Genomic DNA, 72089 nt, shown 5'->3' with positions numbered 1-72089 from the left:
ATAAAATTGAGCCATAAAGGAAAAAATTAAGACGCTACATATTATATATTACTCCGTATTAATTACTTTTCATTTTTATTTACGGCTGCTTTTGCATATTTCATTTTCAATGCCTAATATTTTTTAATTTCAAAAAACACTACTTTTCCTTTTCATATTTAAAAAAAATATTATGGATAAAGTTTTGTCTTATTTTTTTATATTTCATCAAAATATTTGAATCTTTAAATTGAATTTGAATTTTTATTTGATTTTTTAGTTATTATTTTACTTTTTTTGCAATATTTTAAGAGTTTTTAATTTTGTTTCTAGTAAATCATGTTCTAATATTAAAATATAATAATATTGAAATAAAGTCATGAAAGAGATAGTGAATAAATTAATTTAAGTCAATTTAATATTTAAATATGTGTAATTATCATTTATTGCAAAACAATAATAATTTAATTAAACATCATTTAATACTCCTTATCCAGTACCCGGGACACTGGTTAGCAGGACCCATTGGCAATGCTAACCAGTGTCCGGCAGCACTGGATAAGGATCATTAATTACATTATAGATTCATTAATATTATTTAAAAAACAGCTTATTAATAGCGTTATTTAAGACTAAAAATTAAATAAAATTGAGCCATAAAGGAAAAAATTAAGACGCTACATATTATATATTACTCCGTATTAATTACTTTTCATTTTTATTTACGGCTGCTTTTGCATATTTCATTTTCAATGCCTAATATTTTTTAATTTCAAAAAACACTACTTTTCCTTTTCATATTTAAAAAAAATATTATGGATAAAGTTTTGTCTTATTTTTTTATATTTCATCAAAATATTTGAATCTTTAAATTGAATTTGAATTTTTATTTGATTTTTTAGTTATTATTTTACTTTTTTTGCAATATTTTAAGAGTTTTTAATTTTGTTTCTAGTAAATCATGTTCTAATATTAAAATATAATAATATTGAAATAAAATCATGAAAGAGATAGTGAATAAATTAATTTAAGTCAATTTAATATTTAAATATGTGTAATTATCATTTATTGCAAAACAATAATAATTTAATTAAACATCATTTAATACTCCTTATCCAGTGCCCCGGGACACTGGTTAGCAGGACCCTTAAAAAAATATATATATTTATTGCACTTTTTGTGAATGGTGTCACATACTTTCACTTTTTGGAATCTATTTTCCCACATCATTTACAAATCTTTCCAAAAGCAATTGCGAGTTATAACCCATAATACATATAAAAACTACACTTTCATTCAATTATTTGTAACACACGAAGTGTTTAAAAACCAAACGCAACATTGCACATTCCTCTCCCTTCCACCATGTTACCCATTAATGCAATAACGTAATCAGCCTGCAACAGAAAGATGATTCTTCAAGCATACAATAACAGAAACCATGCAATGCCACAGAAACAAAATAACAAACACCTTGTCATCACTTTGATAATTCTTAAAAAATAACAATAAAAATATCTCAAATCAATTTTTCTTGTTTTCACTCATTGAACCCTTTGCTTCCATACATGAACAACACAATTTTATCCTATTATAGCACCTCCATTATTGCACATTATTGATTCCCTTAAGAAACCTTTTACTTCCTCACATTCTTTATTCTCCAATCCCCTATATAAATCATCCCTTGCTCTTTTTCTGTTTCATCAAACTTTCATTCAACTAACTAATTCCAAATTCCAAAGTCCAGATTCCAAAGAAAGAACCATGGCAATTAAGAAGCTGTTGTTGATTGTTCTATCCATTGCTCTGATTCTCCAAATATCAGAGAGCTTTGATTTCCACGAAAAAGATTTGTCCTCAGACGAAAGTTTGTGGGACTTGTATGAGCGATGGAGGAGTCACCATACAGTTTCTCGAAACCTCGGTGATAAACACAAGCGCTTTAACGTGTTCAAAACAAATGTGATGCATGTCCACAACACTAACAAGTTGGATAAGCCTTACAAGTTGAAACTTAACAAGTTTGCTGACTTGACCAACCTTGAATTTAGAACTATTTATGCTGGATCAAAGGTTAATCACCATAGAACGTTCCGTGGCACGGCACGTGGAAATGGAACCTTCATGTATGAGAATTTTAACAAAGCTCCTACTTCTGTCGATTGGAGGAAGAAAGGCGCCGTCACCGATGTTAAGGATCAAGGCCAATGTGGTATGTAATTGCATAGTTATTTAGATTCGTTAACAACACCTTCTTAAGTTTTTGGAGATACTATGTAGGTTAATCATAGTTTAACTGTGGCAAAACGAAACAGATGTCCTATTTCTCCACGGTTTAAGCATGACAAATATTTTACGAGCCCTATTAAGCCACAGTTTAACCGTGTCAAATTTTGGGCACTATGTAGTAGTCCATCATGCACACCTTAAAAAACGACCATGTTAGCTAAGGTCACGATTATCTGCATACATATAGGATTTGAGACTAATGAATATGTTTTGAAATTGTTATTATTGATTATTTTGTATTATACCTTTATATGACATTGTTGTTTGTGACTAATGTTTTGTGTAGGTAGTTGCTGGGCTTTTTCAACAGTTGTAGCTGTTGAAGGAATTAACCAAATCAGGACAAATAAGTTAGTGCCCTTATCTGAACAAGAGCTTATAGATTGTGACACTGAACAAAATCAAGGATGCAATGGTGGACTAATGGAATATGCTTTTGAATACATCAAGCAAAAAGGTGGCTTAACAACAGAAAGCTATTACCCTTACACAGCAAATGATGGATCATGTGATGCATCAAAGGTGAACATTATACTAAACTTTGATTAAAAAAAATCCAATATATAATTGACAGATGACTTTAAGATGCAAAAACCATTCATGTTGCAGGCGAATGTCCCAGCTGTGTCAATTGATGGCCATGAGACTGTTCCGAAAAATGACGAAGATGCATTGCTCAAAGCTGTTGCCAACCAGCCTGTTTCCGTAGCCATTGATGCCGGAGGATCTGATTTCCAGTTCTACTCAGAGGTAAATAAGGGTGATATTAATATGAACACTTGAATACACTATCATATATTAGTACTCAGGTTCGTCTTAAATTTTCAGAGACACTGTGTATCTTAACCAAGTGTGTCAAAACAATTAGGGCCTATGTTATCATGCTATAACCGTGACAGATATTTTATGGAGCCCTTGCATCCACAGCTTAAACGTGTCAAAATTTGAGTCTACGCGGTAGTCTGCTTTGTACATCTTAGTATTCAATTTTGAAACTAATGTGTATTTATATAATTACAGGGAGTATTTACTGGTGACTGTGGAAAAGAGCTAGACCATGGTGTAGCAATAGTGGGATATGGAGTAACTGTTGATGGAACTAACTATTGGATTGTGAGAAACTCATGGGGACCTGAATGGGGAGAACAAGGTTACATCAGAATGGAAAGAAACGTATCTGATAAGGAGGGACTTTGTGGCATAGCTATGGAAGCTTCTTATCCAATCAAAAAGTCCTCTGAAAATCCAAGCGTACCTTCATCATCTATTAAGGATGAACTTTAAATGCTAATTTCAAATAAAATTAAGATGGATGTTGTTTATAAGTGTGTTGCAAATAGTATTATTACCTTATTTAGTTGTAACATTTGAATCTTGGATTTGATGCTAATGTATTATTTGGATATTTATGCTTATATATTGCACAAAGAAATAAATCTTTCAATTTGATTTAACATGTATTACATCAGAAGTTTTCAATTCTTAGATGAACATCATCTTGAATATAAGCTGACCAAATTTTTCCATACACCACACAAATACTAAAATATTAGATGTCATTGCATGGATCCCTTCACGACTTCAAGGAAGCTGGTTCATATTGTTCTACTTTTGAATGATGACTTGTTACCTGTATTTAAGAAATCATTTATTATAAACTACTAAAATAATATTATATATTTATGCTTATATTCCTTTATAAAAAGTTTACACGTTGATCAATTTATTCCTTAAATATTACGGAATAAATTTTTTTTCAAGTTGTCTTTTCAATTTAAAAAATAACAGTGATGGTTAATGAATATCTGGAGAAAAAAAACTGAAAACACATAAAAGACTAAACATTAACTTGTTATTTTGGATTTCACTTTACAAAATTGCTATGAACATATGATTCAATGTTGGATAAAAAAGCCAAATATGGGAAGTTTTAAAAAAAAAATTGCATTTTAAAAAGCATTGCAGAATGATTATAATTGAGATGCACTTATATCCATATTTTCACAAACAAGTAATAAGATAAGAGAAAATTTAAATTTATTTAAATTTTTTTTATTTTTAATTAATAACAAAATTGTGATTAATTGTTTATAAAACTTCATTTTGATCCAATGATAATTAATATTAGACTTGATAGGAAGGACCGCAATTTGATCACGTAATTGTGATTAGGAGGGATTAGAACTAGTTTTTTCTTTCAAATTAAAGGTTTTAATTGCATCTTTGAAGAACAATAATAATTTGCACAATAAAACAACACATTTACACCCCTTCTGTGTATTCATAAAAAAAATTAAATAACTTTTTCACATTATCTCTTTAAGTGTCAACTATCTATCAACTAATTAAACATGCTTACAAAATGCTAACAATGTCCTAACTATTCAAAACATTACACACACAAATGAACCAACGGGTAAATCACAAATGTCATCAATTATTCACCCTTCCCAATCTATCATTTATTTACACGTGGCTTCTCAGACTTTCCCTTCACCTTTACTTTTTTCTGTTTTTTATTTCAAAACTCATTGTTTGATTTTTTTTTTTTTCAATATCCAAATTTTTCAAAAAAATTTCACAAATAACCAACATTTCAAAAATATTACGCAAATGACCAAAATCTAGAAAATATTATACATTTTCGCCAGGCCCAGTGGCGACATCAGTAAAATTAGGGCCAAGTCGTCAGGCCCAGTGGCGAATTCAACTAAAATGGGGGCAAGTCGCCAGGCCCAGTGGTGAACTCAACTAAAATGGGGGCAAGTCGTCAGGCCCAGTGGCGACAACGTTCATTTTATTATTTATTTTTTTATCTTTTATTTGCTAACCCTAACTTAAACTATTTTGACTATTAATTTTTTTAACTTAACTTATTTTATATTGTTAAATTTTTTCTTAAAAAAATGATTATTAATAAAAAAACTACTATTTTATATTAATAAAAAAAACTAGAATTACATTAATCATAATAGGGTCTACAATTACATTTTTGGTGGATCTAGTGCGGTTGACCCTGGTACGATCCGCACGGCGGAGGTCTAATAACTCGTCTAGATGGCTCACGAGTTGGTAGTGCTCCCCAAGTCGTACCCCTATTCCTATGACGCCCTATTTCCGGTTCCTGTTGTGTTTGGGTCGATGGCTCTTCAATGCACTCCGGGTCTACAAAATCTGTCAGCCGACCTTGACCTCTAGAATTTCTGATGTAGGAAAGTCGGATGCCCGCGGCGCCTTCAAAGCTTTGTCTTGGTGAGACAAGATGGCTCCTGGTGGGTGCGGCCTTAAAGTGTGGTCTATAGTAGTTGGCGGTTGAATCAGGTTGGTTAAAATACAATGGTTGTGGTGGTGTGTTGAAATCCAATGGTCGTTGGTTGGGGTATTGTGATGTTTGATGGATGAATGAGTTGTATGACTTGTATTCGTCATGTATGCCTTTGTCGGGCGTAAGTGGTGATTTGGAGGAGCCCGCCACATCGGTGTCTTGGAAGTGTTGGTGATGGGGTTGAGTTTGTGGTTGGGGGTGAGTTTGTGGTTGAGTTTAACTTTGTGGTTGGGGTTGGTAGTGTTGGAATTGTTAGGTGGTGGACATGTGTTGGTGTTGTTGTTGTTGTTGGTAAATTGGTTGTTGTTAGTAATTTGGTTGTTATTGTTGTTGGTAATATTATTGTTGTTGGTAATCTGGTTGTTGTTGTTGTTGGTAATATTGTTGTTATTGTTGTTGTTGGAAATATTGTGGTTGTTGTTTTTGGAAAAATTTTGGTGGTTGTTGTTGGAAATACGGTTGTTGTGCTCGCGGGTCGTCCAAATAGAAAGGATGAGACACAATCATTTTAGGATTTATAACCGATCTGTACCAGTTGACATATTCAATTGTTGGTTTCATTTCAGTTGGCGCCACCGGGAATTCAAGGACAAAGTTGGAACTCCGGACCCACATTTTACGGAAGTCCTTAGCGAATGACTTCCAATTTTCTATGTACCACTGGTTGCTAACTTTTTTGAGATGCCAAGGTTCCAAACACATCGGGGGGCACGTGATTTCTTGATGCATGCCAAATTAGAGTTTGACACGGTCATTATGGTGCATCTCCACAGTGGTGAACCGTATGATAGGCGTTTTTGCTGTCCAAACAACTGCATTTGCTTAGTTGCGTTCATGGCCCAGTTCCAAATATGGTCTCCAAGTAAACTGCATAGTAAAAAAAATTATATTACGAATTAGAGAAGATGCTTTATGTTACAAATTTATTTAGAAGATGGAAAGTTTAGTGGTAATACATCTTGTGGTCAAAGACGATCCAAGAGATGGCGATAAAAAAATATTTTGTTTTTGGGCGTTAGGCTGTAATCCAATCCAGTTGCATTAAACCTAAACAAATAAAAGAAGAGAGAAATAAAATTATTTACAATTATTAATAGAATAAATATACTAAATGAAATAACATCATTAACTTACCTTGACGCGTATGGGAAGACGAATATGTGTGGGTTTTCAGGGGCTAGCCTCGACATTCTTCACCATCCTGGAGTAAGAATGCACATCTATAAAATGTACAATTTTATTTTTTAGCATTTTTACACAATTAGCTGTAGAGGTAAGCCAAAACTGCAGAACCCCAACTATACGTCTTGATGGTTTCAATGTCCTCAAGCAAACACAAGTACATAAAATTTTTACTATTCCCCATGCCATCGGGAAATAACAAGTTACCAAATAATAACATAATATAAAATCTAGTTTTCATTATTTTTTGCTCTTCGGTCGAAAACTGGTTCAACCTCAAACGATCATAATGAACTTTAAGGGCCGATAGCTTAATACCTTGGCCCCTCGCTTTGTGTTGTCCGTCACCCTCGACCAAATCTACGCCCAACATTTGCTCGTATAGAGCATTGGGTTGTTGAACGTTTCCATTCACTTCTTTTCCATTAATTGGGAGACCCAATAACATGTACATGTCCTCCAGCGTGACATTACATTCATCCGTTGGAAGGTGAAAAGTGTGAGTCTCGGGCCTCCAACGTTCACACAATGCCAATATGAATTTAGTATCAATTGTAGTATTTACCAAATTCATTACATGCCCGAACCCCGCATGCTTAATGTAAGGCACAATCCACGGGTCGGGAGCATCCATAGAGTGTGAACGAGTCCGAAATCTAGTGAAATCCTAAACAACAATATAAACATAATAGAATAGGGAATAAAATAATAAACAAAATAAACAATAGAGTAAATACTACCAGCGTGAAATAGCATTGTCAAATCCAGATGCGAGGAGGTGGATTGATAACATTGATAGAGCGAAGTGGACTAGGTCGTACAACAATGGGGCGAGGTGGGGCCACATGACTACAAATCTTGTGGAATTGATGAACGGTGTTTTCAAAGGCATACGAAACCTACTGGTAACCTCTTTGGTGAGTGCAACCTATTTTTGGATGGCAGCGTTGTTCGCCACAAGAGGTAAGCGGTGGAATGCAGTGTTACAAACACATCAGATGTATAGTGATATCTGCATAAAATTTGTGCAGCAAGAATCTGCCAAAGGAAACCCCCATCGAGTTACAAAATTTGATCGCCAAGGCCACACTTTCAGTGTCAAAGAAACAATTGGCCACTGTAACATCCTATTTTTATTAGATTTAATTAATTAGGATTATTTGATAATTGATAATTGTTTATGTGTTTTATTTAATTATTGTTTGCGCGATAATTATTTAATTGGGTGGCAATATGTTATTTAGCTAATTAATAAATGGTAGAATTTTATTTGAAATTAGTTAAATGGGCTTAGTTGAGTGAGAAAGAGTATTAGGTGGGTTAAGCCCAATGAGATAATGAGAGTTAGAAGAGAATTTTATGAGTTAACCTAAATTAGATAGAAAGATAGAAAGAAAAGTAGAGAAGAGAAAAGAGGCAAAAGAGTAGAAGAGAGAAGAGAAGAGGATTGTAGATTTCTTGAAGTTAGAAGGAGAAATTCAAGAGGTAAGGGTTTGAATACAAATTCTTGTAGAATCTATGATTGGGTAATGTTGTATGTGTTAAGAACATGGGATTTCACTTTGAGTATTTTCATAATCCATGAGATTTGTGTTGTTTGATGTTGTTTATGCTTGGAATGGGTAGAAATAACATGTAATTCATGATTCTATACTTGATTCTATGGGTGGGTTTTGATTTATAACATGTTGGATGAAAAGAATGTAAAACCTAACTTTGGGATTTGGGTGAAATTCATGGATTTGCATAATTAATGAAACTTTGATGAATCTAAGGATACATATGGGTTATGTGTATGTTATGTATGTGAAATTCGTGTGCAAATAATGAACTGAACTGTGAATTGAGTGGTGAAAATGAAAAAGAGGGAACTGTGCTGAGTTTACACAGAAAATTCACTTATGCGCTGTGTTCGCGACGCGAACGAGAGGTGGCGGCGCGAACTGAATGAGTTCTGAAATGATTTGGTTCTGCCTTGTACTTCGCGGTGCGCACATGTGGATGCGGCGCGAACTGAATGCATTTTTGAAATACATTGTTTCTGTCTGTTACTTCGCGGCGCGACCAAGGGTTGGCGGCGCGAACTAGATTCAAAAATATTTTCTTGTTTGTTTAAGACTTGATTTGCATACCTATTACTTCTATATGTTCAATATGTGTTATTAATTGATTAAATACCATGTGTGAGGTGTAATTGAATGTATTATGTGATGGAATGCTAAATGATAATTGAGTTGAAATTGGATTGAATTGCATGTTGTGTAATGTTGTGCAAGATTGGAAAGATGTGATTGTGTAGTTTAAGAGATAGAGAGATCGTCTTAAATGCATGAGTCTTGTTTTGTTGCACACGTACACAAGCATGAGTCTTTGAAAGTGGCAATGTTGGGTAATCTCGCGAAGGTTATTTACTTGTCCCAAACCTAACGAGTATGGGGTTTGAAAGCTTAACGAGTATGTGGCTTTGAGGTGGTTATCTAGTCTAGAGAGAATGACAATCGGCATGACCGGAAATGATAACTGAGGGATCCACATGCATATCGCATAGAGTCACATTTGAGTCGCACGTGTCGGTGTGAAATGTTGTTATGTGTGATTATGTGGTATGAATGTGTGGATGTGAATTTGATTGATATGCATATATGTGGAATGATGAATCATTTGATATGAATTAGAGAATGCGATGAGAATGAGATATACGTGATTAATACATATTTGATGTGAAATGTGATATATATATGTATGAGTGATATATGTGTATATATGTAAATTGTCAACATATGAGGTTGTGAATTAATTGTGATGATTAATTGTATGGAACATGTTAACTTTATATTGGAGATAAATACATGTTTTGTGAAGAGTGATGAATTCTTGAAATGTATGCTTAATTATGTTGCATTTCCCATTATTATATTTTCTATTTAGAATTTGAATTCTCACCCTTCTGTTTGAATGTTATCCTTCGTTGATAACGTGCAGGTTCCGACGAGTAGTAGCTTGTCCGAGGATTTAGCCGAGGAGCTCCTGAGTTTGTTATTGGATTAGGTAGCGAGTCATATGCTCTGATCATGTAACACTTGGGGGGATTTTATTTAGACTTATGCTTATGTTTGGATATTGCTATTCCCTATGTTTTGTTGGATATTCGAATGTATTTGTTTGATATCTCGGATATGTTGTTTGAGGCTATGTGGCCAAGATTGTGGATTTAAATGTTAATTCGAATTTGGTAGATGAATATAGTATGGGATATATTCATTGAGATTTTAATAGAAATTCAATTGTTTTTCCACAAGTGTTATGCATAATGTATGAAAGCATGAGATTCACATTGTGTTACAAATATGATCTTTGCATATTAAGAATGTTGGATGTTTTGTTTTAGGTTTTCATTGTGAATGAAAATAACATGTGACTCCCTTTTCCTTATGCATGATTACTCTGTGTGATTGGATGATATATTTGGGGTTAGAAAAGGGGTGTTACAGCCACAACCAGGGGCTGCCAAGACAAAAGTATCGGGTCATAATCCCAGATCGTTGGTGCGAATGCGGTCAATTTCAAGCCTATCATATGCCTTGCTCCCATGTCATTGCATTCTGTTCACATACTCACTTTGATGCATTATCATTGGTATCTCCGATTTACAAGGTATCAAAGTTGCTCAATGTATACAACAATTACTTTCCGGTGGTAGTAATGGAGGCATATTGGCCAGTGTATGGCTGGGAAATTTTTTGGCACAATGATTTAATGCGCAGGAATAAAAGCGGTCGACTGAACAACAAGTGTATTAGAACCGAAATGGATGCCACTGATAAAATGCAAAGGAAGTGTAGTATATGTCGTCAGGTCGGGCATAATAAGAACAAGTATCCCAATCGTGGATCTAGTTCCACAACATAGTTTTTCAGTTCAATGCTCTTTGTAATTTATTTTACCAATGAAATGGACTTTTTTTCATTAGTCAGATGAGTCACAGCAAACGACATAAACAATAACACGAACAAAAATCAACGATTAAAACAACAACTCGAAGACTAAAACAACAACACAAAAAACGATTAAAATATAAGAAAAAACAATAGTCAAAACAATGTCATCTGATCCATGCATCATTAGAATGGAATCAACGTCGCCTTCCACGTCATCCCACCAACGTTCCTTTTCTCCGGTCTCAGACGCAGTCCTTGTTCTAAGCCTCTGGATTCATCTGATGACTTTTCCGGGTTTGTACTCCCCCTTTAAAAAAAGAAATCAGAGTCCTCTTGAGTTGGTCAAATGAATGGATGTTCCAAAATTTAACCGGCATGAGGGGTTTGACGGGAGAGAAAATGACATGCCCATCCCTTCTACAATAAACCGATTCAGGATCAGGACGCTTCGATGATGTTCGCTGATATAACGGTGGCCTTATATGAGCCATGAACAAGAATGTGCAGAGAAAATGAGAAAATTGGTGGAGAAATGAGTGCATTTTCGTGGAGGAATGAGCTTCTATTTATAGGCAAAAAAACAAAATGAACGTTGTCGCCACCCTAGGTGGCAACTTGCCCCCCATTTTAGTTGAATTCGCCACTGGGCCTGGCGACTTGGCCCTAATTTTAGTTATGTCGCCACTAGGCCTGGCGACAATTGTAACGCCCGGAAAAATAATTATTTTCTTAATTTAGACATTTGTGATGTTTATTGAAATTTTCGCGTTTTGGGACGATTCATTCAGTATTAGTTCGGGATGGCGGATCGATATTTAATCGGAGATTTTAACATTTTTAGTATTAGAAATACTAATGAGCTAATGTCTAACATTTTGGGAATTTTCCGAGTAATTGAGATTAGACCGGAAATATGAGATATTGAGTAATAAGTCGGTATATTAAAATAATTGGATTTTATTTTAATGGAGTTTAAGTGGAAGTATTATTTTTACATTAAGTGTAGAAATTATATTGGGCTTAATTAATGACATCTCTAAGTATTAAGGGGTATATTTTGTTAGGCCCATTTGTGTATTAAATAATTAACATAGTCTCTAAGTGTCACCAGTAAAAGAAAAAGAAGAGGAAACCGAGGGAGAGAAAGAAAAGAGGGGTTAGGGTTTGAAGAGGAGACCCAAAATGTTGCTCTAAAGTGTCATTTTTCTTCAATTTTCCAAGGTAAGGGGGATTCTTACTACCTAAATGGGAATATGATAGATTTTATGTGGGGTTTAGGGTATAGATTTTTTATTGTGATGTGTTGAATTTGTTTCCTATTATTGTTTGAAAATTGTTGTTGCTATTCTGGAAATTTTGTGTTGATGTTGCGCGTGTCTGGAAAAAAAGAAAAACTAAAGAAAAATATAAGAGAAAGTGACTTGGGACGGTCGGTTACCGTGTTGTCTACTTTTAATATAATAAAGTACAATACATATGAAATCCTATAATTATCCTTATAATCACCAATTTGAAAGTGATAATCGGGGACATAACGGTAATTGCATCTCCTTTATTATTTTAATTAATAAATAAATATTATAATTATTTAGTAACAATAATTACACCCCTTAACCAATTAAATTACACAAACCCTAATTATTACTAATCGTTACATTGGAACACGCTTTGTAACCAAATTCACACGGTTTTGTTTTTCCATGCATTGAAAAATACATCAGTTTTAATTTTTAGTCCATTCCAATTCTTTCTCACCAATTATAAAGTAAGGTTGTTTTTCACCTTCCTATACATCTCCACATGAAATGAGGTGGCTTAACCCAATTCTCCATGTAATATGTCGCCCCTCGAATTCTTCTTCATCCTCTATATTAAATTATCCCTTCCTAAACCCTTGCATATTTCATCTACCTCACATAAGAAGCAAAAAAAAAATTTCAGCAACAATATCTCGCAGAATCGAATTTGTTGGTGATATTGATGATTCCCAACAACAATGTCCCCAAACTATTATCTTCCTTTCTAAAGTTTGACACCAAGGGTGTGATTCAATTTCATCTTGAAGGTTCTTTGAAGAAAATAATTGGTACTCTTTGGCTCTGTCTTATATTCATCGAATCGTTTCTTCTTCTTCCTTGCTTTTCATTTTTTCCTTCTTCTTCATGTATGTTTATTTCCATCGTTTTGCAGAATTGATCTATTTGTTTTTTTTCTTCTTTTTCCTATGCTTCCACCACCCTCAATTCAAAACACAACACATTTGGTTTTTGTGGCTGCATTTTATTTGTTGTTAAAATAATTTGTTTTCAAAACACAGTACACTCTTACAAATCCTAAACTTAACCCTAACCCTTTATTTTTCATGGAACAAGCTTCTTCTTCTTTGTAAGATGCATCGTTAATAATTTATGTTATGTTATGTTATATGAGAAATTGAGTCTCAAATGTTTTCTATTTCGATTAAAAGGTAGATATTTCTGAAATTACTTTTATACAGCCCCTTTTTAGTTTATGGTATAAACCTAGATTTTTCATTTCAAATTTTTTTTATGTTATTTGAGAAATTTAGTTTCAAATCTGTTCTATTTTGATTAAAACATAGGTGTTAGTTGAAATTGATTTCTTTATGATGTTCTTCTTTAGTATCTTCAAGTTGTTGTTCATGATATTAAAATTTTGATTTATACTCAACAGAGACCCATAGATCTGTTTCGTGAAGCAGAAAACATTTAGCATTCTCACTTTAAAAGGTAAAATTTTGATTCTTATGATAATGGCTATGAATAGTTATTTTGGGTTGTTGTTCTACGTCGTCTTCAAGTTTTCATAAATGATGTTGTTGTATGTGTGTCATATTCATCTAAATAGTAAAGATATAAAATGAATGTTGTTATCACTGAGTGAGATCCAGCTAAAGAGCAAAGATATAATTTTTTTCCATAATATTCAAGTTGTTGTTCATAATATTTTTGTCCTCAAGTTATTGTTTGTAATGTTTTGATTCCATTACATTAAGTATTTGATTGTTCTTGCTTCAGATATCATCTTTAAGTTATTGTTAATGATGCTATTGTATGTGAGTGCTATTCATCTGACGAATAAAAATATAATTTGAATGTTTTTCTTCATAATATTCAAGTTGTTGTTCGTGATATTGTTGTCTTCAAGTTGTTGTTCGTGATGTTTTTATACCATTTCATTAGTATTTGTTTGTTCTTTCAGTGAGTAAAGAACACATTGAAAGAAGTGCAAAAAAACCTCTTCTTTTATATAATTACTTACTGTGTAATTTTATAATCAATTGTAGGAAAAAATGTCTCGCAAATTCGACTGCGTAAAAATTTTGTAAAACTAAAATAGTTTGCATTTTCTTATGCTAAATTGATTCATCCATGTTTATGAAATTGTTCTTTGATTGTTCTAATGTCATTTTTGTCATCATTACCATGTGATACTTTGAGTAGAGGGAATCCATATCCATTAGTTATGGATCTGTTTGAATGTTATGTACCTTATTTTTCTCAAACATGTTGTATGTTAGCTGTATCCTGCACAAATAGATAGGAAGCCCTTTTAGAGTTGTATTGTTATTTAAATTTTCTAATGTCATTATAAGTTTATGAGGCTTTCTGTTTTGGGGTTCAATCATGTAGTTCTATCATAATTTGGAATAAACATTAGCTGCTATTTGGATTTTAAGTTTTTGTTCATGATAGTATGTTTTCCTTTTCACTGCATCCTCTTATATGATTTATATTTGTCACCAAAAATATTATTACTAATACCATTTATTTGATTTATCAAAATATACACATGCTACAACACATAAATAAATTACTCAATTTTCTCTTACTGTTTTATTGTTTTATTGATATTTTGGTGTAGTGGATAATTTAAGAGTGTTGAATTGTGTAGTGTTGGTTGAATTTCAACCGTTGTTGCAAGATAAAAGGTTTATGTGTGAACAAGCTGAGACTGACAGGTGGAATTGGTATCTTTTTCAAGTTGCAATGGCTTTGATATCATTGTATTTAAAACATGGGATTACACTTTCAAAGATTTTGATCTTGAGGTAGTTATTGTATTAAATTAATGACAATATCCTCTTAATTTATATATTTTGTTAATCAATAGTTAACTAAAACTACATGTTTTATAAAATGTTTTAAAACTTTTTTATTAGTAGTAAATCATTAGATTGTTTTATAGTTTATATTTCTTTTTAAAACTTTTGAGTAGCAATTTTAGTTTTTGGCATAATATCATTGTTTTTCATTTTATTGTCATTCTTAATTTTTATTTCTAATATTTTTAATTATATTTTTCTATGATGAAATCTTAAATATATTTAACTTTTAAAACAAAGATGCATATACTTTTAGATATTTTATTTTTATTTCCAATATAATAAATAAAGATAAATATTTATTTAATTTTTTATATAAATTATTTAAAAATAATTGAGATATTATTAATTTAACTATTTAAAAATTACTATAACTATAAATATTTATTTAGAAACCGAGAATAATTTAATGAATTTGGATTTTAGGTATATTTATTCAGAATCTATATTTAATTTTTAATACGTGTATTAATTCTAATTAATGTATTTAATATTCCAACAATGACTCTCCATATTTCAAATTCACACAAATTAATTAGTATTTTTATTATCGCTACCATTTAACATCCGTATTCAAAATCCACAATAAATCATTATTTATATATTTATGGTCAAATATGATATGTTAATTGAGTAAAGTGACTAATAATTATATACTATTAATATCCTTATTTTGAATAAAAAATAATTAAGATTAATAATAAATATTTATTACTATCATTACATTTATGAGATTCTTCCTTAATCTATTATTATAACTTTTTAAACCTATTTAATTTCAATTGATAGTATGATTTATTTCTATTTTATTATTTTCAATACATATATTGAAAGACCAACGTGCATGTATAATATATTAATAAATACAAACACCATTAAAGTGTGTAAAATTATATTAAAATATTAGTTTATTAATGTTTGTAATTTTTTTTAATAAAATGTTAATATTTATTTGATATTTTTTTAAATTTTTTTTTATTAATACATAAATTTGTTACTATAAAATTTGATACGATAAAATTTTAATAATTTATACTCTCTTACTATATCTAATAAAGATTAATAAATTAATTTGATATATTTCATTATCATTCAAATTTTTATCTTCAAGTACCATAAGAGTCATTTATTAATTGTGGTAGTAAATAATTTTTAAGACTAATGTAGTTTGACAATAATATGTAATTTTTATATTTGTTTTAGTGAAGGAGTTGATATAATTTTATTACATAAAACATATATTACTACAAATTATTAATATTATTATTATTATTTTAAATCATTTAATTTTGTTTTATGCATCAATTACTTTTATTGAATAGATCCATATTAAAACGGGTTTTAATTTATAACTAAAATGGAACTTAATAGTGAAGTCTTATTTTAGTCCCTCACAATAAGTGTAGAGGTCAGATTAGTCCCTGAAAAAAAAAAAACTCCCTATTAAATCCCTTACAAAATTTAACCGGGCAATGTTAGTCCCTCTACTAATATTCTTCTAAACCAATATTTTTTTACTTTTGAACCGCAACTGGACCACCAGTGAAGACACATTTTAGCCCCTCACAAAAAATAAAGAGTCCAAATTAGTCCTGAGAAAAAAATGTCTCTATTTAATCCAAGTCATGTTAGTCCCTCTTTCAATATTTTTTTCAAACGATTTTTTTCCTATTTTTAAACTATGATTGGACTTGACAAAATAGACCTGCTTTCAGAAATTGAGTACGGGTCAGAGGTTGAGTTCCTTTGCACATGGTCTTCATAGTCTAAGTTTCTACCAGAAGTTGGGTTCCCTAGATGTGAGACATTAAAATCTTATCATTCAGAATTTGAGTCATCATATTATGATCTTTCATAATCTGAGTCTCAAATTTCTCTTCATATGTTCCTATCACAGCCAGAGTCCGGTAAATTTTTTGACTAAAGATCCTGCACACTTGAACATAAGTTTGTGTACCTAATTGTTCATTAATTACTTTGTTATCATCAAAACCTAAGTAATATGGTACAAACCAATTTTCTTCCAACATATCATGTGTATTATTTTCGCCACAAGTATTATTTACAAAAGCAAGAAATTATCCTAAATCACCTTAGTAACAAAACTAAACCTTCCTAAAAGATCATTAACAACTAAAACAATAACAACATCTAATACACTAGAATACATAACATAAAAACCATAGTCACCCACCCATAAGCATGATAATAAACCAAACAAATAAAAGAACTCCCTTTATAAATAATTTCAATTTAATAGTCGTAAAATAGGAGTCCAGTCACAATTTAAAAATAAAAAAAATTGATTTAAAAAAATACTAAAAGAGAAACTAATATGGCTTGATTAAATTTTGTAAGGGATTAAATATATACCTTTTTTTTCTTAGGGACTAATTTGGATCCTTCATTTTTTGTGAGGGACTAAAATGAGTCTTTATTAGTAGTCCAGTCACGGTTCAAAAGTAAAAAAAAAAAAACTGATTTTAAAAAATGTTAGTTGAGGGACTAACATGGCTCGGTTAAATTTTGTAAGGGATTTAATAGAGAATTTTTCTCTCAGGGACTAATCTGACCTCTACAGTTGTTGTGAGGGACTAAAATGAGACTTCACTCTTATTTATATTTTGTATTAGAAATACGCACATTGAAATTATTCATAATTATATACCTAGGTAAATTGTATATAATTTAACCATCATTATATTATATTTATTTACTATTTATATATATTGCGCGATCTGTGTGAACGAACAGGTAGATGACTACTTAATTATTTTATTTTTTTCAACTAAAATATACATTTTCGACGGGTCAAGATTACTTAATTTTTATATCTTTTATATGCATTTCTTAATCATCATTGTACTATATTTTTTTACTATTTATATTGATTCCTTTTATATAGCCGGATTTTAAATTACTCAATTTTTACAAAATGTATATTTTAGATGTAAGTTTATTAATTATATATAAGCTTACTAATTTTATGTATTATAATAAACTATTAATTCAAAATTGATTATATGTTAATTGAGTATATGACTAATAATAAATATTTTTTATTTTAATTTTATCAAATATATCATTACCAAATAATTATATATTTGAATGAATTTATTGATCAACAAATCAAATAATTAATTTATTGTCAAAATTACTTCATTAATCTAAACTAAATCAAATCAAATTAGAGCACTTAATTTATAGTAATATATTCATGATTTATATCGAGTTTGCGTGACCCGTGCGAACGCACGGGTCCTTTGCTAGTTTTCATTATACTTGTGCTGTAGCTATTTTCGTTTCAGCCATTTTATTTTGTTCTTAATATTTTGTTTTGCTTCTTTATGTCATATATGTGGTACTGACTGGTCCTAGGTTTCAAAGTATCACTTAGGAACTTAGGAATTATTAAATAGTATAATGCAAATTGAAATGACAACTATAATAGTATAATAATAATGGATATGAAAATATAATATAGTTATAAGAATTATAATATAATAGTATTATATGGTAGAAATAAATATGATTTATGAGAATGAAAATAAATTGCAAACAGTAGGAAATAAATGGTGGAACATGCAACATTAGTAGACTAAAATGCCCTTTTTCATAGGATGTTAGAATTGGAGATAAAATAGTGAATTGAAATTAATTTGGTATGATATTAATTGGTTGATTAAACTAATAGTTGGATTAATTTCGATAAGTTTATTTTAATTGGAATAAACTTGGACTTAGATTAATTATTCGGTTTATCGGTAAATTGCGATATCTTGAGAATTTGACCGTAAATGTGTTTTGGTTGAATATTTACGTTGAGAATGATGTTGTGTTGATAATTGAATTAGATGCTAATTGGAAGTTGAATTGGTTTATTTGATATGTTGGCATATTAGAACCATTTTGTAAATTGACCGAAAACTATGGTTTGGATTTGGATGCATTCGTTGCGAATAATGTTGTGATTGCCGATATGATTATTATTGTGCATTGTTATGTGAGTAGTCTCATAGTGTGAATTATAGCAAATTTTGATATTTTGTATATAACACTATGAATTGATAAGTTATGTTGTGAGCCTTTGGCTAAAATGTTAACGGTGTGATGTTGATATGTGACCGTGATTGTGTTGTTGTTATGTCGTTGTTTCATTGTTGAATCGTGGTAGTTGTATGTTTCCGCATAGCATAGCATAACATAAAGTTGAACGGTGTGATGTTGATATGTGACCGTGTTGAAGGCTTTGCCTTATGCCTCGAAATTACTGACAATGTTCTAAGTTGGGAGTTTTACTCCAATGGTACCACATGCATATGCACAGTTGATTCGCATTCGAGTCTTTGTTAGTTGTTGTTGGTTGAAGTTGTTGTTTATGCATTGTGATGCTTATGTGTTGATTCGTTGAAGATGTCGATGTGTTGATATCAAGATTATTCTGTGATGATGTTTTTTTGTGTTGCCTATGTCTATGTTGATGTTGTGTGAAACGGTGATTCATTTATATTCCTTACCTAATATATGATTTATCATAATCCTATTTATATAGTTTGATATCTCACCCTTTCTGTTTGAATGTTGCCTCCACGTGGGTAACGTGCAGGTAATTCAGATGAATAGCTATTTCCGCTTATAGTCGAGTTTTGGGTGTCATTGCTCTGATACATAGCACTCGGGGGGAAATGGACACTTACTTTATGCTGTTATTTGTTTATTGAACTTTATGTTGTATTTGAGGAGATGTTGGTATTGTTGCTATTTTATTGTTCAAAGATGCTATGTCTATTTGGTGAATCATTGTGAATCCTTTGCAAGTTGAACCTAAGTTTAGAATATGCTATGTGTAACACGGTGAACTGACTTTTATTTTTTAAAGCAACCAATGTTGCGGTAAGCACGAGTCGCCACCGACTTTTATTTTGTCCAATTTTAGGAAAGGTAAAAAGTACAGAAAAAGACCTTTTTTAAAAAGAAACGGGCTCGGGGGGTAGGTTATGAAAAGGGAAGGTGCAAGCACCCTTTTCATCCGTAGTTATCTACGGGCTCTTAGTTTGCTTAGCTCATGTTTGTTTGTTTTGAGTTGAAAAGGGGCATAAGGACTTTAGCGTAAATGCGTAGCCTTAGTTTTTGAGAGAGTATTGAAAAGATGTTTTTAATTAAGCTAGGCATACTAAGAGCACTACCCTAAATAGTTGGTCTTTTTCTATGCTTTTTAAAGCTCCTAGGACTATCCATACTATATAGAAGTAGGTAGTCCTTGTTTATATTGGACGTGCGGGTCATCGAAGGGTCATCGAGGTCGTTGAAGGCAACAGGTAGAGGTACCTTTAGCAATATTCGGAGGGATAATCATCGCTTCCTAGGCAACCATTCGAGGGACTAGATCATATCATCGTAGGCAACATCGTGGGTCATCGAGGGACTTATGATCTTTGCGATGATTTTTAATCGAGGGACTTTTGCTAATGGGTACCTCTACATTTGAGGGACACGACCTTATAATCGAAGGCAACCAAGAGAGGCGTACCCTAGGGGTGAGTGAGTGCAGGTGTGTTGGATTCAATTATTTATCTTTGGAGTTAGTGAGCTAACGTTCAATTGTTATCTTTTCATACAATCCTATTAAACATACATCTAGCAGTTTATAGCAGTTTACAGGGTGCAGAAAGTAAAAAGCGGAAAAGAAAGTCCTACGCTATTACAGGGCTTCGGGGATGGGGATTACAATTTACCAAATGGGAATAAAAATTAAAGCGGGGAGTAACAAGATTAATATATACGAAATAAGATAGAACTTGCGAGTGTCCACTAAATAGTGCGTTGCTCAAGATAGTATCTCGCAATCAACAAAAAAATGTTAGTACGGATATATATACATAAAATGATATATACATAAAATGATGATAAGAAATGAAGTGAAAACACTAACAAATAATCATGACAATTAACTAAAGAAAATTATAAATAAACATATTAAATTCTAAAAAGATATTGAAAATTAAATAACATATTTTTTTGTGTTTTTGTTATTATATGTATATATATTTTAATTGGATTAAAAACCTAAATCTAGAAGAGCATTTTTTTTTGTATTTTATACTTATTCGTTACTTTTTTGTTTAAAAATTTTTTAGAACAAAAATCTACTTACTAAAGGACATATGAAACCAAAAAAAAGAAATTTTTTTAAAAAACAACTAAGGCTGTACGTGACAGCCAACACACCACTTTCTTTTTTTTTTTATATTTTTTATAAAGCAACACAAATCACTATATATAATTATTATGGTTTGTGGTTTATCAATTAAACACATGAAACGAAAACAGACCAGACCACACTGTTAGAACATAGTCATGATCACCTTGTTCAGTAAACCGTACAGTACGGGTGATATATTAGAATAGTTAGCTGGCCACCACTAATAACCAATTTAAAATAAATAAATGACATATATTGACATAACAACAAGTACACCATGGAAACATAGAAGAAATAGAAAAGCAAAAATGCAAAGAGCTTATTAGCAGCGACAAAAAATGCGGTAGAAAATACATCGTACCCAGTAGTTATGGCAGAGCTCGGAAGCGTACATCACCGGATAGGGAGGATCGGGCGGCTACGGCTGTGGTGCAATTTCCGGCAGCTTCGGTTGTGGGGGAGACCGCAGTGGTGTCCGTTTGCCGGTAACAGTTCCGATCGGAAGGAGGAGGCTTTGCGGTGGCTGGAGATAGATCGAGGCTTTGTTGGTGCTGCGTCATGGATCTGTAATGTTGAATCACAACGGCGATGAGCGGTGCTGACAGGTTAATCGGAGCTTCTTCCTACGGTTGTATGCGGTGTGGAAACGGATGTTGTGTGGGCTGCTTGCGGATGTGCAGATCGGAGGGCTGGTCGGAGAATGGCGGCTTTGCGATTTGGCCTCCACCTTATTTCCTCTACTTCTGTTATTTTTTTCTGCAAACACAAACAAACAAAACAAAAAAAAAAAGATTTTTTTTTGTATAAATGTTATATTGTAGTGTTAGTTGTAGTGGTATTGAAGAGTTTTTTTTTTTTTGGTGGGATGAATTTGTACGTGAAACAGATGGAAAAAGGGTTAGTGTTGTTCAAAGTTTAAGAATGAATATACAGTGTGGTCTGAGAATTTGGACGTGAGTGTTAATGTTTAGGGGTAGAGTGGTGGTCCTTGTTTGTACGTGAGTGTGATATGAGGGAGAGGATATAAGGGTTGATTATTCGGCTCTCCGGAGAGAATAGGTTAGGATTCGTGTATAGAATTGGGCTACGGTTTTGAGTGGTTGCTGTAAGTGTGGAGGTTGAATAAGGGTTAGAAATTTTTGTGTATTAGGGTTAGTTTGTACGTGTGGTAATGGGTGCGAAAATATGTACATGTGAGAGAGGTTAACTTAAGCGTGGTAGTGCAGGTTAGGATTGTTAACTGCAGAGGTTTTGTGCCGTGAAAAAAAAAAGTTTAAATGGTCAGTCCCCTTGTGCTGAAGAAATGTTCTCAATTTATAGAGTGAGTGGGTGAATGTTTATGGCAAAAAAACATGTTTTTGATGACCATGAAAATTAAAGATTCTTTCCTTGTTATTTTTAAAAATTTTCCAAATTCATGAGATCATGCTCTTGATGGTGGTTAAAGGTCTTTTAAAGAAATTGATTTGACTTCTAGAAGCCTTAAAAATGGGCGCCCACCTTTTGTCATCTATTTTGTTTTGATTTTTTTTTATTTTGAATGAAGAATTTCATAAATTAAAATAAATATATAAAAATGTAATTAAAAAAACAATTTTTGGGTTTTGAAGATAATTTAAAAAAATGGAAATAAAGTTAGTAATAAATAGAATGGAAAATGTTAGGAGTAGAATTCGAACCCATGACCACGTACTTACAAACCTTACCTCCTTACCAACTATGCTATATTATTTGTTCAAAATAAAAAGTTAATTGAAAGTTTATGAAGCATCGGTCAGCATTTTGCTATTTATTAAAATATAACAATTTAAGAGTAAACTATTATATTTTTAAAATAGACTTTAAATCAAATATTTATAAAATTTTGGATGTCAATGTAAATGAACCCAATATTTTATAAAATCCAATTTTAAAAATAATTTTGACTTTTTGAAAAGTGTGGGCAAATTTTGGGGTATGACAGCTGCCCCTGTTCAATCTTCTTGAACCTGAAAATGTAGATTGGCGTATCCGCCACTCGGGATCTGAAGGTGGAAGAGGATTGAACACTAAAATACCCAAAAATTTGCACTTGCTGGTGCAGGGAATAGTGCTATTGATGGTTTGAATGGGCTTAAAGATGCCATTAGTTGGATTGACAGGATGCTGTCGGAGGTGGGCTTAAAGATGCCACAAGTCTTTTGATCGTATGAAGGTCAGAGTGTAGTCGTACGTTAGACTGCATCTGAAGATGATGAGTATATGAGAACATCAGAATGAACCGTTCGTTAGGCTGTATCTGACTTTCTTATCCTCAATCTCCTCTAAATTGTTTCTGAATTGAATTGTTGGCTCCATTATCGAAGTATTAAGATTAGATCGTTGACTCCATTGTCTTGACCACCTCTTGTTACTAAGAATCGGGATTAAATTGGTGACTCCATTGTCGGTGGCTCCATTGCCGATGGCTCCATTGCCGTAATCGTTTTGACTCCATTGTCGTGATCAATTGTGACTCCATTGTCGGTGGCTCCATTGCCGTGATCATTTAGACTCCATTGTCGTGATCAATTATGACTTCATTGTCGGTGGCTCCATTGCCGTGATCATTTTGACTCCATTATCATGATCCATTTGTGACTCCATTGTCGGTGGCTCAATTGCCGTGATCATTTTGACTCCATTGTCATGATCAATTGGGACTCCATTGTCGGTGGCTCAATTGCCGTGATCATTTTGACTCCATTGTCATGGTCAATTGGGACTCCATTGTCGGTGGCTCCATTGCCGTGATCATTTTAACTCCATTATCATGATCCATTTGGGACTCCATTGTCGGTGGCTCCATTGCCGTGATCATTTTAACTCCATTATCATGATCCATTTGGGACTCCATTGTCGGTGGCTCTATTGCCGTGATCATTTGACTCCCTTGTCAGGATCAATTTGTGACTCCATTGTCGGTGGCTCTATTGCCGCGATCATTTTGACTCCATTGTCATGATCAATTTGTGACTCCATTCTCGGTGGCTCTATTGCCGCGATCATTTTGACTCCATTGTCGTGATCGATTGATGACTCCATTGTCAGAGGCTCCATTTCCGCGATCATTTTGACTCCATTGTCATGATCAATTTGTGACTCCATTGTCGGTGGCTCTATTGCCGCGATCATTTTGACTCCATTGTCATGATCAATTTGTGACTCCATTTTCGGTGGCTCTATTGCCGCGATCATTTTGACTCCATTGTCGTGATCGATTGATGACTCCATTGTCAGAGGCTCCATTGCCATGAATGAGTGTCAGGATTAAGTCCTTGTCTTGATTGTCCCGGTACTATAAATGATATTCGACTGGGAAGTGACCTGAAAAGGTAAAGTTAGTTTCTTATGCGATGTCATGATGCATGTAATGTATTATGACTGTTTTTGAAATGAATGAGAATGTTATGCTTATGCTATGAGGTATATGATGTATGAATGCAAAATGTTGTTTAATGATGACAGTAAATTGTATCAGTGTTTTGCAGGGAAAATAAATCTCTGACTGTTCAGCGCTTTTGAGAGATTATTTGAATCTCGACTTGACTTCCCCAGATGAATGGGATAACACCATGTCATGCCCCTTGTGTATATTGGCCTTTAGCCAACTGAGTCTAGCGTAAGAAATATTTTTTCTTTTTGATGCGCTTTTGAAGCAACTTTGTCTGTCTGGAGGACTTTCTGAGCAACCTGCCCCAGTATCATGAACTTAGGAACAATGCCCCTAATTAATCTGGGTCGGAGGTAATTTTCAACTATGCTTGGGTGCATGCCCCTGATTGTTCAACACTTTTGAGAGATTCTTCAAATCTTGACCTGATTGCCCCAGATTGACTGAACTATTACTCAACGGAGTATCCAACTGCTTTTGTGCCCCTGAGGGTGATCAGAACTTGAGGTATTCTCGCTCGAACTCAACGGAGTTCTGAAGACAACTTGTCCCTTGAAAGGATTAAACTTTTCATCTGCAGCTCATGATGGAATCTTTCCTGGTGTCAAGTACTTGTTCATATGCAAAGAATGTTTAAAATGAGAAATATAATTCTAATGCAAAGTTCATGTTTGTCTTGAAGTTTTAAAGAGGAAATTTTTGAAAACATCTATTTTTGTGAAAGGTGGTGTGATACCAACTCAAGCGTTTTAGCAGAACTCCTAGGAGTCAGTTTACCGTATTCTCGTTTACAGTATGCTTTCGAATTAACCCTGCTTCAATTAGGACTTTTGAGGGTTGTAACGTGGTCAGGTTCACGGTTTTTTTTAGAAAAAATGGATGTTTAGGCTCAAAATTTTATTGGTGCCCACCCCCTTCGTGATGTTCTCCAACCTAAGTTCAGTTAAATTGACGTGAGCATTCATCCTTCAAGAAGAGTTTGAGTCGATTTGAGGAATCGATGAGGTGTTCGGACGTGGCAGTCACGATCTTGAATTTATAGACATGCGAATTTGCCCCTTTTGTTGAGGATCCTTTTTTGTTTCCCTAACTTTTGCCTGGACAATTATTTTGAATTCCGAGTTTGAAGTCCAGCGGGATGCCCTAACTTTTGCCTAAGTCACTTGTTTTCAAGTTTGTTGACTTAGCGGGCTTTCTTTTCTTTTTTTTCCTTTTTCCATTATTTTCTTTTTTGAACAAGTCGTATGACCCTGAGATGTCTTTGATTCGTTGAAAAGATTGTGACTGCCTTATTTCTTGGCCGACGAGGGATAGTCGTTGTTGTATCGTCATATTTTGACATCCAAATGTGAGGGATAATCATTGCGGTCTCGACTTTTGCCCAACCTTTTGAAGGATAACCATTGTTGTATCCTTAGATGCGAGCTCCTGCTGAATTTTGAACACTCAATCAGTTTAACCGAACACTACCCTGCCCCTAGGTTAAATGTGAGGGTTTTTTCGTATAGAAAAGAAACTCCTACTTCAAGGCTCAAAGGGGTTGACAAGGGATTAACTTCCTTATATCTCCAGTGTTTGGGAATTTGAAACAATGCCTGTACATCATCAACAGGGTTTTACTCGAAAGCACACCATTTGAGATTATTGGTATTATGCGTTCGTCATTCTCCCTTCAGAGTCATCATGCTTTATCACTGAGAGTTTGGTATCACAAGCAAATAAAAACATATTAGAGCGAGAACGAATGAATTTTTTCAAGACAAACATATCCAATGCATCATTATTATAGTTCAAAAACAAACAAGTATTGCATATAGACAATATTGAACAAGAACAAGAAAGATTACGCATGAAAATGCATGAGAAATTACGAATTGCCAACATTGAGGAGATTTTCTCCGTATGGACTTATTGCTTCAGAAGGTCCATTGAGTCAAAGGAGAACTTCAAATCTGGCCTGCAGGTGTGAATATGATAGCCTTTGCATCAATCAGGTCTTGTACCTTATCTCGGACTAGTTGGCAATTATCGATCGACTGACCAAGTGCCCCAGAGAGGAAATCAAACCAAGTGTTCGTATCTGAACTACAGATTACCTCTAAGAAGAAGATTCTGACGAAGCCACAAAGGAGTTGTAAGTATCAAGCTTTAGGGATTTGAGGCAGAAAATGATAAGCTCGTTGTCTGGAAACCTGTTATGCAATGATATGTATGCAAATGCATATGCAATGTTTTCAAGGATCTTTCTGGAACCCAATTTGCAACATTGAAATGTATTTGCAGCTTTGTTGAAGAACTACGACTTCCATCTTTGAACGTCCTTCTTTAAGAATCAGGCTCACCATATCCAGTGGGTCATAGCCTCTGATTCGGGGTACAATACTTTTGATTGTGAAGGCATATGGCTAGAGGAAAATAAATCCCCTTGCCCCTTGATAGGAACTGTACCTTTGAGTTTGAAGGTATCTGGCTAGGGGAAAATAAATCCTCCTGCCCCTTGTTAGGAATCTGGCTCTTGATGATGGCACCTGGAACTGCGCGCCCTAAATACTTGAGATCCTTGAAAAAGGTTAGTTAGGTGATGAGGACGAGTAAGTCCTACAAAGAGTTCAAGTTGTTAGTGTATACACAAATCCTGCAAGAAAACCAAACGGTTAGGGTATAAACAAATCCTGCAAGGAAACCAAAATGGTTAGGGTATAAACAAATCCTGCAAGGAAACCAAACGGTTAGATAACAATCAAGTCACACAAGTGTCCTTAAGTTTAAAGGCTTGCATGGAATCCATAGGTAAGTACCCTCCCAACTGAAGTTTAGTTGGCTCAACCTGTCCTAGATAAAGATCGGGTTCTAGGGAGCTCATATCATTGACCTTTCTCGAAGGCGCTTATCTCAGTTCGGCGATCGAATCACCAACCGAAAAGGTCCCGAAAGTCCAGTCCATATGAGTGTAGCTTCGAGTATCAACCAACTTCAGTCGGAACCAAAGCCAGCCATCTCGCTACTTTCTAAAAGGCCAAAGTTTAGTTCAACTAAGGTTCTAGGGGCGAATTAGTGCTTAATGACACCACGCAGTAGCCAAGCATTTCCTCAGGTCGGATCCCAAGGAACACCAGGACAAACCAATGTGTCACACTAACGATGGCCATCAGATCAACCACATCAGTATACGCTGTGCAGTCTCCTTGATCTCATGCCATTTACCTAAGGTACTCAGATCCGGGTGTAGGATCTTTCACACAATAACAAACCCAAGCATTTCCTTTTAAAAAATAAAGCATACAAACAAACAATTAAAAACATTTACAATGAACTAAGCCCTAAGGTAAACCCCTCTTAAAGAATCCCCAGCAGAGTCGCCAGTTCTGTAACACGGTGAACTGACTTTTATTTTTTAAAGCAACCAATGTTGCGGTAAGCACGAGTCGCCACCGACTTTTATTTTGTCCAATTATAGGAAAGGTAAAAAGTACAGAAAAAGACCTTTTTTAAAAAGAAACGGGCTCGGGGGGTAGGTTATGAAAAGGGAAGGTGCAAGCACCCTTTTCATCCGTAGTTATCTACGGGCTCTTAGTTTGCTTAGCTCATGTTTGTTTGTTTTGAGTTGAAAAGGGGCATAAGGACTTTAGCGTAAATGCGTAGCCTTAGTTTTTGAGAGAGTATTGAAAAGATGTTTTTAATTGAGCTAGGCATACTAAGAGCACTACCCTAAATAGTTGGTCTTTTTCTATGCTTTTTAAAGCTCCTAGGACTATCCATACTATATAGAAGTAGGTAGTCCTTGTTTATATTGGACGTGCGGGTCATCGAGGTCGTTGAAGGCAACAGGTAGAGGTACCTTTAGCAATATTCGGAGGGATAATCATCGCTTCCTAGGCAACCATTCGAGGGACTAGATCATATCATCGTAGGCAACATCGTGGGTCATCGAGGGACTTATGATCTTTGCGATGATTTTTAATCGAGGGAATTTTGCTAATGGGTACCTCTACATTTGAGGGACACGACCTTATAATCGAAGGCAACCAAGAGAGGCGTACCCTAGGGGTGAGTGAGTGCAGGTGTGTTGGATTCAATTATTTATCTTTGGAGTTAGTGAGCTAACGTTCAATTGTTATCTTTTCATACAATCCTATTAAACATACATCTAGCAGTTTATAGCAGTTTACAGGGTGCAGAAAGTAAAAAGCGGAAAAGAAAGTCCTACGCTATTACAGGGCTTCGGGGATGGGGATTACAATTTACCAAATGGGAATAAAAATTAAAGCGGGGAGTAACAAGATTAATATATACGAAATAAGATAGAACTTGCGAGTGTCCACTAAATAGTGCGTTGCTCAAGATAGTATCTCGCAATCAACAAAAAAATGTTAGTACGGATATATATACATAAAATGATATATACATAAAATGATGATAAGAAATGAAGTGAAAACACTAACAAATAATCATGACAATTAACTAAAGAAAATTATAAATAAACATATTAAATTCTAAAAAGATATTGAAAATTAAATAACATATTTTTTGTGTTTTTGTTATTATATGTATATATATTTTAATTGGATTAAAAACCTAAATCTAGAAGAGCATTTTTTTTTGTATTTTATACTTATTGGTTACTTTTTTGTTTAAAAATTTTTTAGAACAAAAATCTACTTACTAAAGGACATATGAAACCAAAAAAAAGAAATTTTTTTAAAAAACAACTAAGGCTGTACGTGACAGCCAACACACCACTTTCTTTTTTTTTTTTATATTTTTTATAAAGCAACACAAATCACTATATATAATTATTATGGTTTGTGGTTTATCAATTAAACACATGAAACGAAAACAGACCAGACCACACTGTTAGAACATAGTCATGATCACCTTGTTCAGTAAACCGTACAGTACGGGTGATATATTAGAATAGTTAGCTGGCCACCACTAATAACCAATTTAAAATAAATAAATGACATATATTGACATAACAACAAGTACACCATGGAAACATAGAAGAAATAGAAAAGCAAAAATGCAAAGAGCTTATTAGCAGCGACAAAAAATGCGGTAGAAAATACATCGTACCCAGTAGTTATGGCAGAGCTCGGAAGCGTACATCACCGGATAGGGAGGATCGGGCGGCTACGGCTGTGGTGCAATTTCCGGCAGCTTCGGTTGTGGGGGAGACCGCAGTGGTGTCCGTTTGCCGGTAACAGTTCCGATCGGAAGGAGGAGGCTTTGCGGTGGCTGGAGATAGATCGAGGCTTTGTTGGTGCTGCGTCATGGATCTGTAATGTTGAATCACAACGGCGATGAGCGGTGCTAACAGGTTAATCGGAGCTTCTTCCTACGGTTGTATGCGGTGTGGAAACGGATGTTGTGTGGGCTGCTTGCGGATGTGCAGATCGGAGGGCTGGTCGGAGAATGGCGGCTTTGCGATTTGGCCTCCACCTTATTTCCTCTACTTCTGTTATTTTTTTCTGCAAACACAAACAAACAAAACAAAAAAAAAAGATTTTTTTTTGTATAAATGTTATATTGTAGTGTTAGTTGTAGTGGTATTGAAGAGTTTTTTTTTTTTTGGTGGGATGAATTTGTACGTGAAACAGATGGAAAAAGGGTTAGTGTTGTTCAAAGTTTAAGAATGAATATACAGTGTGGTCTGAGAATTTGGACGTGAGTGTTAATGTTTAGGGGTAGAGTGGTGGTCCTTGTTTGTACGTGAGTGTGATATGAGGGAGAGGATATAAGGGTTGATTATTCGGCTCTCCGGAGAGAATAGGTTAGGATTCGTGTATAGAATTGGGCTACGGTTTTGAGTGGTTGCTGTAAGTGTGGAGGTTGAATAAGGGTTAGAAATTTTTGTGTATTAGGGTTAGTTTGTACGTGTGGTAATGGGTGCGAAAATATGTACATGTGAGAGAGGTTAACTTAAGCGTGGTAGTGCAGGTTAGGATTGTTAACTGCAGAGGTTTTGTGCCGTGAAAAAAAAAAAGTTTAAATGGTCAGTCCCCTTGTGCTGAAGAAATGTTCTCAATTTATAGAGTGAGTGGGTGAATGTTTATGGCAATAAAACATGTTTTTGATGACCATGAAAATTAAAGATTCTTTCCTTGTTATTTTTAAAAATTTTCCAAATTCATGAGATCATGCTCTTGATGGTGGTTAAAGGTCTTTTAAAGAAATTGATTTGACTTCTAGAAGCCTTAAAAATGGGCGCCCACCTTTTGTCATCTATTTTGTTTTGATTTTTTTTTTTATTTTGAATGAAGAATTTCATAAATTAAAATAAATATATAAAAATGTAATTAAAAAAACAATTTTTGGGTTTTGAAGATAATTTAAAAAAATGGAAATAAAGTTAGTAATAAATAGAATGGAAAATGTTAGGAGTAGAATTCGAACCCATGACCACGTACTTACAAACCTTACCTCCTTACCAACTATGCTATATTATTTGTTCAAAATAAAAAGTTAATTGAAAGTTTATGAAGCATCGGTCAGCATTTTGCTATTTATTAAAATATAACAATTTAAGAGTAAACTATTATATTTTTAAAATAGACTTTAAATCAAATATTTATAAAATTTTGGATGTCAATGTAAATGAACCCAATATTTTATAAAATCCAATTTTAAAAATAATTTTGACTTTTTGAAAAGTGTGGGCAAATTTTGGGGTATGACAGCTGCCCCTGTTCAATCTTCTTGAACCTGAAAATGTAGATTGGCGTATCCGCCACTCGGGATCTGAAGGTGGAAGAGGATTGAACACTAAAATACCCAAAAATTTGCACTTGCTGGTGCAGGGAATAGTGCTATTGATGGTTTGAATGGGCTTAAAGATGCCATTAGTTGGATTGACAGGATGCTGTCGGAGGTGGGCTTAAAGATGCCACAAGTCTTTTGATCGTATGAAGGTCAGAGTGTAGTCGTACGTTAGACTGCATCTGAAGATGATGAGTATATGAGAACATCAGAATGAACCGTTCGTTAGGCTGTATCTGACTTTCTTATCCTCAATCTCCTCTAAATTGTTTCTGAATTGAATTGTTGGCTCCATTATCGAAGTATTAAGATTAGATCGTTGACTCCATTGTCTTGACCACCTCTTGTTACTAAGAATCGGGATTAAATTGGTGACTCCATTGTCGGTGGCTCCATTGCCGATGGCTCCATTGCCGTAATCGTTTTGACTCCATTGTCGTGATCAATTGTGACTCCATTGTCGGTGGCTCCATTGCCGTGATCATTTAGACTCCATTGTCGTGATCAATTATGACTTCATTGTCGGTGGCTCCATTGCCGTGATCATTTTGACTCCATTATCATGATCCATTTGTGACTCCATTGTCGGTGGCTCAATTGCCGTGATCATTTTGACTCCATTGTCATGGTCAATTGGGACTCCATTGTCGGTGGCTCCATTGCCGTGATCATTTTAACTCCATTATCATGATCCATTTGGGACTCCATTGTCGGTGGCTCCATTGCCGTGATCATTTTAACTCCATTATCATGATCCATTTGGGACTCCATTGTCGGTGGCTCTATTGCCGTGATTATTTGACTCCCTTGTCAGGATCAATTTGTGACTCCATTGTCGGTGGCTCTATTGCCGCGATCATTTTGACTCCATTGTCATGATCAATTTGTGACTCCATTCTCGGTGGCTCTATTGCCGCGATCATTTTGACTCCATTGTCGTGATCGATTGATGACTCCATTGTCAGAGGCTCCATTGCCGCGATCATTTTGACTCCATTGTCATGATCAATTTGTGACTCCATTGTCGGTGGCTCTATTGCCGCGATCATTTTGACTCCATTGTCATGATCAATTTGTGACTCCATTTTCGGTGGCTCTATTGCCGCGATCATTTTGACTCCATTGTCGTGATCGATTGATGACTCCATTGTCAGAGGCTCCATTGCCATGAATGAGTGTCAGGATTAAGTCCTTGTCTTGATTGTCCCGGTACTATAAATGATATTCGACTGGGAAGTGACCTGAAAAGGTAAAGTTAGTTTCTTATGCGATGTCATGATGCATGTAATGTATTATGACTGTTTTTGAAATGAATGAGAATGTTATGCTTATGCTATGAGGTATATGATGTATGAATGCAAAATGTTGTTTAATGATGACAGTAAATTGTATCAGTGTTTTGCAGGGAAAATAAATCTCTGACTGTTCAGCGCTTTTGAGAGATTATTTGAATCTCGACTTGACTTCCCCAGATGAATGGGATAACACCATGTCATGCCCCTTGTGTATATTGGCCTTTAGCCAACTGAGTCTAGCGTAAGAAATATTTTTTCTTTTTGATGCGCTTTTGAAGCAACTTTGTCTGTCTGGAGGACTTTCTGAGCAACCTGCCCCAGTATCATGAACTTAGGAACAATGCCCCTAATTAATCTGGGTCGGAGGTAATTTTCAACTATGCTTGGGTGCATGCCCCTGATTGTTCAACACTTTTGAGAGATTCTTCAAATCTTGACCTGATTGCCCCAGATTGACTGAACTATTACTCAACGGAGTATCCAACTGCTTTTGTGCCCCTGAGGGTGATCAGAACTTGAGGTATTCTCGCTCGAACTCAACGGAGTTCTGAAGACAACTTGTCCCTTGAAAGGATTAAACTTTTCATCTGCAGCTCATGATGGAAGCTTTCCTGGTGTCAAGTACTTGTTCATATGCAAAGAATGTTTAAAATGAGAAATATAATTCTAATGCAAAGTTCATGTTTGTCTTGAAGTTTTAAAGAGGAAATTTTTGAAAACATCTATTTTTGTGAAAGGTGGTGTGATACCAACTCAAGCGTTTTAGCAGAACTCCTAGGAGTCAGTTTACCGTATTCTCGTTTACAGTATGCTTTCGAATTAACCCTGCTTCAATTAGGACTTTTGAGGGTTGTAACGTGGTCAGGTTCACGTTTTTTTTAGAAAAAAATGGATGTTTAGGCTCAAAATTTTATTGGTGCCCACCCCCTTCGTGATGTTCTCCAACCTAAGTTCAGTTAAATTGACGTGAGCATTCATCCTTCAAGAAGAGTTTGAGTCGATTTGAGGAATCGATGAGGTGTTCGGACGTGGCAGTCACGATCTTGAATTTATAGACATGCGAATTTGCCCCTTTTGTTGAGGATCCTTTTTTGTTTCCCTAACTTTTGCCTGGACAATTATTTTGAATTCCGAGTTTGAAGTCCAGCGGGATGCCCTAACTTTTGCCTAAGTCACTTGTTTTCAAGTTTGTTGACTTAGCGGGCTTTCTTTTCTTTTTTTTCCTTTTTCCATTATTTTCTTTTTTGAACAAGTCGTATGACCCTGAGATGTCTTTGATTCGTTGAAAAGATTGTGACTGCCTTATTTCTTGGCCGACGAGGGATAGTCGTTGTTGTATCGTCATATTTTGACATCCAAATGTGAGGGATAATCATTGCGGTCTCGACTTTTGCCCAACCTTTTGAAGGATAACCATTGTTGTATCCTTAGATGCGAGCTCCTGCTGAATTTTGAACACTCAATCAGTTTAACCGAACACTACCCTGCCCCTAGGTTAAATGTGAGGGTTTTTTCGTATAGAAAAGAAACTCCTACTTCAAGGCTCAAAGGGGTTGACAAGGGATTAACTTCCTTATATCTCCAGTGTTTGGGAATTTGAAACAATGCCTGTACATCATCAACAGGGTTTTACTCGAAAGCACACCATTTGAGATTATTGGTATTATGCGTTCGTCATTCTCCCTTCAGAGTCATCATGCTTTATCACTGAGAGTTTGGTATCACAAGCAAATAAAAACATATTAGAGCGAGAACGAATGAATTTTTTCAAGACAAACATATCCAATGCATCATTATTATAGTTCAAAAACAAACAAGTATTGCATATAGACAATATTGAACAAGAACAAGAAAGATTGCGCATGAAAATGCATGAGAAATTACGAATTGCCAACATTGAGGAGATTTTCTCCGTATGGACTTATTGCTTCAGAAGGTCCATTGAGTCAAAGGAGAACTTCAAATCTGGCCTGCAGGTGTGAATATGATAGCCTTTGCATCAATCAGGTCTTGTACCTTATCTCGGACTAGTTGGCAATTATCGATCGACTGACCAAGTGCCCCAGAGAGGAAATCAAACCAAGTGTTCGTATCTGAACTACAGATTACCTCTAAGAAGAAGATTCTGACGAAGCCACAAAGGAGTTGTAAGTATCAAGCTTTAGGGATTTGAGGCAGAAAATGATAAGCTCGTTGTCTGGAAACCTGTTATGCAATGATATGTATGCAAATGCATATGCAATGTTTTCAAGGATCTTTCTGGAACCCAATTTGCAACATTGAAATGTAGTTGCAGCTTTGTTGAAGAACTACGACTTCCATCTTTGAACGTCCTTCTTTAAGAATCAGGCTCACCATATCCAGTGGGTCATAGCCTCTGATTCGGGGTACAATACTTTTGATTGTGAAGGCATATGGCTAGAGGAAAATAAATCCCCTTGCCCCTTGATAGGAACTGTACCTTTGAGTTTGAAGGTATCTGGCTAGGGGAAAATAAATCCTCCTGCCCCTTGTTAGGAATCTGGCTCTTGATGATGGCACCTGGAACTGCGCGCCCTAAATACTTGAGATCCTTGAAAAAGGTTAGTTAGGTGATGAGGACGAGTAAGTCCTACAAAGAGTTCAAGTTGTTAGTGTATACACAAATCCTGCAAGAAAACCAAACGGTTAGGGTATAAACAAATCCTGCAAGGAAACCAAAATGGTTAGGGTATAAACAAATCCTGCAAGGAAACCAAACGGTTAGATAACAATCAAGTCACACAAGTGTCCTTAAGTTTAAAGGCTTGCATGGAATCCATAGGTAAGTACCCTCCCAACTGAAGTTTAGTTGGCTCAACCTGTCCTAGATAAAGATCGGGTTCTAGGGAGCTCATATCATTGACCTTTCTCGAAGGCGCTTATCTCAGTTCGGCGATCGAATCACCAATCGAAAAGGTCCCGAAAGTCCAGTCCATATGAGTGTAGCTTCGAGTATCAACCAACTTCAGTCGGAACCAAAGCCAGCCATCTCGCTACTTTCTAAAAGGCCAAAGTTTAGTTCAACTAAGGTTCTAGGGGCGAATTAGTGCTTAATGACACCACGCAGTAGCCAAGCATTTCCTCAGGTCGGATCCCAAGGAACACCAGGACAAACCAATGTGTCACACTAACGATGGCCATCAGATCAACCACATCAGTATACGCTGTGCAGTCTCCTTGATCTCATGCCATTTACCTAAGGTACTCAGATCCGGGTGTAGGATCTTTCACACAATAACAAACCCAAGCATTTCCTTTTAAAAATTAAAGCATACAAACAAACAATTAAAAACATTTACAATGAACTAAGCCCTAAGGTAAACCCCTCTTAAAGAATCCCCAGCAGAGTCGCCAGTTCTGTAACACGGTGAACTGACTTTTATTTTTTAAAGCAACCAATGTTGCGGTAAGCACGAGTCGCCACCGACTTTTATTTTGTCCAATTTTAGGAAAGGTAAAAAGTACATAAAAAGACCTTTTTTAAAAAGAAACGGGCTCGGGGGTAGGTTATGAAAAGGGAAGGTGCAAACACCCTTTTCATCCGTAGTTATCTACGGGCTCTTAGTTTGCTTAGCTCATGTTTGTTTGTTTTGAGTTGAAAAGGGGCATAAGGACTTTAGCGTAAATGCGTAGCCTTAGTTTTTGAGAGAGTATTGAAAAGATGTTTTTAATTGAGCTAGGCATACTAAGAGCACTACCCTAAATAGTTGGTCTTTTTCTATGCTTTTTAAAGCTCCTAGGACTATCCATACTATATAGAAGTAGGTAGTCCTTGTTTATATTGGACGTGCGGGTCATCGAGGTCGTTGAAGGCAACAGGTAGAGGTACCTTTAGCAATATTCGGAGGGATAATCATCGCTTCCTAGGCAACCATTCGAGGGACTAGATCATATCATCGTAGGCAACATCGTGGGTCATCGAGGGACTTATGATCTTTGCGATGATTTTTAATCGAGGGACTTTTGCTAATGGGTACCTCTACATTTGAGGGACACGACCTTATAATCGAAGGCAACCAAGAGAGGCGTACCCTAGGGGTGAGTGAGTGCAGGTGTGTTGGATTCAATTATTTATCTTTGGAGTTAGTGAGCTAACGTTCAATTGTTATCTTTTCATACAATCCTATTAAACATACATCTAGCAGTTTATAGCAGTTTACAGGGTGCAGAAAGTAAAAAGCGGAAAAGAAAGTCCTACGCTATTACAGGGCTTCGGGGATGGGGATTACAATTTACCAAATGTGAATAAAAATTAAAGCGGGGAGTAACAAGATTAATATATACGAAATAAGATAGAACTTGCGAGTGTCCACTAAATAGTGCGTTGCTCAAGATAGTATCTCGCAATCAACAAAAAAATGTTAGTACGGATATATATACATAAAATGATATATACATAAAATGATGATAAGAAATGAAGTGAAAACACTAACAAATAATCATGACAATTAACTAAAGAAAATTATAAATAAACATATTAAATTCTAAAAAGATATTGAAAATTAAATAACATATTTTTTGTGTTTTTGTTATTATATGTATATATATTTTAATTGGATTAAAAACCTAAATCTAAAAGAGCATTTTTTTTTGTATTTTATACTTATTGGTTACTTTTTTGTTTAAAAATTTTTTAGAACAAAAATCTACTTACTAAAGGACATATGAAACCAAAAAAAAGAATTTTTTTTAAAAAACAACTAAGGCTGTACGTGACAGCCAACACACCACTTTCTTTTTTTTTATATATTTTTTATAAAGCAACACAAATCACTATATATAATTATTATGGTTTGTGGTTTATCAATTAAACACATGAAACGAAAACAGACCAGACCACACTGTTAGAACATAGTCATGATCACCTTGTTCAGTAAACCGTACAGTACGGGTGATATATTAGAATAGTTAGCTGGCCACCACTAATAACCAATTTAAAATAAATAAATGACATATATTGACATAACAACAAGTACACCATGGAAACATAGAAGAAATAGAAAAGCAAAAATGCAAAGAGCTTATTAGCAGCGACAAAAAATGCGGTAGAAAATACATCGTACCCAGTAGTTATGGCAGAGCTCGGAAGCGTACATCACCGGATAGGGAGGATCGGGCGGCTACGGCTGTGGTGCAATTTCCGGCAGCTTCGGTTGTGGGGGAGACCGCAGTGGTGTCCGTTTGCCGGTAACAGTTCCGATCGGAAGGAGGAGGCTTTGCGGTGGCTGGAGATAGATCGAGGCTTTGTTGGTGCTGCGTCATGGATCTGTAATGTTGAATCACAACGGCGATGAGCGGTGCTGACAGGTTAATCGGAGCTTCTTCCTACGGTTGTATGCGGTGTGGAAACGGATGTTGTGTGGGCTGCTTGCGGATGTGCAGATCGGAGGGCTGGTCGGAGAATGGCGGCTTTGCGATTTGGCCTCCACCTTATTTCCTCTACTTCTGTTATTTTTTTCTGCAAACACAAACAAACAAAACAAAACAAAAAGATTTTTTTTTGTATAAATGTTATATTGTAGTGTTAGTTGTAGTGGTATTGAAGAGTTTTTTTTTTTTTGGTGGGATGAATTTGTACGTGAAACAGATGGAAAAAGGGTTAGTGTTGTTCAAAGTTTAAGAATGAATATACAGTGTGGTCTGAGAATTTGGACGTGAGTGTTAGTGTTTAGGGGTAGAGTGGTGGTCCTTGTTTGTACGTGAGTGTGATATGAGGGAGAGGATATAAGGGTTGATTGTTCGGCTCTCCGGAGAGAATAGGTTAGGATTCGTGTATAGAATTGGGCTACGGTTTTGAATGGTTGCTGTAAGTGTGGAGGTTGAATAAGGGTTAGAAATTTTTGTGTATTAGGGTTAGTTTGTACGTGTGGTAATGGGTGCGAAAATATGTACATGTGAGAGAGGTTAACTTAAGCGTGGTAGTGCAGGTTAGGATTGTTAACTGCAGAGGTTTTGTGCCGTGAAAAAAAAGTTTAAATGGTCAGTCCCCTTGTGCTGAAGAAATGTTCTCAATTTATAGAGTGAGTGGGTGAATGTTTATGGCAAAAAAACATGTTTTTGATGACCATGAAAATTAAAGATTCTTTCCTTGTTATTTTTAAAAATTTTCCAAATTCATGAGATCATGCTCTTGATGGTGGTTAAAGGTCTTTTAAAGAAATTGATTTGGCTTCTAGAAGCCTTAAAAATGGGCGCCCACCTTTTGTCATCTATTTTGTTTTGATTTTTTTTATTTTGAATGAAGAATTTCATAAATTAAAATAAATATATAAAAATGTAATTAAAAAAACAATTTTTGGGTTTTGAAGATAATTTTAAAAAATGGAAATAAAGTTAGTAATAAATAGAATGGAAAATGTTAGGAGTAGAATTCGAACCCATGACCACGTACTTACAAACCTTACCTCCTTACCAACTATGCTATATTATTTGTTCAAAATAAAAAGCTAATTGAAAGTTTATGAAGCATCGGTCATTATTTTGCTATTTATTAAAATATAACAATTTAAGAGTAAACTATTATATTTTTAAAATAGACTTTAAATCAAATATTTATAAAATTTTGGATGTCAATGTAAATGAACCCAATATTTTATAAAATCCAATTTTAAAAATAATTTTGACTTTTTGAAAAGTGTGGGCAAATTTTGGGGTATGACACTATGAATAATATGTTATTCAGAAGTTGAGATATATGTTATGAGTTTTGTTCATTCCAATCCTGATAGTGTTATGTATTAGTTTAAAAAGCATGACAGGTTTATGTTTATGTTGAATGTGTGACATCCTGATTCTGTTGAGAATTTGTATACTCTGATATTTTCCGCATAAATGCTTGGGGTAGATTTGGGGTGTTACATTAGTGGTATCAGAGCAGGTCGGTCTTGTTCGGCCAAGTGTCGAGTCGTAGTGTAGTCTAACAATCGTGTTTTGTTGTTTATGCTGATTGTTTTTGTGTTGTAGTGACGCTATGGCTGGGAGGAATGATGTTGTGATAGCTGCTGCTTTGGAAGCGATGGCTCAGGCTATGCAGAACCAACCGAATGCTAACGAGAATGCTGGATCTCGTAGTTTGGTGACTTTCCAAAGGGAGAATCCGCCGGTGTTCAAGGGTACACATGATCCTGATGGTGCTCTTGATTGGTTGAAGGAGCTCGAGCGAATCTTCCGTGTTATGGATTGTACTCCTGCACAGAAGGTTAGATATGGCACTCATATACTGGCTAAGGAAGCTGATGATTGGTGGTTGGAGATGCTTGCTAGGTTGGAGTTTTCAGGTGAGGAAGTCACTTGGAATGTGTTTCGTAGGGAATTTCTGAGGAAGTATTATCCTGAAGATGTTCGGGGTAAGAAAGAGATAGAATTCCTAGAGTTGACGCAAGGGAACAAGTCTGTGACCGAGTATGCTGCCAAGTTCACTGAGTTGATTAAGTTCTATCCTCACTTTGATGGCGAAGGTGCTGAATTTTCTAAGTGCATCAAGTTTCAGAATGGGTTACGCTCGGAGATCAAGAAGGCTGTTGGGTACCAAAAGATCCGTTTATTTTCTGATTTGGTTGACAGTTGTAGGATCTTTGAGGAAGATAGTAATGCTCATCACAAGATGGTTAGTGATAGAAGAGGCAAGAATCAACAAAGCCGTGGGAAACCGTATCATGCTGGTAAAGGGAAACAAAGAGTTACTCATGGTCAGAGGTCTAGTGGGGGAGATGCTCCTTCTAGGATTGTATGCTTCAAGTGTGGTCAACCTGGTCATAAGAACAATGCGTGTACTGCTGATGCGAGGAAGTGTTTCAGATGTGGTAAGCTGGGACATGCAATGTCTGATTGCAAGCAAAAGGACATGGTATGTTTCACGTGTGGCGAAGAGGGACACATTGGTAGCCAGTGTCCAAAGAAGAAGGCACAATCTGGTGGAAAGGTGTTTGCTTTAGCTGGGACTCCTAGAGCTAGTGGAGACCGACTCATCAGAGGTATATGTTTCATTAATAGTACTCCTTTAATCACTATTATTGATACTGGTGCTACTCATTGTTTTATTGCTTCTGATTGTGTTGAAAGATTGGGACTTATGTTGTCTTCCATGAATGGAGAGATGGTTGTCGATCTTCCAACTAAGGGATCGGTGACTACTTTTCTGATGTGTTCAAAGTGTCCTTTGTCGATCTTCGACAAAGACTTTGCTGTTGACTTGATTTGTTTGCCGTTGAGTGGATTAGATGTGATCTTAGGTATGAATTGGTTAGAGTATAACTATGTTCATATCAACTATTTTAACAAGTCCTTGAGGTTTTCTTCTCCCGAGGAAGAAGGAGTTGGTTTGTTGAATGGTAAGCAGTTGAGCCAATTGATGCAAGACGAAGCACAGATGTTCTCCTTGATGGCGTCATTATCTTTTGAGAATTAAGTTAGAATTGATGAGCTAAAGGTGGTGCGAGAATTTCCTGATGTGTTTCCTGATGAAATTCCTGATGTACCCCCAGAAAGAGAAGTTGAGTTTGCGATTGATCTTGTACCTGGTACCAGACCTGTTTCTATGGCACCGTATAGGATGTCCGTATCTGAGTTGTCTGAATTGAAGAAGCAATTAGAAGAGTTGCTTGAGAAAAAGTTTGTAAGACCAAGTGTATTGCCGTGGGGAGCGCCCGTGTTGTTAGTAAAGAAGAAAGATGGAAGTATGAGACGTTGTGTTGATTATCGGCAATTGAATAAAGTGACGATCAAGAACAAGTATCCGCTTCCAAGAATTGATGACTTGATGGATCAATTGGTGGGTGCTAGTGTGTTTTCTAAAATTGATTTGAGGTCCGGATATCACCAGATCAGAGTAAAAGAAGATGATATTCAGAAGACCGTGTTCAGGACTCGATATGGACACTACGAGTATTCGGTGATGCCCTTCGGTGTTACTAATGCGCCCGGAGTATTCATGGAGTACATGAACCGTATTTTTCATACTTATTTGGATCGGTTTGTAGTGGTATTCATTGATGACATTCTTATTTACTCTAAATCTGAAGAAGAACATGAAGAGCATCTGAGAGTTGTGTTGCAAGTTTTGAAAGAGAGGAAGTTGTATGCCAAGTTGTCTAAGTGTGAATTCTGGTTGCGTGAAGTTAGTTTCCTTGGTCATGTCATTTCTGGTCATGGCATTACCATGGATCCTTCTAAAGTTGATGCTGTGTTACAATGGGAAGCTCCGAAATCAGCTATTGAGTTTAGAAGCTTCTTGGGTTTAGCCGGTTACTATAGATGGTTTATCGAAGGAATTTCTAAATTGGCACTTCCATTGACAAGATTGACTTGCAAGGGAAAAGCTTTTGTGTGGGATATTCGATGCGAAGAAAGTTTCAATGAGTTGAAGAAGAGGTTGACGCCGGCTCCATTTTTTACTTTGCCTAATCCGGGAGAGCCTTTTGTTGTGTACTGTGATGCTTGTCTGATGGGGTTAGGTGGTGTGCTTATGCAGAATGGTAAAGTGGTGGCTTGTGCGTCTAGACAGTTGAGAACTCATGAAAATAATTATCCTACGCATGATTTAGAGTTGGCTGCAGTGGTCTTTGTGTTGAAAATTTGGAGGCATTATCTTTATGGTTCTAGATTCGAAGTGTTTAGTGACCATAAGAGTTTAAAGTACCTTTTTGATCAGAAAGAGTTGAATATGAGGCAGCGAAGGTGGTTAGAATTATTGAAAGATTATGATTTCGATTTGAACTATCATCCCGGAAAAGCTAATGTTGTGGCCGATGCTTTAAGCCGAAAGACTTTGCATATGTCGGCTATGATGGCTAAGGAGCTGGAGTTGATTGAGCAGTTCCGAGATTTGAGCTTAGTTTGTGAAGTGACACCGCATAGTGTTATGTTGGGAATGTTAAAGATTAACAATGACTTTCTCGACAATATCAAAGAGGCTCAGAAGCTAGATGTGAAGTTGGTGGATTTGATGGTAGGAACCGATCGACTTGAGAATGATGATTTCAAGTTAGATGCGCGTGGTGTATTGAGATTCCGAGATCGTATTTGCATTCCTAATGATGAAGAGATTAAGAAAGTGATTCTTGAAGAGAGTCATAGAAGCAGTTTGACTCACAAAGAAGACCGAAGACAAGAAAAACTCAAAGTGAAAGCTTCCAAACGCCTTCAATTCATGACATACCATTTGGTTGAAAATAGATTGTGTTTTGTAATATAGTATGGATATTGTTAGGTAACAACCCAGTCACAAGAACAATGGTGAATAATGAAGAGATTGAAACAATTGAGGTAAAAAAATACGACTTTACTTTATTAATGATCTAACACGTGTGATTATACAACTATACAAAACAATGTAGCTAACTAATTAATTAGGAAAAAAACTTTGCAACTCGGTAACTGGTTACACTAAAACTATAACCGATTACGAGAAGCTTTTGTCTCAAAAATACAAAAAACTTGAAGGGATGTAACCGATTACACGAAAAATGTATCCGGTTACGAGAAGCTTCTATTTGATTCTGAACTCTACAGAAGGGGCTATAACCGGTTACACTTCTGTTGTAACTAGTTGCATCAACTTGAATTACCCCATTTTCTCAACACACTGCATTAATTCAACTTCTCCAAGTATTCCATACTCATGCGCCTCTCCAGCCTCTTGAAACACTTCAATAGTTACTCCTTTAGTTAGTAATTCTTTGACTTGGTCCTCACTTTTGCAATACTCCAATTTCAATTTTCCTTCACTTACAAGCTCTCTAAAGTAGCAAAATCTCATTTCTATGTGATTGCTTCTCCCATGTGCAAAGTGATTCTTAGCAAGGTTTATAGTGGAAACGTTATCTATCATCAATGTTATAGCTTTATACATTTTGCTGCACAGCTCCTTAATCAAATACATCAACCATACGGCTTGAAACACATACGTAGACATACCATTTGGTTGAAAATAAATTGTGTTTTGTAATATAGTATGGATATTGTTAGATAACACACCAATCACAAGAAAAATGGTGAATAATGTAGAGATTGAGAGATTGAGAGAATGAGAGAATTAAGGTGAAAAATACAACTTTACTTTATTAATGATCAAACACGGGTATTTATACAACTATACAAAATAATGTAGCTAACTAATTAATTAGGAAAACAAACTTTGCAACCCGGTAACTGGTTACACTAAAACTGTAAACTATTACAAGAAGTTTTTCTCAAAAATGCAAAAAACTTGAAGGGGTGTAACCGATTACACTGAACATGTATCAGTTACGAGAAGCTTCTATTTGATTCTGAACTCTACTGAAGGGGCTATAACCGGTTACACTTCTGCTGTAACTAGTTGCATCAACTTGAATTACTCCATTTTCTCAACACACCACCTTAATTCAAGTTCTCCAAGTCTTCCATACTCATGCGCCTCTTCAACCTCTTGAACACGTCAATCGTTACTCCTTTAGTTAGTAATTCTTAGCCATTTGGTCCTCACTTTTGCATTACTCCAATTTTAATTTTCCTTCACTAACAAGCTCTCTAAAGTAGCAAAATCTCATCTCTATGTGATTGCTTCTCCCATGTGCAAAGTGATTCTTAGCAAGGTTTATAGTGGGAACTTTATCTACATCAATGTCATAACATTATACATTTTTTTGTACAGCTCCTTCATCAAATTTATAAACCATACAGCTTGACACACATACGTAGACATTGCAATGTAATCAGCCTCGCAATAAGATGGCACCATAATTGGTTCCTTCTCAGAACACCAAGAGATTGGTGTTTCTCCATACATAAGTATGCATCCAATAGTTAATTTTCAATCATCTTTATCTCCACACTAGTTTGATTGAGTTGGTATAACAGAAAAATTTACAACTTTAACCCTTATTTATTGCGGGAAATAGAATTCCGCAACCAATAGAATCTTTGACATATCTCATAATTCTCTTGACTGCTTCCAAGTGTGATGCCTTTGGTTTCCCCATAAATCTTCTCACTATGCTCACACTAGATGCCAAGTCCGGTCTCGTATTGCACAAGTACTACAATGATACCATCATCAACATGTACTACATTGGATTACTATTCTTCTCGTCTTCATTCTTTGCAAGCTACAATATTGTCTTTGCAGGGGTAATTTCCATATTAGAATGCTCCATTTCAAACCTTATCAATATCTCAAGAGTATACCTCATTTGATGCATGAGAAATCCCCTTTTTGACTTGTGAAACTCAATGCCAAAGAAATATGTCATGAGACCAAAGTCGGTCATATCAAACTCCTTCATACACAAATCCAATTTGGATCACTCAAGTCCTCCTCCATTTTCACGGATTCAGATTCAGCCATGAGCACAAAATGGACAAGATGACTATTATCATTTACTTGAGAATAACTCACAATCTAGTAGTCTTACGGGCATGCTTCTTTGCCTCGTTGATCTTTTTTACATTTTCATCAACTTGAACTTCACCGGTTGCATTTCCTGGATTTTCAAACACTGCATAAACAATTCCAGCATCATTTAAATTAAATTCTGCATGTTGCTAGTCCTTCAACTTATCAAAATCACATTCCTACTGATTATGATTCTTTTGCTGACTGCGTCATAGAATGATACCCAAAAAAGTATAATTTGTTATCCTTTATCATCCAGCTTCTTTCTAAGTTGATCCGAAACATGTATATCCGCTACCAAACCATTTACCTTCAAGTGACTCAGGTTTGGCTTGAATGCAGACCAAGATTCTTCGGGTGTGATATTTTTTAGCTTCTATATTTGGCACCTATTCACCAAATCTGCAGTTGTGGACACCGCTTCTCGCCATAATTCTTTTGGAAAGTTCTTCCCTTTTAACGTGCTTCTCACTCCATTCATAATCAATCAATTCTTCCTCTCGGCAACTCCATTTTTTTTAAAGCGTATAGGGTGGCACTACCTCATATATAATTCCCTCTTGATCACAAAATTTTCCAAAATCATTTGAGACATATTCACCTCCACCATTTGTTTTTAGAGTTTTTGCTATGAAATCACTGACTTTCCACCATGTATTTGAACTTCTTGAATATTTCAAGTATCTCATCTTTTCTTTTAATCAAGTAAGTCAACAACTTTCTACTAGAATAGTCAATGAAAGTCGCAAAGTACCTATTGCCTCTGATTGAGTCACTTTACATCTGTTTATAAACGTTCGAATACAATACCTCAAGATGGCACTTGGTTTTGCATCATGCATCTTTGCTAAAGTTGTCTCGGTGTTGCTTGGCCTACACACATTCTTCACATACTTTAGTTTGCATATCGATCTATCACAACCCCATGACCATGTTATTTTTCTACATAAAATTAAAGTACTTGAAATTAAAATACCCAAGCCTATAGTTACATATCCATTCTTCCCTAATCACATCCGTTGAAAGACACGTGTGCTCCACTAATTTTAATTCGAATTTGAATGTTCTATTAAGAGCCATAGGGGTCTTTAGGATTAAACTCTCATTTGCATCCATAACTTTCAACATTTTATTTTCCATGTGGATATTATAATTCTGTTTAAGCAATTGACCAATGCTTACAAAATTACACTTGACTCCCAGAATTTACAACACATCTTCAATCAAGGAATACTCACTATTTTTCCTCTTGATTGGTACATAGCCAATACCCTTTGCTGCAAGTGTGCTGTCATCCGCGAATTTCACCTTATTCTTCAATGTTTGATTGATCTTAACAAACCAATACTTCATTCCCTTCATGTGCATTGAACATTCAAAGTCAAGGGACCATTGATCACTACATTCTGCATCTTTTCGTGTAGTCATCGTCATGTTTTCAAGCGATTGTACCCGGTTTTGGATGCATTTTTCTGTGTTGTTTTCTACTTCAACAATCACCATTAACAATGTGCTCTCATCATCTTCTTGCCATGCAACTTTGTTTTAGCTTCTTGTGGATCATTCTTATTGGCATGACATTCGCGGGAAAAATGTCCAAGCTTTTGGTAATTGTAACATTGGACATTGTTCTTGTCATTCTTACATCTTCGTCCTCTTCCTATATTAATGCCACCTTTGTAATTACTTGATCCATTACCTCTATTTTAGCTACTTTCACCCTTTTAGAATTTTGAATTGTTGGACTTTTGGGAGTCTCTTCCACCATTGTAGTGGTAGTTTCCTCTACCTCTATTCATTGACCACTTTACATTCACCTTGTACTTTCCAACAAATTAAGCTTGCAAAGCAACTTCGGCCTTTGCATTGTCAACATAACTATCCTCCATTCTTTTCTCATGAGCCTCAAGGGAAATTTGCAACTCTTCTTTACTCATGGTTAAAATATCCTTTGACTCTTCAATAGAAACCACTAGATTATCAAATTTTGACATCAAAAATCTCAAGATTTTACAAACCACATATTGTTTTGTGATTGTCTCTCCGCACGCTTTGACTTGAATTACGAATATCTTGATTCTTGTAGTAAATTCATTATTGGTTTCCTTCCCCGTTTGAATTAACTCTATCGGTCTCTTGTGAGTTTGTAACCTCATCACCTTTTTCCTTACCATCTCATGCATAAGTTTTCTCCAAGATTTCTCAAGCTTACTTTGAGAATGTACAGTCACTAACCTTCTCAAAGTTATCAGCATCAACACATTGATAAATGAGATACAAAAATTTGAAATATTTCGTCTTCTACTCCTTGTGTGTAGTACTTTGTGCAGCAGGTGCACATTCTACAAGTAAATTAACACAATTCTTGATCACTTCAAGAACATCTTAATAACCAAACAACACATTCATCTATTTACACCACTTGTCATAATTCTTCGCATCAATAATTGAGAGATTTACATTAATACATTCATTAGAGATAGAAAGCATTCGCACACTAAGTGTTGATGGATCGAACCAACTCATGGATTGTACCACAACTATTAAATAGTACAAATCATATGTTACTGTTAGTGTTGGAAATCTTGGTATGATGTTAACTTGAAGTTGGAATTGGAATGATTTATTGACATCAAATGGACAATAGGAGGGAATACAAATATTAGTAGTGTATATATATTCCAACTTGGACAAGTGGGTTGGACCACAAGGGGTACCCTAATTTTGTAAAGGAGTGAGGACACACCCATAAGCCATAAAGACACACATGCGCGCGCTCCGCCGCCATCCGTCTGGCCGAGCGGCTCGATCCGGTCTAGATGAATTAATTTTTTGTTTTGACTAGGTCAAAATTCACATTCGAATTCTCTCTTCTCTCTTCCTACTCTGCTTCATCAAAATATTTTCTTTTCTGTTTTCGATTGGATTAATTCCAGATACTACGACTGGTTATTATACCATTTGAAGGTGTACTTCAAATGATTCGTCACAGTGCAAGTGATAGTCGTATTCTCTGAATGAGCTGTTTTATCCTGGAGATGTCGTCGAATCTCAAATTGCTTTGCATAATTATTGACAGTACGATGAAATGTCTTAAAGAAAGCGACCTAATACGCGACCTGTCCGAATAATTTTCTTTGTGACAATATTTTCAAAACCGAAACAACAGTTAGATCATCAAACCCTAATAAAAAAGGTTAATTGTTTTTTTTTTCCACCATATGCCAAATGTCACTGTAACTTTTTTCCAGTGCACTTTTTCTTATTAACTATTATATATATTATTTACAAAGTCTGATCATACTAAATGGTAGGGGTGTTCATGGTTCATGAACTGATCTGCACTGAACCATAATTGTGGTTTAGTTCAGTTATCAAAAACCACTTCAATAAAAATTTAGTTAACTGTTAAATCAGTTTCAATTCAATTTATAACCAGTTTAAAACCAATTTGTATTTATAAACTGGTGTCATACCCCAAAATTTACCCGATGTGATTCGCATCTTTTAATCTGTTTAAGGGTATTGAAACTAAGAGTCATGGGGTTTAACATATCTATTGTTAAACTCAACCTCTTATGAAACCTTTTGATCAAATTTAGGTGTGTATTTAGCAGGTAACTAGGCCCAACTGATGGCCATATATCTCGTTCTAGGGATTTCTCTTTTATCATCCTTGTGGTTATTACACTACCATTATTTAATGGGTTTATGATTATCTGGATTGTTATTAAAGATCATTAACCTTTAAAGAGGGGGATGTATTTAGAAAAAGGGGTGTGCTTTGAGCCCAAACAAAATTGAAGCCCATTTAGAAATGTTTGTAAATGTTGGTTGGTAAATATTAATCATTTCTATAAATTTTTGGCTTATTTTAGTTAATTACAATGGAATATTATTCTAGGGTAATTACACTAAATGCTCATTTAGACTATGGTTTTAATAATTATTGATAACTATTATTAATATTATTATTAGTAATATTATTAGCTATTGTTATCAAGTATTATTATTATTATTAAGGGTATTATTTTTAATGGGTTGTTATTATAATTGGATTAATAAGAATTAGGAAATAGGCTGGGGGTAAATAGCGTATTGGGCTATGATTGGAAATGGGTCAGATATGGTGTTCAGTTGGGCCACGTGTGGATCAAGAGCCGGACCGGGTCAACCCGACCCAGGTCCTATTCACCTCCTTCCCCAACTCAATCTGCAGCGCCGCTGCAACCACACAAACCCTAGAACTCCAGTCTTCCGCCCAGGCCCAGAAACTTTCCATGAATCAAACTCAATCAATAACAAAAACGCAAATCAAATCTAACCATAAGAAGCATAGAATCAAAGCTGAATAATTTTATTAGATGAAGTTACAAGCAAATCCGGGAGCGAATCAATTACAATCTCAAACTAACATTACAAACAGATTCGTAATCAAACTAATAACCTAATCTAATCTAATCTTTCCCTAAATCGAATCCAAAACCTAAGTATAAAAGAAATAGAAGAAGAATAGAGAGAGAGGGGGGGATTCGGGGAAATCGAAGCGCCGCCACGAACGAAGTTTTTGAGCATCTGAGCCTTCATCTTCAAATCACCTGCGAACACGAAAGGAAAAGAGAGATTAGAGGAAGAACTCACCTCGGGGTGCTCATCGAAGACTGTCAAACTCGGTAAATCTCCAGATCTCTCATCTATGTCATATTTTCGTACCGATCTGTTTTGTTGAGATTATCAAGCTTGCTCTGATTTCTATGCTCAGTTTGTGTATTGATTAAATTGTCTTAGTTCCACCATGTGCTTTAATGTCTTTCGTGTGTTTGATTTCACCAAAAGAGAGAGTGTATATGCTAGCTTGTCTATTTGCAATGAAGTAGGGATTGGTAGAATATGAGTTTAAGAAGAAAAGTGAAATTGAGAGAAACCCAGGAAAAGACGGACGAAAGAGGGGTTATGTGCTCTGTTATGTTCTTATTTTCATTTATATTCATTTGTTTTTGATATGTGTTTTCAACCTCTCATAACTTGTTTCCTTATACCTAAAATGCCAACACTAATTTTTTATTTTAATGAAAATGAATGCTCAAATTAGATTGATTTATATGTTATAAAAATGGAAATAGTCAAACTTAATTTCTATCTTTTATTATTTGAGAATTGTTTGGTTTAGGATCTCTGCATTTTTGCCAAATCGATAAAGTGTTGTTTTGCTGTGTAACCCACGTAATATCCACGTTTCTTGCGAAAAGGAAAAAACAAGTATAATATTTCCTTTAATCTAATTCACATGTTAAAGAAAAAAAACAACATAGAAATAAAACATTAGCCTTATTTCAATTTCAATTAGTTTTAATTTAATAGTTAATCTAATTTAGCTAATTTAGGTTAGAATTTTATTTATTATTCGCTTCGATTAAATTAATTGATCGCGGTGGGTAATAATCAATTATCTAATTATTTAATTAATTAAATCCAAATGAGTTTTATTTGGTTAAATGGTTTCGACTATCTTATTAGTCGCGATGATTAACCTTTCTATTTTCCATACTTCAATTCATTATTCTTTTTAATCGAATCAATCGATTGCGAGGGGTAACGATACAAATTAAATCATACAAATTATTAAAAAATATCCTAATTCGTTATCAGTAATAATCAAATCAATTGATTAAAATTGGTAACGGTGCAACTTCAAATCTGTTAACTATGGCGATCGAATCTATTGATCGTTGCGGTTAATAGTGCAAAACTAAATCAGGGTTGTACGCCCAAACAAACATTCAAAATACACTAAACCACGATACTACAGGATTTTTATCCTGGGCAACTCAAAATGCCCTTTCAAATCAAATTCAAACTACGATAGGCCATTCAAAAAGCCTCAAAACCATCTCAAATCAAATTTCAATTCTAAGGCGTACAATCCTGTGCCCCGAACTACGTAGACTCTGATCCTCCATAAGGAGGTACGTAGGCACTTGGCAACAAGGCGAGTCCCCCACCCTAAAATCTCAATTTTCCCCCTTATTCATTTCCTTACCTTAATACTCTTAGCCATCAAACCTTTGCCTTAGATTCAAAGCCAATAGGAAAGGGTTGAGGGTGCCTAACACCTTCCCTCGACCTGAATATAGTAACTTACCCTGATCTCTATACTGCGTAGGGTTTCCTATTCGCCCTTCAGAATAGGTGGCGACTCTCTAAGTTAAAATTTTAGGCAGGTTGCTACAGCTGGCGACTCTGCTGGGGACCACTTAATGGTGATTACTATGCTCCTATAGGTTTTGGCAGGATTTAGGTTTGACAAACTTTTACGGTTTGGCTAATTTGCCATTTTTAGGGTTTGGCTAACTCGCCAATTTTAGGGTTTATTTTTTTTATATAAATATTTAAATTTAAACTTTTATTTATTTATTTATAAATACATTTATTTTACCTCAATTTAAATTAATATTTTATTTAAATATTTGTTCTACTGCATTGTTATAAGCGGCCGGATTCTAAGGTTAGTTTTTAAATATTTAAATTTAAATTTATCTATTTATTTACAGCCTTAAACTACAGTAATTTAAATTTTTATTTAATTACTGTCATACTATATTGTCAAATTATAAGCGGCGGGACTTCGAGGTTAGTTTGTTTTTAAATATTCAAATTTAAATTCATTTGTTTATTTATCTACATCTATTTACAGTAATTTTATTTATTTATTTTATTATAATTTAAATAAATACTGCTTTGGTTGCTTATATACAATTGCTGCTTTTTATATTGTCGGGATATTATAAATTATTTGTTTAAACTCTAAGTGTGGGAGTTAACTTTGAGATCAATAGGGGAGTATGAATCTCCTACGAGTCTCATTGATAACTCCACTCGGAGTGGGTTGAGTATTCGGAAATGTCCAAAACGAGGCTTGACTTTGTTGAGGGCAGGACTGGATACTTGGCTGATCTCTCCGGGAACCTACCCCAAAAATTCGAACCTCATGGATAAAATGAGTTGTTCTAAAACCCAAAGAGACAAAAAGTCTCGGAGGCTACGAACGACCCCATGAGACCTTCTAGAACACTCCCATAAAAAGGTTGGCTCCCTAGAGCCCCCCACGTCGAACCTATGAACCTAGGACTTTCGTGCTCATGTGCTTATTATATGTTTGCAACTTATTTGCTTTGGATATCTATGCGTTTGGATTTTGCAGGTATCCCTGCGTGGTCCCTAGCCTGTAGGGACTCTAATTTCTAAAAGACCGTGTCTTTCCCACGGAAGACATCACCATCTATGCATCCCCTAGCCTGTGGGGATTTTATTTTTATATCCTTGTATTCTTGAAAATACGTGTCCTTCCCACGAAGGACATCTTCGCTTACGCATGTCAATTGGCTTCTCGATAGCCATGAGACTAAATGACTGTCATGAACAGTCACTCCGCGCCCGCACCTACGCACTCCCTAACCTGTAGGGATTTTACTTTTATATCCTTGTATCTACAACTGCGTGTCCTCCCACGAAGGACATATCCATTAACGCACGTCAATTGGCCCCTCGATGGCCATGCGATCTAGTGACTGTCTCGAACGGTCACCTCGTGCCTACACCTACGCACTCCCTAGCCTATAGGGATTTTCTTTCACACTCGTGCGTTTTCACAACGACGCGTCCTTCCCCGAAGGACAACTTCATTAGCATGCGTTCGATTGGCCTCTCGATGGCTATGAAATCTAGTGACTGTCCTGAACGATCACTCCATGCTTATTCCCGCGCACCCTCTAACTTGTAGGGTTTGGATCTCCATTTACACATCACATCCCTAGCCTGTAGGGATTTCTCTTCGTCCATACTGTCCTTAGATAGGTTGTGTTCCACATAGAGGACCTTCCCACAAGGGACAAATTCATTGGTACACGTTGATTGGCCTCTCGATGGCCATGAGATTTAGTGACTGTCTTGAACGGTCACTAGCCGCTATCTTCTGCATACTCTCGAATCCAAGGGATTTCCCTTAGCACGTCATAACATTTATCCTGCAAAGATTCCAAGAGAATCTAATGTCGTCTCTAAGGCTATCCCTAGGATTACATGTCACTCGTCTGCATTGCATACACGGAGTTACAATATAAGGAGTCCCTCGCGTACGTGTACATTTGCATTTTCATGCATTCATGCATTTACATTCGCATCTTCGCCCGCATCCACACTTACCATGCTAGCCGGTTTCCCGAAACTTCAAAAAAAATCAAAGGATCGTAGACTATGGAGCAAGGAGAGTAAAAGATCTTAGTCTTGCTAAAGAAAAGAGGATGTCTTTCACCATGCTAGCCGCATGTCCATGCCTTGTCATAACAGAATTATAAATACAATAAAGGTTGTCATCGAGCAAGGATTAGTTCAACAAAGAGTTCCCTCATAGACACACTCAAGATGTATCTAATCATAAGGGGTTCATCTACGAACATAACAAACTTACACGGACGCTCTACGATAACCTGGGGGCAAGGATTAGTCCAACTGGGGCAAAATCCTGAACAAAGATGCATGACTACTATGAAGGGAAGGCGACCTGTGTTAACTCCACGCCAAGGGAGAAAGGGTCATAAATTTTCTTCATTAATTTACAAACGCTGAAGGTTGCAAATGGTGTGATACTATCCTGAGAAAAAGCGAAAGAGGTTCAGTCAAAGGAAGCTCATGAAGTTCCGATACAACGAAAACCCACCGTTGACGGTTTATTCTCTACAGGTTTGACATATCCGAAGAAAGTTCGAGGTTGCCCTCACTTCTACAAGTTTGAGAATCTAAGGAGTGAAGCAAGGTCAGTGGATCTACAAAGGAGATTATCCCTAGGATCAATAGGTATTTACCGTGCTCACAATTTCAACTTTACAATCGCTAAGTGTTACTCAAGATAAAAGTTGTACCTTCGGATTAGTAATTCTAATGGGACAACCATGCAGGTTTTGGAGTCAATTCATTCACTCACTACCACGACTTTCCAGTCACACACTTCTATTTTTAGGGTTATTAACAAACTTGAGGGAGAATGACGAATACAAAAACTAAGTCCAGCTAAATGTATGCTTTCAAGGTAAGACCGAGCCGAGGATGTACAGGCATTGCTTCAATTCCCAAACAGTGGAGATATAAGGATGTTAATCCCTCGTTACCCCCTCGAGCCAGGAGTTGGAGTTTGTTTCTACTTTTCAAAAGAACCTTGATTTTAACCAGGGGCAGGGTAGATTTCAACTAACTCAATGATGTATTTTGGTTGTCAAGAGAATCAGTCAATCCAAGCATAAGGTTCAAGCATATCTTCTTCCTCGCATTCACCCAAGATTGAGGAAGCAATGGAGATAACATTCGTAACAATCCTCTTCCTCATTACACCATTCAAGATCGAGGAAGTATCAAAGGTGAAGCTTGCAAATCAAAATCAACATAGCAGTCACAACATTCAATATCCAAAGATTAATCTCGAAAGGAGTATTCAAAAGCAAAAAGGAGAAAAGCGCCCGCTAAGTCAAAATGAAAAATTCCACGAAAGAGAAAAAACGACTTAGGCAAAATTTGGGGCATCCCGATGGGTCAAATTCAAAAGAATTAGCTCATGCAAAAATAAGGGATAAAAACAAAGGCGAAATACAAAGGATAATCTTGTGACTGCTAAACCATCAAAGCTTCACATCAATGCTTGGATCTCTACAACATATGTCATCAATGCTTGGATCTCTACTAAGGCTTCTGCGTAACATCAGGACTGAAACAATTCTCTTGCAAACAAAGCACATCCATTGGATTAGGCGAATTTTTAGGATCTGGAGAACATCAAGGAGAAAGGGGTGGGATAAATAAAATTTTGAGCCTTATATCCATTGTTTCTTTAAACATGAACCAGGCCAAGTTACAACATTTAAAAGTCCTAATTGAGGCAAGGTTAACTACGAAAGCATATTAAGCAGGAATTTGTTATACTGACTCCTATGTTTGTTAAAACTACTTCTAATCACTATGCTTCTTCAAGCATTCTTTTCAAAACCATCCAGTCCTAATTCATAACGGACTTCGATTTCAAAACTTGCATACGCATTCCATTGGAGCTACTTCTCAAAAAGTACAACACCATCTACGATTATACACTTAGCATCGAGGAAATCTCGAAATAGGTTAATCAAAGGTGATCATTTCTAATAAAGACCCTGGAGTCGGGGAAACCACATCTAGGGGGTTCTCCTAAACAGGGGCAAAAAATTTCAAGGAGCACAGGGGCATACAATCGAACATCCTATTAACTAGGGGCAGTCTTCCTAAGGTTCAATCGACTTGGGGCACATCTCAAAGCAATCTCAAACAGGGGCATGTCAGACATGGGAAGAATTCAAATTCAGAGGATAGAACACTATGGATAACCTTCCATGACCTGGAGATCAGGGGCACACCCTTCAATCTAAACATCGAAGCATATGACAAGGCTATTCCCTGGGGCATTTCCTTCATAAGCATCTTTCTCCATGAAAATACTGGGGCAATGGATATCAAATCCGCAAGACACACAACAAAAGGAAAAAGGCGTTCTCGCACTTTACAACATCGAACAAATTCTTTCTCCTAACTACGATCTTCCGAGCTCAAACAAGACAGGTATTGGGAAATCGCGCTAGCATCCCACCCCATCCTAGCAAACAGACCTGCAACTCCAGCGAACTATATACGCTTTGGTTATTAATAACCTACCGTTGGAGCATCACACAAATACATACAAATCACGCATTACATACATTGGTTGATACATTACACCGTAACTCTTTATGTGGTCTTCTTCAAGACAAACATTCATATCCATTCAAAAGACCTTTTTCGGGTAATCTTACAGAAGACATTACTTCGTTCCACTCATTACGTCAACCAAGCATACGCATATGCATAAGCATACATAAACATTACAAAGCCAGCATAAGCATAGTCAGGGTATAAGTGCAAGCATGGAATAAACAAGTTCAAAGGGTTTGAGGAGATAAAACCATGAGATTGCATCAGCATTAGCATACATGCATACGCATTAGCATTAGCATATACATATCACAAAAGCCCAATTTTTATTGGCAATCCAAACCATTACAAAGTCCAGTTCCCGTCTGGTAGTCAGTCCTCGTCTGACCGTTTCATCAGTATACATACAACATATACATGTGTAAGCATTCACACATACGCATTATACAAACAACAGGGGCATGTGCATAACGCATAAGCATGATGCATACGCATTTACAAAACAAAATTCTACATAGGTAAATTTCGCGACAACACTTGCGGATAACCCTATTGGTGGTACAGGTAAATTCTGCGATAACACTCGCAGATAACCCTGATAACATAGGTAAATTTCGCGACAACACTCGCGGATAACCCTATTGGTGGTACAGGTAAATTCTGCGATAACACTCGCAGATAACCCTGATAACATAGGTAAATTTCGCGACAACACTCGCGAATAACCCTATTGGTGGTACAGGTAAATTCTGCGATAACACTCGCAGATAACCCTGATAACATAGGTAAATTTCGCGACAACACTCGCGAATAACCCTATTGGTGGTACAGGTAAATTCTGCGACAACACTCGCAGATAACCCTGATAACATAGGTAAATTTCGCGACAACACTCGCGAATAACCCTATTGGTGGTACAGGTAAATTCTGCGATAACACTCGCAGATAACCCTGGTGACATAGGTAAATTTCGCGACAACACTCGCGAATAACCCTATTGGTGGTACAGGTAAATTCTGCGATAACACTCGCAGATAACCCTGGTGAAACAGGTAAATTCTGCGATGATATTCGCCGATAACCCTGTCGGTGCAGGTGAACTTGCTAGAATTATAGCAAGCAATCCTATTGGGGTCCAAACTGCGATGTAACTTGCCAGAACTATGGTAAGTGAGAGGTACAAATTGCGATGTAACTTGCCAGAACTATGGTAAGTGAGAGGTACAAACTGCGATGTAACTTGCCAGAACTATGGTAAGTGAGAAGTTCACAAACTGCGAGTAGCTTACCAGCACTATGGTAAGTGAGAAGTTCACAAACTGCGAGTAGCTTACCAGCACTATGGTAAGTGAGAAGTTCACAAACTGCGAGTAGCTTACCAGCACTATGGTAAGTGAGAAGTTCACAAACTACGAGTAGCTTACCAGCACTATGGTAAGTGAGAAGTCCACAAACTGCGAGTAGCTTACCAGCACTATGGTAAGTGAGAAGTCCACAAACTGCGAGTAGCTTACCAGCACTATGGTAAGTGAGAAGTCCACAAACTGCGAGTAGCTTACCAACACTATGGTAAGTGAGAAGTTCACAAACTGCGAGTAGCTTACCAGCACTATGGTAAGTGAGAAGTTCACAAACTGCGATTAACTTACTAGCACTATAGTAAGTAGGGGTTCGTGAACTGCGAAGGCTTGCTGGCCATAGCAAGCCAATTACACAACCAACAAAGGTCCTCGCTATTCCCTTTCAGGAACCTTTCCAGGAAGTCTTCTTCAAGACGTATTCCATCCTTTCTAGGAGCTTTTCCAGGCATACAAGATTTTTCAAACGATTCCTCAACTGGGTTTATCGCGTTAGTCCCTCGGCAGTGATATTCTCCAAAACTTCATTAACAATCAAAGGTGTCTTCTTTCTTTTCAGAATTACTAACACACTTCGATTTACATAAACTAACAATCATGCATCATTTCAACTTACATACTTCATTCATACATATTGCATATACATACACCGCTCTCATTTATTTTGAGAAGCTCACTGCATCATGCATCGCATGCATCATAAGCATTGCATAAAGTCAAAACTGCCTTTTCAGGCCACGCTACGATCAAAATGCGTAGCTCCTCAAAAAAAGGAGCATCTGCTTCGCAAAAAAAAAAGAGAGGAAAAAGAGAAGAAGGAGTGATATTTACCCTGGGTGGCATCTGTAAGCCCATCTCCCACGGAAGTTCTCCTCGATAAATGCAAATTTTAGGGCATTTCAGTGTCCAATCATCTTCTACCTTTAGATCACGATAGGCAGACGTGCCTATCTAATTCTTCAGGTTTAAGAAGATTGAACAGGGGCAGCTGTCATACCCCAAAATTTACCCGATGTGATTCGCATCTTTTAATCTGTTTAAGGGTATTGAAACTAAGAGTCATGGGGTTTAACATATCTATTGTTAAACTCAACCTCTTATGAAACCTTTTGATCAAATTTAGGTGTGTATTTAACAGGTAACTAGGCCCAACTGATGGCCATATATCTCGTTCTAGGGATTTCTCTTTTATCATCCTTGTGGTTATTACACTACCATTATTTAATGGGTTTATGATTATCTGGATTGTTATTAAAGATCATTAACCTTTAAAGAGGGGGATGTATTTAGAAAAAGGGGTGTGCTTTGAGCCCAAACAAAATTGAAGCCCATTTAGAAATGTTTGTAAATGTTGGTTGGTAAATATTAATCATTTCTATAAATTTTTGGCTTATTTTAGTTAATTACAATGGAATATTATTCTAGGGTAATTACACTAAATGCTCATTTAGACTATGGTTTTAATAATTATTGATAACTATTATTAATATTATTATTAATATTATTATTAGTAATATTATTAGCTATTGTTATCAAGTATTATTATTATTATTAAGGGTATTATTTTTAATGGGTTGTTATTATAATTGGATTAATAAGAATTAGGAAATAGGCTGGGGGTAAATAGCGTATTGGGCTATGATTGGAAATGGGCCAGATATGGTGTTCAGTTGGGCCACGTGTGGATCAAGAGCCGGACCAGGTCAACCCGACCTGAAGGATAGAAAAACACTTAGAAAGGGGGGTTTGAATAAGTGTAGCTTTAAAAACTTGACAGATAAAAATAAATTGCACAGTTATTTTTATCCTGGTTCGTTGTTAACTAAACTACTCCAGTCCACCCCCGCAGAGATGATTTACCTCAACTGAGGATTTAATCCACTAATCGCACGGATTACAATGGTTTTCCACTTAGTCCGCAACTAAGTCTTCCAGAGTCTTCTGATCACACACTGATCACTCCAGGAACAACTGCTTAGATACCCTCTAAGACTTTTCTAGAGTCTACTGATCAACACGATCACTCTAGTTACAACTTGCTTAGTTCACTCCTAAGACTTCCTAGAGTATTCTGATCAACACGATCACTCTAGTTCCTTACAACTTAATGTAATCAATTCTAAGAGTTTACAAATGCTTCTTACAAGCGATAATCACAACTGTGATATTTCTCTTAACGTTTAAGCTTAATCTCACTAAAATATTACAACAGCAATGTAGTGAGCTTTGATGAAGATGAAGATTCTGAGTTTAGATTTGAACAGCGTTTCAGCAAGTTTGATATAAGTTGTTTTGGTGCAGAATCGTTAAAATCATCGACCTTGCTTCTCATCAGAACTTCATATTTATAGGCGTTGAGAAGATGACCGTTGAGTGCATTTAATGCTTTGCGTGTTCCGTACAGCATCGCATTTAATGTTATACGCTTTTGTCAACTACCTCGAGCCTTGTTCACGCTGTGTCTACTGACGTAGCCTTTAATAGCTTTTAACGTTCCTTTTGTCAGTCAGCGTAGCTTGCCACTTGTACTTTCTTCTGATCTGATGTTTGTGAATACAACGTTTGAATATCATCAGAGTCAAACAGCTTGGTGCATAGCATCTTCTGATCTTCTGACCTTGAAGTGCTTCTGAGCGTGATACCATCTTCTGAGCTTCAGTGCTTCTGATCTCATGTTCTTCTGATGCTTCCATAGACCCATGTTCTGATTCTGCTTCGACCATCTTCTGATGTCTTGCCAGACCATGTTCTGATGTTGCATGCTGAACCCTTGAGACAAAGCTTCTGAGCGCTGAAATATGCGTACTCTTTATATATTTCCTGAAAGGGAAATTGCATTGGATTAGAGTACCATATTATCTTAAGCAAAATTCATATTATTGTTATCATCAAAACTAAGATAATTGATCAGAACAAATCTTGTTCTAACAATCTCCCCCTTTTTGATGATGACAAAAACATATATAAATGATATGAATTTGCGATCAGAAAGAATAGAAGGCAAAAGACAAATTACACAGCTATAGCATAAGCATATGAATATGTCTCCCCCTGAGATTAACAATCTCCCCCTGAGATAAATAATCTCCCCCTGAAATAAATACTCGAAGAACTTTTAATAAAAGACTTCCCTGATTATTTCGGTAGAGACGATCATATAAGCTTCTTGTCTTCAGAGAATTCATAGCTTCTGACTTCTGCTTCCATAGGACAGCTTCAGAACTAGAATTTCCTTAGATCCTTAGAACACTCACAGCTTCTGATTCCTGCTTCCATCTAGGACAGCTTCAGAACTTGAATTTTTTTGATCTTCTGAACATTCACAGCTTCTGATTTCTGCTTCCATTCAGGACAGCTTCAGAACTTGAATTTCTTTGATCTTCTGAACATTCACAGCTTCTGATTTCTGCTTCCATTCAGGACAGCTTCAGAACTTGAGTTTTCTGGATCTTTAGAACATTCGCAGCTTCTGATTTCTGCTTCCCTCGGATAGCTTCAGAGCTTTGAATTTCTACCAACATCACTTCATGCTAGATTTGTATCAGAACATTGTTGAATGTACCAGAGCATCATCTGAGCATCTCTACATCCTGAAATGTTACAGAACAAAAACTAAACGACAAAAGTCAGCATGAACGAGTTAGAACATAAGATGTATGTTTGAACACATTATATGTATCAGAGCCATATAGGCTGAAATAATGTATCAGAGCAAATAATGTATCAGAGCCATAACATTATATGTATCAGAGCAAATAGAATTTTGTTAGAGCAAATAGACAAATATGGATCAAATTCTATCATCAGTGCTTCTGATAGTGCTTCTGATTCATTCTTCTTTCTTGCTTCTGATCTCTGAAGCTTGACAGCACTCGGCTTGCTTCATTTTCCATGGTTTTGCTTCTGTGTTTGCTTTTTGCTTTGAAGATTCTCTTCACTTCTTTATACCTGCAAAACACTTAAACCATGTAGAACTTGCAGTTCTTGTTAGTGAATGTGTGGGAGCTTTACCCAGCAACTGATAGATTAATCAAATCATTTATCATTTATCTTCTCCCCCTTTTTGTCATAACATCAAAAAGAATATTTCAAAAGATTTAGATGCATAAAACGACAAATAAAATGAAACACACGGAGAAAGAAGTTGATTTCATTGAAGTTTCAAACAGCAGGTTCAGAAGTACATGAAGAAAGGAAAGATCAGATGCACAAAGACAGATGCAACGAGAAGAAAGAAACAACACAGACTCAATCTAAGATGGCCCTAGTCTTGACAAGATCTTGGTCAGCATCTCTTGAACCATATTGTTGTGTCCTTCTTGCCTCACCATGAAAGCACTATACTGATCATTGAGTGAGCTTTGCTCATCCTGTCTCTTCTGAATTTCTTCTAGAGTCCTTGCAAGACGAGAAGATTCACCAGAAGAAGCTTCACCGCTTTCAACCACAGGAATGGCATGTTGATCTGCAGCTTCCATAGATAGATCATTTGCAGGGATTTCCTCAACAGGAACAGTTTTGGCAACATGATCTTCAGCATCTGCTTCTTGCATAGAAGCATCTCCATATTCTGCAGCAGGAATTTCCGAGTCTCCATTCTCAAGTGCCTGAAGAATGGCAGCTAGATTCCTGGGAGCAGAAGGACCTTCAACTACTGGTGGGTCAACAACTTCTGGAATGACCAAGTTTGGATCTTTCTCAGACGGGTTTTCCCTCAGATAGTCAAAGAGAGTCTTGAAATCTCCGAGCAGAACAGGATATTGAGGTATCCAAACCACAATCTCCCTGCAAGGATTTGCTTCCAATGCAGCAGCGAGTCTTAATTGTTCCATCTCATCCAAGAAGGGCTTCTCTTCCAAAAGATATCTTCCTTTGAGACGAGCAAACCAGAAGTCTTCATAATTCCTCAGAATTCCACGAGGCCGTGGGGCAGCAGCTACACAGGCTTCCTGAAGTTCTAAAAACAGAGCATCTGATTCTCTGCGAAAGATCCTCCAGAAGTTCCGCATAGCAACATCATTCAATCCAGAACTTTCAGCGAGTCTGAGAGTATCAAAGGTACTTCTGAGATTCCTCTTTATGTTTTCAAAAACTACACCAATAGGATATACGGGGCGGGATTTTATTTGGGTTTTTGAGAAGGCAGGTTTGGAAGTGAAGTACGGATGAGGTTCTCTATCCAACCTATAAGAAGATTCTGCTTCAGTATCAGAATCTAACACTACCACTTCAGCTTCAGGACGAGGCTTGGGAGTGTAGTTGCAATCACGGAGCAGCTGCTCATGTGATGCAGAGGTTGGAAAAGGAGAATCACAAGGATTGTTTTGAGAGGTGGAGGGAGTATGTTCAAGAGTAGCGTTGAGAGAAGGTTGAGATGGAAGGAGAGTTTGAAGGGGTGGTATATCCAGAACAGGATTTATGGTAGGTGGAGAGGAAGGAATAGTTAAAGGAGAAGATGGAGGTGTAAGAACATGGGCAAAAACAGGTGATTCTGATGTGGCTTTTTCTGGTTCAGGTGTAGGGACAATCTCTATTGGTGCAGCTTCTGAACAAACAGCAGGAACAGAATTAGGTTCAGAAATGCATATACCTTTGGAACCTCTCAGAAAAGCTTTGGCCACATCCTCAGTCTTTTTCTGCTTCTTACTCTTCGGCTCTTCAATAACCTTTGCTTTGCCGCTAGCGATTTCTTTCCTTCTGACATAAGCCAGAACTTCTGGTTGATTCTCAGCCTCTTGAGCAGCATTTTCTTCATTTGAGCTTTGAATAATCATCTTCCTTTTTCTGATTTTCTTCTTCTCAACAACTTCAACAATCTCAGCATCGTTATTTGACTTCTTCTTCTTTTTCTCAGCTTCCTTCTTTTTCTTCTCAAAATCAGCAGAGACAGCCTTAGCAACCTTTGCAATTACTTCTTCTGGGATCACTTCTTTATTGGTGGTAGCAGCAGGATGATCAAACTTTCTTTTGGTCCTTTCCTCCTTCTTACGATTCACTTTAATAGGAGCACCTTTGTCTTGATCTTTAAGACTCTTATCCTCTTTTTGTGATTTCAGATACTTAGTTCTGACTTGTGGTACCTCACTATTGAAGAAGGTTTTGAATTCAGCTAGAACTGGCTCTCTTCTGATTGTTGTTCCAGCAAGAGGTTGAGGAGTCTTAATGATAGCCTTAATCACGTTCATCCTCTTTAAAGTGAATGCGTTCAGACAAGCCCCAGATGTGACAGCAAGGTCTTTCACAATACCTTCAGATTCCAGACTCTCAACAATCTTGGAATGCACCAGAAGGTTTGTAATGATTCTACCAAAAGGAATGATTGTTCCACCATTTTCTTTTCTGAAAGCGTTTCTGGAATCCTTTACTGCTTTCCACATATGGTTGAAGATAATGTAAACCACATCAACCTTCTTCTGAGTGGCAATGCAATAAAGAATATATTTTTGCTCATTGTTTATGAAGTCAGCGGCATGTGTCGCTTTCCTATGGTAGAAGCACCCAAGAATGATCTTTGTCCAGATTTTGTAGATATCTCTCAACTCCTTGACGTGTTTTGTTTTCTTGACATTTGAATAGAGAGTGGATAGAACCTCTTCCCAATCTTCCCTTTTATCGATTTCAAAAGCTCCTTCCGCGTTCTTCAAATCAAACATCACTCTAAGGATGTTTTCAGTAATAACAACAAACTTTCCATGGACGAAAGAAAGTATTGATTTTGGAGCAACCACAGCATGTGCCCAGAACTCCTTGACAAGATCTGGATAAACTGGGCCAACGAACTCAGCAAACAACGAGGTCCATCCTTGAAAGATGATGTCTTCTTTAAGATTAAATCCATGTTCTTCAAGGTTGTCAAAGTCAACAATAAGTTCACATAGAACTTCTAATTTGTTCTTGGGAATAGAGCATGCAACAACAGGAGTAAGTTGCAACGTTTCTTCTTGGAGATGATGAGGAACAGATGACTCAGCATTTTGGGATGAGGATGCAGCCATTGATGCAGAATGACCAAAAAAAAACGAGCAAGAGAAGCGAACTGGGTTTTCGATTAGGGTTTTTAGAAAACGGCTAAGAACTTTTCAAACGAGAGAATGCAAGGAGAGAGAGAGAGAGAGAGACAAAGGAGCGAAAAAGATGTACGATATGATTTGAAAAGAATATATAGAGACGGATTTGAAAAGAAAAAAAAATAATAAGAAATATAAATTGAACAGTTCCAGAATAAAAAAAAAATCAATTTTATTAAATGATGAGTGACGTGAGGAGAGAGAACGTGGTAAATGAAATGATTTGAAACAGTTACCTAGGTCGGCGTCTTTTCAACTGCACGCTTTGTACTAACCGTACAGACACGTGTTCACCATCAGATAATAGATGACAGCTGTTCAATTCAGAATAGACTTTACGCCTTCAGATTCTGATCACTGCTTCTGATCTGATCAACTTTCTCTTTTGGAAACACTCCTTCTGAAGTGTGCTGATATAAATCTGAATGATCTTCTGATTCATTACTTCTGATGTACACAGCTTCTGGAGATTCACTTCTTTGTTCTGCAGCTTCTGATACGACAAAATTGTATCTGCAGAAAATCTTAAGCCGCTTTGTTTCATCAGAAACAAGTTTATCATCAAACTAGATATTTATTGATTCGTCCACAGTCAAGGTTTCAAAGATGTCTATTCTGTAGCATTTTACATCATTGCTATAGACACAAACAAAATAGATGGTTCCAAGACTAACAACTTTCTTTTCTGATCTCCTACAAGCATAGTTTCTTCAACAGATTTAAGAACCAGAACTTGGAAGACAATCTTTCTTCCCTTCAAGTGTTGAGACCAACTTGAGTCCAGGAGACATGTCATGTTGACTTTTATCTTCTTTGTCACCAAGAGAATCTGCAAAAGAAATAGTCTTTTTCTTTGGTACCCACATTTTCTTGGGTCCTTTCTTGTTAGTTCTCCTCAAGTTCTGATTGAACTTGGGTTTAACATTGTAAGCAATAGGAGGAACAGCATGATAATTCTTAATGTGAGTTTCATGATATTTCCTAGGTTGTGTCACATGCTTTTTGGTGTGTGTTATGTGAAAACTTTGAGCATGTGAAGTGTGCCTAATATCATGGGAGTGGCCATACTTGAACTGATCATACAATGGCTTGTATGTGATTTTCATTTCATCAACAGGTTCAAGTTTGTATGGGATTTCACCCTCAAAGCCAATGCCTACTCTTTTGTTTCCAGACACAGCATATATCATAGAAGCTAGCTGACTTCTGCCAATACTTCTAGATAAGAACTTCCTGAAACTTAAATCATATTCTTTCAGAATATGGTTTAGACTAGGAGTGGATTTTTCTGAATCAGAAGGAGATCCAACATTATTGGATAATTTTAAAAGTTTTTCTTTTAATTCAGAATTTTCCAACTCAAGCTTCTTTGTTTCAAATTCAAATTGCTTTTTCAGCTTTTTGTATTTGAGACTAATCTGAGACTTGAGTTCCAGTAGTTCAGTTAGACCGGAAACTAACTCATCTCTAGTAAGTTCAGAAAATACCTCTTCAGAATCTGATTCTGATGTAGATTCTGATCCGTCATCTTCTGTCGCCATCAGCGCACAGTTAGCCTGCTCATCTTCTGAGTCATCTTCTGACTCATCCCAGGTTGCCATAAGACCTTTCTTCTTATGAAGCTTTTTCTTGGGACTTTCCTTCTGAAGATTTTGACATTCGTTCTTGTAGTGTCCAGGCTCATTGCATTCATAGCACATGACTTTCTTCTTGTCAAATCTTCTGTCATCAGAAGATTCTCCACGTTCAAATTTCTTTGAACTTCTGAAGCCTCTGAACTTCCTCTGCTTGGTCTTCCAGAGTTGATTTAGCCTTCTGGAGATCAGGGACAGTTCATCTTCTTCTTCAGATTCTGATTCTTCAGGATCTTCTTCTCTAGCCTGAAAAGCGTTAGTGCATTTCTTGATATTGGATTTTAATGCAATAGACTTACCTTTCTTTTGAGGCTCGTTCGCGTCCAGCTCTATTTCATGACTCCTCAAGGCACTGATAAGCTCTTCCAGAGAAACTTCATTCAGATTCTTTGCAATCTTGAATGCAGTCACCATAGGACCCCATCTTCTGGGTAAGCTTCTGATGATCTTCTTTACATGATCAGCCTTGGTGTATCCCTTGTCAAGAACTCTCAATCCAGCAGTAAGAGTTTGAAATCTTGAAAACATCTTTTCAATGTCTTCATCATCCTCCATCTTGAAGGCTTCATACTTCTGGATTAAAGCTAGAGCTTTAGTCTCCTTGACTTGAGCATTTCCTTCATGAGTCATTTTCAAGGACTCATATATGTCATAAGCCGTTTCCCTGTTAGATATCTTCTCATACTCAGCATGAGAGATAGCATTCAGCAAAACAGTTCTGCATTTATGATGATTCCTGAAAAGCTTTTTCTGATCATCATCCATTTCTTGCCTTGTCAGCTTTACGCCTCTGGCATTTACAGGATGTTTGTAACCATCCATCAGAAGATCCCATAGATCACCATCTAGACCCAGAAAGTAACTTTCCAGTTTATCTTTCCAGTATTCAAAGTTTTCACCATCAAATACCGGCGGTCTAGTATAACCATTGTTACCGTTGTATTGCTCAGCAGAGCCAGATGTAGATGCAGGTGTAGGTGTAGACTTTTCACTTTCATCAACCATCTTTTACTGAAGCGTTTTTCTCTTCCTGAATCTTTTCTAAACACGGTTAAGTGCTTGCACCTTAGAACCGGCGCTCTGATGCCAATTGAAGGATAGAAAAACACTTAGAAAGGGGGGGTTTGAATAAGTGTAGCTTTAAAAACTTGACAGATAAAAATAAATTGCACAGTTATTTTTATCCTGGTTCGTTGTTAACTAAACTACTCCAGTCCACCCCCGCAGAGATGATTTACCTCAACTGAGGATTTAATCCACTAATCGCACGGATTACAATGGTTTTCCACTTAGTCCGCAACTAAGTCTTCCAGAGTCTTCTGATCACACACTGATCACTCCAGGAACAACTGCTTAGATACCCTCTAAGACTTTTCTAGAGTCTACTGATCAACACGATCACTCTAGTTACAACTTGCTTAGTTCACTCCTAAGACTTCCTAGAGTATTCTGATCAACACGATCACTCTAGTTCCTTACAACTTAATGTAATCAATTCTAAGAGTTTACAAATGCTTCTTACAAGCGATAATCACAACTGTGATATTTCTCTTAACGTTTAAGCTTAATCTCACTAAAATATTACAACAGCAATGTAGTGAGCTTTGATGAAGATGAAGATTCTGAGTTTAGATTTGAACAGCGTTTCAGCAAGTTTGATATAAGTTGTTTTGGTGCAGAATCGTTAAAATCATCGACCTTGCTTCTCATCAGAACTTCATATTTATAGGCGTTGAGAAGATGACCGTTGAGTGCATTTAATGCTTTGCGTGTTCCGTACAGCATCGCATTTAATGTTATACGCTTTTGTCAACTACCTCGAGCCTTGTTCACGCTGTGTCTACTGACGTAGCCTTTAATAGCTTTTAACGTTCCTTTTGTCAGTCAGCGTAGCTTGCCACTTGTACTTTCTTCTGATCTGATGTTTGTGAATACAGCGTTTGAATATCATCAGAGTCAAACAGCTTGGTGCATAGCATCTTCTGATCTTCTGACCTTGAAGTGCTTCTGAGCGTGATACCATCTTCTGAGCTTCAGTGCTTCTGATCTCATGTTCTTCTGATGCTTCCATAGACCCATGTTCTGATTCTGCTTCGACCATCTTCTGATGTCTTGCCAGACCATGTTCTGATGTTGCATGCTGAACCCTTGAGACAAAGCTTCTGAGCGCTGAAATATGCGTACTCTTTATATATTTCCTGAAAGGGAAATTGCATTGGATTAGAGTACCATATTATCTTAAGCAAAATTCATATTATTGTTATCATCAAAACTAAGATAATTGATCAGAACAAATCTTGTTCTAACACGACCCAGGTCCTATTCACCTCCTTCCCCAACTCAATCTGCAGCGCCGCTGCCACCACACAAACCCTAGAACTCCAATCTTCCGCCCAGGCCCAGAAACTTTCCATGAATCAAACTCAATCAATAACAAAAACGCAAATCAAATCTAACCATAAGAAGCATAGAATCAAAGCTGAATAATTTTATTAGATGAAGTTACAAGCAAATCCGGGAGCGAATCAATTACAATCTCAAACTAACATTACAAACAGATTCGTAATCAAACTAATAACCTAATCTAATCTAATCTTTCCCTAAATCGAATCCAAAACCTAAGTATAAAAGAAATAGAAGAAGAATAGAGAGAGAGGGGGGGATTCGGGGAAATCGAAGCGCCGCCACGAACGAAGTTTTTGAGCATCTGAGCCTTCATCTTCAAATCACCTGCGAACACGAAAGGAAAAGAGAGATTAGAGGAAGAACTCACCTCGGGGTGCTCATCGAAGACTGTCAAACTCGGTAAATCTCCAGATCTCTCATCTATGTCATATTTTCGTACCGATCTGTTTTGTTGAGATTATCAAGCTTGCTCTGATTTCTATGCTCAGTTTGTGTATTGATTAAATTGTCTTAGTTCCACCATGTGCTTTAATGTCTTTCGTGTGTTTGATTTCACCAAAAGAGAGAGTGTATATGCTAGCTTGTCTATTTGCAATGAAGTAGGGATTGGTAGAATATGAGTTTAAGAAGAAAAGTGAAATTGAGAGAAACCCAGGAAAAGACGGACGAAAGAGGGGTTATGTGCTCTGTTATGTTCTTATTTTCATTTATATTCATTTGTTTTTGATATGTGTTTTCAACCTCTCATAACTTGTTTCCTTATACCTAAAATGCCAACACTAATTTTTTATTTTAATGAAAATGAATGCTCAAATTAGATTGATTTATATGTTATAAAAATGGAAATAGTCAAACTTAATTTCTATCTTTTATTATTTGAGAATTGTTTGGTTTAGGATCTCTGCATTTTTGCCAAATCGATAAAGTGTTGTTTTGCTGTGTAACCCACGTAATATCCACGTTTCTTGCGAAAAGGAAAAAACAAGTATAATATTTCCTTTAATCTAATTCACATGTTAAAGAAAAAAAACAACATAGAAATAAAACATTAGCCTTATTTCAATTTCAATTAGTTTTAATTTAATAGTTAATCTAATTTAGCTAATTTAGGTTAGAATTTTATTTATTATTCGCTTCGATTAAATTAATTGATCGCGGTGGGTAATAATCAATTATCTAATTATTTAATTAATTAAATCCAAATGAGTTTTATTTGGTTAAATGGTTTCGACTATCTTATTAGTCGCGATGATTAACCTTTCTATTTTTCATACTTCAATTCATTATTCTTTTTAATCGAATCAATCGATTGCGAGGGGTAACGATACAAATTAAATCATACAAATTATTAAAAAATATCCTAATTCGTTATCAGTAATAATCAAATCAATTGATTAAAATTGGTAACGGTGCAACTTCAAATCTGTTAACTATGGCGATCGAATCTATTGATCGTTGCGGTTAATAGTGCAAAACTAAATCAGGGTTGTACGCCCAAACAAACATTCAAAATACACTAAACCACGATACTACAGGATTTTTATCCTGGGCAACTCAAAATGCCCTTTCAAATCAAATTCAAACTACGATAGGCCATTCAAAAAGCCTCAAAACCATCTCAAATCAAATTTCAATTCTAAGGCGTACAATCCTGTGCCCCGAACTACGTAGACTCTGATCCTCCATAAGGAGGTACGTAGGCACTTGGCAACAAGGCGAGTCCCCCACCCTAAAATCTCAATTTTCCCCCTTATTCATTTCCTTACCTTAATACTCTTAGCCATCAAACCTTTGCCTTAGATTCAAAGCCAATAGGAAAGGGTTGAGGGTGCCTAACACCTTCCCTCGACCTGAATATAGTAACTTACCCTGATCTCTATACTGCGTAGGGTTTCCTATTCGCCCTTCAGAATAGGTGGCGACTCTCTAAGTTAAAATTTTAGGCAGGTTGCTACAACTGGTTTTATCAAATTGAATTATTTTAAAACTGGTTGTAATTTATGAACTGATTTTTGAACCAATTATTTTTAAGATTATATTTTTTTTAAAAATGATTTTATATATATATATATATATATATATATATATATATATATATATATATATATATATATATATATATATATATATATATATAGGGACAGACCTATTATAAAGAGTTTGGGGCTGCTGCCCCCACTAAAACTTCAACCCTGATAACTATTGAATTGTTATATACCTATTAAAATAAAAAATTAAACTGAAGTACAAATATGCATTACAAAGAAACTGTAATCATATATATACATTCAACGTAAAACTAATTTTAAATATTTTCAATAAATTATTGGCTGAGTTGTTTATACAAATGAATTAGTTAAACAAATATATTGTTTGTTTTTAGATCAAAGCAATTGAATATAAAAAATAATTGTTGAAGATATGAAATTTAGATTAAAGCAATTGAATATAAAACATAATTAGAATGCATAACAGAAAATCGATAAAAATGTAGTTAAATGTGATTTTTAGGGCCTGTTTGAAAGGCTTTTTAAAAACTCTATTTTAGTTTTTGAAAATTTAAAAACTAAAAACTTGTTTGAATATAATATTTTACAAATGTGTTTTTAAAAACTCTTCACAATTTTTCAGTTTTTAAAAGCAAAAAACTGAAATGGCTAAATTGTGTTTTGATTTTTACTTTTCAGTTTTTAAAAACTAAAAACAAAAACTATTTCAAACAGGCCCTTAATATGTAGAAACATACTTATAAAGGTATTCAGTATTACATAAAGTTAAAACAAAATGTGAATGAGTCTATCAAAATTGAATTGAATTACTACATAGTCCAATTTTCTATTTGTAAGAAGAAAAAACAACATTGAAACAAAAAACTCATTCCAATCCAATATTTTTGAAAGATGTTACAGTGATATAAGGGAGATGAAATTGAAAAAACACACCGTCAGATATATTAAATTAATTAAAAAGATTGAAAAATCTTATTTATTTATTATGATTTTTGTTGAAATTTTGAAGAAAAAAATGATTTTTGACAAAAACAGTTTAGAATGGTTTAAACTGGTTTTTAAAATTCAATTTGGTTAATTGAATTGTTATAAATAAATGGTTCAGTTCATTAACCATTTAAATGGTTCGGTTTTTTATGGTGCAATGCAGTTCAGTTCTAGTATACCATTCAATTAACCATATTTTTAAACACCCCTACTAAATGGTATAGAGGTTAGAAAATTAAGTTTTTGTTCAATCATAGATGTAGAATATGGTGTTTCACTACTTAGTTTTCTTATCGAGTGATTGTGGATGCATACACACAATTAGTAGGTTTTATACCGAATTCATATGCAACATTAATTGATATAGAAGTTGTTGTGAAATCTATTGGGTTGTTATTCAACTAATTCATCATAAGCCATTGTTATTTAAAAAACAAAAAATAATTCATCATAACCCATAGACTTAGTAATAAATCTATCTTGTGTTGACACTAAGTGGTAATGGTGCGACTATTTCTCCCACTTTTTTTTGTTATTTTATTTGTCTTACAAAACAACACCTTAGAGTTAGAAGAGCCGTTGTAAATTGTAAAAAAGACATTTTGTATTTAACGTATTTATATTCCATTTTTAATAAGTATATATTTATATACTTAACAGAAATTTTTTTACACCTGGCCAATTGCAAAATTTAAAACCAATTAATAGCCATTATTTTAAATAAATACTAATTAATGATATTTTTATAACTTCTGTATACAATTAACATAATATTTACATATGCTATGTTTTAAAGAAAAATATATTATACTATTGTTTTACAAATTAAGAATTAAGGTTTGAACTCATTATCTCTCTCCAACTCACTTAAAAAAATTATTTGCAATTGAAAAAAAAAACTAGAGAGAAGGAGATAAATATTACAAAAATAAAATAAAATAAAATAGAGAAGTAAAGAGAAAA

General features: G+C 35.7%; 2 protein-coding genes and 2 long non-coding RNA genes across 4 annotated transcripts; 2 read left to right on the top strand and 2 right to left on the bottom strand.

The window, feature by feature from the left end:
• The first annotated feature begins 1680 nt into the window (after window positions 1-1680).
• LOC131661807 (vignain-like) lies at window positions 1681-3725 on the top strand. The gene is made up of 4 exons (XM_058931444.1): window positions 1681-2194; window positions 2558-2793; window positions 2881-3021; window positions 3292-3725. Exons 1-4 carry the CDS (start codon window positions 1747-1749, stop codon window positions 3553-3555), a joined length of 1089 nt encoding a protein of 362 aa, XP_058787427.1. The 5' UTR covers window positions 1681-1746; the 3' UTR covers window positions 3556-3725.
• Window positions 3726-39543: 35818 nt separating this feature from the next.
• On the top strand, window positions 39544-40935 carry LOC131658274 (uncharacterized). Its single transcript, XM_058927586.1, has 2 exons — window positions 39544-40501; window positions 40748-40935. The coding sequence occupies exons 1-2, from the start codon at window positions 39544-39546 to the stop codon at window positions 40933-40935; spliced, it is 1146 nt and encodes a 381-aa protein (XP_058783569.1).
• Window positions 40936-49239: 8304 nt separating this feature from the next.
• On the bottom strand, window positions 49240-50051 carry LOC131656056 (uncharacterized). The gene is made up of 2 exons (XR_009299958.1): window positions 49615-50051; window positions 49240-49499 (listed from the first exon to the last, which is right to left on the bottom strand). It is a non-coding gene; the product is annotated as an uncharacterized LOC131656056 (long non-coding RNA).
• An 18143-nt stretch (window positions 50052-68194) lies between these two features.
• Window positions 68195-69006, bottom strand: LOC131656055 (uncharacterized). Its single transcript, XR_009299957.1, has 2 exons — window positions 68570-69006; window positions 68195-68454 (listed from the first exon to the last, which is right to left on the bottom strand). It is a non-coding gene; the product is annotated as an uncharacterized LOC131656055 (long non-coding RNA).
• Window positions 69007-72089: the final 3083 nt, after the last annotated feature.

This window comes from Vicia villosa, linkage group LG3, assembly GCF_029867415.1.
Source record: "Vicia villosa cultivar HV-30 ecotype Madison, WI linkage group LG3, Vvil1.0, whole genome shotgun sequence".
Classification (NCBI taxonomy): domain Eukaryota; kingdom Viridiplantae; phylum Streptophyta; class Magnoliopsida; order Fabales; family Fabaceae; genus Vicia; species Vicia villosa.
The sequence above is the reverse complement of the archived record's forward strand: the minus strand, read 5'-3'. Positions and strand labels throughout refer to the sequence as shown.

Excerpts from the sequence above, each read along its gene's own strand:
- LOC131661807 (XM_058931444.1), top strand. The coding sequence starts at position 1,747 with ATGGCAATTAAGAAGCTGTTGTTGATTGTTCTATCCATTGCTCTGATT. Across the intron at positions 2,794-2,880 it reads GATCATGTGATGCATCAAAG|GCGAATGTCCCAGCTGTGTC; the intron begins GTGAACATTATA and ends TTCATGTTGCAG. Across the intron at positions 3,022-3,291 it reads ATTTCCAGTTCTACTCAGAG|GGAGTATTTACTGGTGACTG; the intron begins GTAAATAAGGGT and ends ATATAATTACAG.
- LOC131658274 (XM_058927586.1), top strand. The coding sequence starts at position 39,544 with ATGGCTCAGGCTATGCAGAACCAACCGAATGCTAACGAGAATGCTGGA. Across the intron at positions 40,502-40,747 it reads TGGAGACCGACTCATCAGAG|ATGTGATCTTAGGTATGAAT; the intron begins GTATATGTTTCA and ends TGAGTGGATTAG.